At 31.5% G+C, this 56,325-nt stretch overlaps 4 protein-coding genes and 2 long non-coding RNA genes across 22 annotated transcripts; 3 read left to right on the top strand and 3 right to left on the bottom strand.

The window, feature by feature from the left end:
* The first annotated feature begins 6,833 nt into the window (after positions 1-6,833).
* Positions 6,834-12,833, top strand: LOC112290861 (E3 ubiquitin-protein ligase COP1). Of its 8 annotated transcripts, none has more exons than XR_012218834.2 (15): positions 6,834-6,975; positions 7,183-7,419; positions 7,672-8,309; positions 8,464-8,541; positions 8,650-8,805; positions 9,194-9,562; positions 9,777-9,952; positions 10,264-10,332; positions 10,583-10,661; positions 10,873-11,103; positions 11,224-11,322; positions 11,524-11,628; positions 11,833-12,058; positions 12,293-12,403; positions 12,555-12,833. XR_012218834.2 is itself a non-coding variant. In XM_073538404.2 (15 exons), the coding sequence occupies exons 3-15, from the start codon at positions 8,046-8,048 to the stop codon at positions 12,717-12,719; spliced, it is 2,007 nt and encodes a 668-aa protein (XP_073394505.1). In that variant the 5' UTR covers positions 6,834-6,975; positions 7,183-7,419; positions 7,672-8,045; the 3' UTR covers positions 12,720-12,833. The 8 variants fall into 8 exon arrangements, 7 of the variants coding, with proteins under 7 accessions (XP_073394505.1, XP_024393417.1, XP_090111584.1 ...); XM_073538404.2 differs by having other exon boundaries at positions 10,873-11,028; positions 11,833-12,012; XM_024537649.3 differs by having other exon boundaries at positions 11,833-12,012.
* Positions 12,761-14,667, bottom strand: LOC112290863 (heavy metal-associated isoprenylated plant protein 44-like). Of its 6 annotated transcripts, none has more exons than XM_073538409.2 (3): positions 14,429-14,667; positions 14,105-14,303; positions 12,761-13,968 (listed from the first exon to the last, which is right to left on the bottom strand). In XM_073538409.2, the coding sequence occupies exons 2-3, from the start codon at positions 14,253-14,255 to the stop codon at positions 13,892-13,894; spliced, it is 228 nt and encodes a 75-aa protein (XP_073394510.1). In that variant the 5' UTR covers positions 14,256-14,303; positions 14,429-14,667; the 3' UTR covers positions 12,761-13,891. The 6 variants fall into 6 exon arrangements, with proteins under 6 accessions (XP_073394510.1, XP_090111589.1, XP_090111590.1 ...); XM_090255463.1 differs by having other exon boundaries at positions 14,105-14,309; positions 14,429-14,664; XM_090255464.1 differs by having other exon boundaries at positions 12,761-13,906; positions 14,429-14,608.
* Positions 14,535-15,152, top strand: LOC149987978 (uncharacterized). The gene is made up of 2 exons (XR_016506151.1): positions 14,535-14,666; positions 14,791-15,152. It is a non-coding gene; the product is annotated as an uncharacterized LOC149987978 (long non-coding RNA).
* A 1,399-nt stretch (positions 15,153-16,551) lies between these two features.
* Positions 16,552-18,449, top strand: LOC112290255 (uncharacterized). Of its 2 annotated transcripts, none has more exons than XR_002972086.2 (2): positions 16,552-16,626; positions 16,721-18,449. It is a non-coding gene; the product is annotated as an uncharacterized LOC112290255 (long non-coding RNA). The 2 variants fall into 2 exon arrangements; XR_016506150.1 differs by having other exon boundaries at positions 16,559-16,626; positions 16,729-18,449.
* Positions 18,450-27,388: 8,939 nt separating this feature from the next.
* On the bottom strand, positions 27,389-29,830 carry LOC112290412 (uncharacterized). The gene is made up of 2 exons (XM_090255088.1): positions 29,159-29,830; positions 27,389-28,503 (listed from the first exon to the last, which is right to left on the bottom strand). The coding sequence occupies exons 1-2, from the start codon at positions 29,702-29,704 to the stop codon at positions 28,009-28,011; spliced, it is 1,041 nt and encodes a 346-aa protein (XP_090111214.1). The 5' UTR covers positions 29,705-29,830; the 3' UTR covers positions 27,389-28,008.
* A 648-nt stretch (positions 29,831-30,478) lies between these two features.
* On the bottom strand, positions 30,479-35,976 carry LOC112290247 (cell number regulator 6). 4 transcript variants are annotated; one of them, XM_024536348.3, is made up of 4 exons: positions 35,517-35,976; positions 34,751-34,871; positions 31,627-34,543; positions 30,479-31,420 (listed from the first exon to the last, which is right to left on the bottom strand). In XM_024536348.3, exons 3-4 carry the CDS (start codon positions 33,286-33,288, stop codon positions 30,614-30,616), a joined length of 2,469 nt encoding a protein of 822 aa, XP_024392116.1. In that variant the 5' UTR covers positions 33,289-34,543; positions 34,751-34,871; positions 35,517-35,976; the 3' UTR covers positions 30,479-30,613. The 4 variants fall into 4 exon arrangements, 3 of the variants coding, with proteins under 3 accessions (XP_024392116.1, XP_024392118.2, XP_024392117.1); XR_012218761.2 differs by lacking the exon at positions 30,479-31,420 and having other exon boundaries at positions 33,974-34,543; positions 35,517-35,874; XM_024536350.3 differs by lacking the exon at positions 30,479-31,420 and having other exon boundaries at positions 33,974-34,543; positions 34,751-34,791; positions 35,517-35,868.
* Between the last annotated feature and the right edge of the window lie 20,349 nt (positions 35,977-56,325).

The raw sequence follows: 56,325 nt of genomic DNA, 5'->3' as shown, positions 1-56,325 counted from the left end.
TATGTCCGTGACATTACCCCCCCTTCTAGGGACGAGTTCCACGAGGAGCGGTGATTATATATTGAGAAAATCTAATATGCGGCGAATTGTATTTGCTACATACTCTGATCTTTGTTCTCTTCGAAGATAGTTGATGGGTCCTCTTAGCCATCGATAGTGTCCCATTCCAGGGCGAGAAGACCACCCTGTTATTTGATCACTGTTGAGGCCTTCATAACTTCCTCAATCTTGTCTCTTTTATAAGAGAGGTTTTCATCTTGGTTTTGATGGATGTCGTTGATGAAAAACTTTGACTTTAGCTGATGCATTTGCTAGATTCCTGGATGGCTCCCATGTGCGCTCACTAATATCATATCCGTGCCAATGAACAAGATATTCCAGCTTATTTCCGCGCCGCCTTGAGTCTAATATCTCTTCCACCTCAAATTCTTCATTATTATCTACTTCTATAGGAGGCGGTGGCATTTGTCTTCTTCCTTGTATATCCACTGTCTTATATGGTTCAAGAAGAGACACGTGGAATACAGGATGGATCTTCATTGACTCCGGTAGATGTAACCGATATGCAACTGGGTTGATCTGTTCAGAAACAGAAAAGGGGCCAAGCCTACGATAGTCCAATTTGTCACAAGGTCGAGTGGTCTTGATATTGCGACGAAGTAGCCATACCTTATCACCCACGTTGAGTTGTGGTTGCTCTTTACGATATACATCTGCATTTATCTTTTGTCGTTCTTGAGCTTTCTTCAACTGCGCCTTCATTATTGCATGTAACTCTGACAACCGATTTGCCATATCTTCTGCTGCAGGATTATCAACTTTTGAAAAATCAAAAGTATCAGGTCGTGGATGATAGCCATAATTGGCAAAGAAAGGTGTTTGTTGCGTGGAGGAATGTACCGTATTATTATAAGCAAACTCTGCCAATGGCAGAAGGTTTGTCCAATCATCTTGTTGGTAGTTGATGGTACACCTTAAATACTGTTCCAAGACTTGGTTTACGCGCTCTGTTTGTCCATCAGTTTGAGGATGGAAAGCTGAAGATAGCTTTATGTCCACTTTTAAAATCTTGAAAAGAGTCCTCCAGAATCTCGACACAAATTGAGTTCCCCTATCCGATATGATATCTTTAGGCAATCCATGATAGCGATAGATATTATCAATGAAAAGCTTAGCTGTTTCTTCACCTGTGATAGATTTTGTACATGGCATAAAATGTGCCATCTTGGTGAAACGATCTACTATCACAAATATAGAATCATAAGATCTTGAGTTTGGAAGATCTGTGATGAAATCCATAGAAACAGAAGACCATGGTTGTTCTGGTATAGGTAATGGCTGAAGAAGTCCGTAAGGTCGATGTCGAGGAGTTTTTGATCTTGAACAAATATCACATGATTGTACAAAGTCTTTGACTGACTTCCACATTTGTGGCCACCAAAAATCTCTTGATATGAGTTCCAAAGTCTTATTATATCCAAAGTGTCCTGCTGCTGGAAAGTCCTGACGTGCTTGAAGAACACACAAACGTGCTTTTTCTTCTGGAACATATAGGCGTCCTTCAAAATATAATAGATTATTCTTGAACTCGAACTTAGAAGAATCATGAGACTTGGAAGAATTATTCTCGATATCATGAACAAGAGGGTCTGAGGACATACTGGACTGGATTTGCTTGAGAAAAGTTGAATCAACAGTCAATGTTGATTTCACTGCTCGGAGATGAAATTGCTCCGGTTTCAAGAGGACCGTTCTTTGTTGCTCAAAAGCTGCATCTCCTTCTTTTGGTGCAAAATAAGAACGTCTAGACAGGGCATCGGACAAACCTTGTTGTTTTCCTGGCCGATAAGTGATAATGAAGTCGAATCTTGACAAAGACATACTCCAACGAGCTTGACGACGATTCAACACGCGTGCTGACATGAAATACTCGAGGTTCTTGTGATCTGTATACACAGTGACTGGACTAGAAGCACCTTCTAGATAATGACGCCATTCTTGAAAGGAATCCACGATTGCAAGAAGTTCTTTATCGTGGATCTCATAATTGATCTCGGCTGCTGAGAATTTTCTTGAATGAAAAGCTATCGGATGAAGTTTGTCATCTGTTCCCATTTGTGATAAAACTGCACCCAAGGCAAAATCCGATGCGTCTGTTTCCATAAAAAATGCCTTGGAAAAGTCAACACGATATAAGACTGGTGCAGAGACAAACGATGTCTTCAAGGCTTCAAATGCTGCTTCCGCTTCTTGATTCCATTAGAATTTATCTTTACTAGTCAAGCGTGTAAGTGGAGCTGCAACTCGTGAGAAGTCTTTGATGAAGATCCGATAGTAATTGGCAAATCCCAAGAAACATTAGACATCTCTCACAGTCTTTGGAATCTTCCAATCCATGATTGTTTGGACTTTCTTAGAATCCATCATAAGACCATCATTTGAAATGATGTATCCTAAAAAGTCAACTTGAGTAGTGTGAAATACACACTTTTCCATCTTGGCGTACAATCCTGCATCTCTGAGTTTTTGTAATACTTGACGAACATGTATTTCATGTTCTTCAACATTCTTAGAATAAATCAGGATATCGTCTAGGTAGCAGACGACAAAATTGTCTAAGAATTCACGAAATACATCATTCATGAGATGTTGAAAAGCAGCTGGTGCATTCGTGAGTCCAAAAGGCATGACATTATATTCAAAATGTCCGTACCTGGTTCGAAACGCAGTCTTCCATTCATCTCCTTCTTTGATCCGTACTAGATTATATGCTCCTCTTAGATCTATTTTTGTATAGATCTTAGCTTGATTTAACTGGTCAAGGAGTCCTGATATCAAAGGTAATGGATACCTGTTCTTGATTGTGATCTTGTTGAGTCCTCGATAGTCAACACACATTCGTAAAGATCCATCTTTTTTCTTTACGAATAAAATTGGAGCTCCTGCTGGAGATTTTGAATGGCGTATGAAATTCTTCGCTAAATTCTCGTCAATATATGTCTTGAGTTCAGCCAACTCATCTTGCGATAAACTGTAAATTGGTCCAAATGGTGGCTGAGTTCCTTCCTTGAGATCGATTGAACAATCGTATGAGCGATGCTCAGGAAGAATATCTGCATTCTTTTTCTCAAAAACGTCTTGATAATCCTGATATTGACTTGGAATGCCACTTGAAGTCTTTACGCTTTCAGAAATAGGTGCAGCATAAATAGCAAAAGTTGATCCTTCTTTTGCTGCGTGTATAAATGCTTTTGCACCTATAGGTGCGAGTTTTACTATACTAGACTCATGGTTTTTTACTTGGTTAATAGAACTGTTACTAATGCTCTGAGGAAAATCAAGTTTACGAGAAATCCAATCTATTCGAGGATTATACTTTTCTAACCATGATAAGCCTAAAATTACTGGATTAGAGGGAGATCTAATTATATTAAAAATTACGCAACTACTATGACCATTTATTACTACATCTACAGGAAGTGTTTCGTGAGTTACATCTCCAGAAGACAACGGACGACCATCTATGACTTCTACGTGTACAGGTTTAGTTTTTTGTATTAATGATATTCTATGACATCTAGCAAATTCTTCATCTAAAAAACAAGATGAGGCTCCTGAATCTACCAAGGCAGAGGCTTTGTAATTATTAGGTCCTAAACGCACATCTATTATAAAACAAGGAGATGGTTCTGAGGAGAGGATAGGACCTTTATTAGAAGTTGTACAAGATTCCAGCCGCACGGTCCCTATTGTAGCTGGACGTACTCGTTTTCTGACATACTGTCTTCTTTGACAGCCGTACTCCTCATTTTGTAGTTACGTCGCTTCTTTGGACAATGTTGAGCAGTGTGCTTAGGTTCTCCACAATATAAGCACAATCCTTCTTGTCGACGACGAGACTTTTTTTGCTCAGTAAGAGGTTTGAAACATACCGCATCAATTTGCATATCCTCTACTTCTGAAGGTATGTGTTGAGGAGACGTCGGTGTTGCCATTGTATTGTAGTAACGTTGAGGCCCACTTGTGCGACTCTCGGATCGAAATTCAAAAAGTCGATTGTCGCACTTCACAGCAAAGTCAATTGCTTGACTCAATGTTTGAGGATCAGGTAAATTAAGCATCAATTTCTTTACCTCATATTGTAATCCGTAGAGAAATTGACTCACAAGTGCGGCATCATCCCACTTGATATCAGTTGTAAGTTGTCGAAATTGCGAAGCATATAATGTTACTGATCGATTGCCTTGTCGCAAAATACGGATCTTGTTGGTTGCAACACGAATTGCATCATGTTCTCCAAACATGGATCGAAACTCCGCCAAAAAAGCCTCCAGATTATCCAATATTGGATCTCGTCGTTCAAGAAAAGATGAAAATCATGACAATGCTGAACCTGAAAGAAGTGTACCAATGAATCTAACTTGTGACCCTGGAGTTGGATAGCTCTGGGGTTGAAGTTCAATCACTAGTTGGACCTGATTGATGAATCCTCGAAACTTGGATCTGGTACCATCAAACTTCTCGGGCAAGGCAACTCTCGGTTCTCTAACACTCGAAGGGTGTTCCATTCTGGGAGAAGAGACATGGTTTGGTGCAGATGTTGAAGCAGCCCCAATCATCTCTATATCTTCACTTCCTACCATTCTTGTTGCTCCTTGTGGTGGTAAATTGAGTTGATGCATCGCAAGCATTAACTCCCTCAATTGTTCTTGCATCTGTGCCATTGCACTCTTCATTTCAACAAGCTTTGCCATAGTAGCACTTAGAAAAGAGAAGATGTCTAACAACGCTCAAAACAAATAGAAGAGAGGAATTGATAACAAAGAAAATACTAAGAACAATATCAGTTTAAAAGAGGGTAATCCGCAACTTCTAATGCGCTTATGTCTTATCAAGAAAAAGGGGTAATCCACTCTTAATCAAGAAAAGACAAAGCTCTGATATTGTAAGTGTACTCTTGTCAATCTGTCAGGGACAAGAACTCGATGAAAGCTAAAGAGTAAGTGAGACTTTTCTCAAAAAGAAATAGGACAAAATAGAGATATGTATATTAAGAAAGAAACTGGAATGGCTATTGCCAAAATACAAGAAAACTAGAGACCCTTGAAACTAGACTAGAAGCAAGAAAGGAGTTGACAAGAGTGAAGAGGGCTTCACTCTTGCCTCTATATATACTATCTAACTAGAAGCCACGTGGCGATGTTCTATAAGACCTCCAATATATGTTGACTTTCTAGGCCACATGCCTTTGCTTGCAAGGCAAGTTTTCTATGGATGGACCACGTAGTTAGCTTGTTCTTTAAGCTTCCAACATGCGTGGCACATGGCTAACTTGTTGACCAAGTTTCTAACCTAAAAGTCAACTATAGACTCCTATAAAGTCAAAGCAGCGTCTATGAAGCTTCTAAGAAGCTTCTCTAGAAGATATTACACAATTAACCTACTTTTACATACTTTTATCTATTCATATAGGTAATTATATGTATGTCCGTGACATTATTCCCAACAAACTCTTGATCATTACTAGCAATGAATTCGTTGATAAATCATATTAAAATGAAATATTCATATAATGGAATATATTCATGTGTAATTTTTTTGAGATATTTAAACAATTTCAGCAAAAATGGTTTTTTTTTTTTTTTTTTTTTTTTTTTAGTTGTTTTGCTTCAATTGCAAACTCCACCCTTTAAACAATGCATTGACGTTGTCATGATTTGTTCCCATCAACAGAAAAATTTGTTTAAATTTCGCAAAGCAAACCCTATCTGCAAGGCATGGAATGGAACAAAATAATAATTCTTCAATTGTAAACTCAATGTTTAAAGTAAAAAAAATAAAATAAAAATGTTTTCGTTGTAATAATTTGAATTGACTAATAAAAAATTAATACATATACTTATATATATATATATATATACATGTATATCAGCAACCCATTAGAACTGTCCATGCAGCAAGTCATCTGGTTTCAACAAACTTCCAAGCAAGCAAGATTGGCAAAGACATGATACGTTGAACTTCGTCCATGCAAAAACTCAAACGCACTTGTCCAGAAAAAAGTAACTGAGCAAGCTCACCCTAACGCACTTTTTTGTGCCAAGGAACTGGAGAAAGCTCAGGCTCATAAAGCTAGAATTTGCAAGTGCACCCACTACACACAGAAAAAGAGAGTTGAAAGCTAACCCTAATGCCATGAGAGAGAGCGAGCATCGGAAGATAAGGGGGCAGGCACTGTCATCCTATGTGCCACTCTGCAAGGGAAAAAAAAAGGCAGCAAATAAGCCCACAGAACCCCCACTTGCTTGTTCCACTGAGATCAAGCTGACGTGGAACGCGGCTCCGCGTGCTGACTCAGCTTTTCCACAACGTACCTTCGTCATGCTACTTTTTCGTTTGCTCCCCTGATTCGGGCTCCAGGTTCACACATCACAAGAGGATGTATGATACTTCAATGAATCATATCTGGATGAGCAAGGTAGTACACGTGGCGTTCGGACATGGGTTGAGAGGTCGTATTCAGGAGACATGGCGAATGTTCAAATAGTAGAAGCGCGAGATTTGGATTCTGGCGGGGTGAGGAGAGGCAGGGCTGGTGCGGGGGCGGGTGGGGCCACTGCGCGCGCGGAGCTGGACGTGGTGTGCGGGAACACAAGTGGCTGGTACTCGATGCCAGCAGGGAGAATTATTCGTCGGTGGAGCTCGGTTGGTTGGACACTTCGGAGCAAGTGGGGAAGGAGGAGAGCTAGACATGTCGCAGTGTTTGGGAACCGATCAATTTGTTTATGAACTTGAAAGTTGACTCCCCCCACGGGCCGATCGCCATCTGTCACATTCGTCGACCTCCAGCCTCTACCCTTCGCCATTGTTAAGCCTTGCATTGTTTGTACCAGAAACTCGGCCGTGATTGATTCACGAGGCAGTGAAGTCAAAACGGCGTGAACAGATTTGTCGTTCTTGGAGTGTCTGTGATGAGTACGTCTACGCTAACTTGCCTGTGTCCTTTTGAAACCGGAACATGTGTAATGGAATCGGTGGTGTTGGAATCAAGGCTGTAGAGATGGATTTCAGTTACCGAGTCTGGACTTAGAAATGGTTATGGAAATGGTTCGGACAGAGTGGAGTGCAGTAGAGAACCGTATTATGGCTAGGACTTGATTCTGTTCAGGTGGTTGAATGCAGAGCTACTTGGAGATGCGGCATTGCGTGGACTATTTCGTTCTGTTGCAGCGTTTCTCTAGTGCGTATTTCAGAATATTTTATTCCGCAGCGGTAGAGTGCGATCGGATACTTGCGAAGCTCAATTTATTCCTGTGAAAAAATCTGGTAGTGGTATCGGTGGATTTGAGTGCGGAGGAGGTGCTGGTGATTCGGAGGAATTGTGCTTCTGGGCGCGATTTTATCTTGCGGTTGAGGCTGGTAAGGTGCTCAATCTTCTCTGCGAGTGCAAGCTGGGGACCTATTCAGCAAAATATAGCGTACTTTTGGGGTTCAAGTTGAGTTGGAGAATTGAAAGGAGCAGGGAAACTTTTCTTGAATTGGTGGGTGTCGAAGCATTGTGCCGCTCTCAGTGCGTTTTTGTTAGTATGTGTCACTTGCGGCTGCCTTTTGCAGGGACTCGTCGTCCCTGGTGTACTTGGTTGGATTCTGAGCTTGTTTTTGATCTTTTAGGTTGTTTGGATTACCGTTCATTCATGGACACCGCATGCGATGGAGCTGGGATAGCGAGAACCGCTCGTACTACTATTGTGATTCAGTTGTTCTGAAACAGTGTTTCCATGAAAAAGATTCATATGAAGAAGAAAGAGATATCATCGAGACTGGACAATAATCAGCGGTTGAATGCATCGCAAGTTGGAGAAATCGGTGGCGAGATGAAGTACACAAATCGCTAGGAGTGATTAAGAAATTGAATTGTTTTCGTGGTATGGTGAGCAGTGATCCGATACTGGAGGATAGTTGAGGCTTGCAGGCTGAATTCTAGCACATCTTGTAAGTAACAAAAGTCCTTAGGACTTTTAGGAGCGATCCATGCTCCTTAAAACATGGCGTTTGAAAATGAAGAGTCATTCGCAGCGTCTTCCGTAGAGGAGAAGTACGAATCTGCTGTCCGCGCCAGGGCAAACATGGACAGAGACTTTTTATGCCCAATTTGCCTCCACACAATGAAAGATGCTTTCCTTACTCGCTGTGGACACAATTTTTGCTACTCATGCATTATGACCCACTTGAAGAATAGGAATAATTGTCCTTGTTGTGCTCAGTATCTCACGATCGATCTACTCATGCCGAATTTCCTTCTAACAAAGGTACGGTCGCGTCCTACTTGGTTAATCCTAATCAGCACCATAGGTCTGTAAGAGGGAGCGTAGAAGTTATGATTCTTGCTAGTAGAAAGGATATATATGTTTACGCTGAGGCTGAACCTATGTCTGAAATGCTCTGCGATTGCTGTTGTTGCAGTTGATGAATGAGTTATCTGCATCGATGATGCTGAAGAATGCGTCTCCAGCAGAACAACTACGTCTTGCGCTTGAGCAGGTTGGCCCTTCATTCAATGGTGTGCAATTTCTCTGACATTTGATATGTATGTTTGAGTTTTCTGCCTGGATGTTCTGCATGTAGCTGACTGGAATTTTGTGACTGTAGGACGCGGATTTGCCTCCTAAGGAGCTAGATTCTCTATTACTACTTCTTAATGAAAGGAAGCAGAAGCTTGACCGAGAGGAAGCGGAGATAAATACCGAAATAATTTTTGACTTTTTGCATCGTTTGCAATTTCGGAAACTGGAAGCGATGAAGGAGGTGAGTTCTTCTGACTTCTTTGCTTCTTCTGTATTACGTCTCAACCATTTCAATTCCGCAAGTTTTTTTCGGTTTCATGGTTATATAAAATGTTTCTCATAGTACAATTTTTGATGATTTCTATAGGTTGATGTTCCAATTTTTGAGGATAAATCGCTCGCCCACTTCTAGAAATGTTTGTCATGTCCTTTTTCCAACTAGCATCCATTGTTCTTGCTAGTGAGCTGATAAAAACGCGGACGATATAACGAATCTTATATTTATGAAAACCGAGTGCATCTAGAAATATATAGTCCATGGACACTAAGATATTTAATCCTTACCAAGTGCATTCAACACAACTTCTCAGAATGTTCTGTTTCACCTAACTTTGCGATTTGTGAAACAGGTTCAGAGTGACCTCCAGTTTCTGAAAGACGACATAGCCACAGTTGAGAGAAGATTGCGCTGTCTACTGGCATCAAATAAGAGCCACAGCAAAAGAGTTTGCGAGGAATCTCCGTTGTCCGATTTAGATATTCACACAGAATACGGTAGTACAAGTACTGGAGGTGCAGTATCTATGTGGCGAAGTGGGCAGAGTGGTGCATATACTCCACCTGGCGAAGAAAAGTTGAATAGAGCGGAGAGAATAAGAATCAGAAACCTGGCGTACACTTCGGTTAGTACGGATATTGAAAATGATCCATCAGTAGACTCTCCTGGTGAATATGCAGGTGCACATAAAATAGCCAAGAAGCGTAGAGTCCTAGCCCAGGTATATTTTTAGACTAATGCTATCACTTGAAATCTTTCCGTTATCATATGTGTGTTTGAGTACTCAAATGCTGTGTACTGTATGATTAGTCGCTGATAGTAGTCCGCCATGACGTGAACATTGTGCGCTTATCTTGACGTCACTTTTTTTTTTGGCAAAAGAAGTGACAATTATGCTGGAGAAGGGTGACTTAGTTCTCGATGATAACATGCAGTTTGAGGAGTTGCAAGGAGCTTACTTTTTGCGAAGACGACAGATTGCTTTCAAAGAATGTCAAAAGCAACAGTCACAAGAATCGGTTAGCAAAAAGGGCGCTTACAAGGATTGGGATACATATGATGATGGTTTGGATGACTTTCAGTCCATTCTTACGACCTATACTCGTTACAGGTATGTCTGTTTCCTTTGGGAGGTTAATGGATGCGATTTTACCTTGAGATTGTGTTTAAATTCTGTCTCTGAACTTGAAGGTTCAAGGATTGTTGCTCCTCCTACATCCCTTGTCCATGTCTTTTCCTTTGTGCAGGAAAGGAAGGTTAGTGACTTTGTTCAATCTGTCTTAGTGCAAGAGATTACCGTGAAGTTTAAGGGAAGGGCTTTGTTGAGATTGGTGGAGTATAAATCACTATATCTTGTTGCATTTAAATTTTGTTTTCTAATGTCTTTGTTGTCTAACTTAACGTTGTGATGTATGTGAGCAGTCAACTTCGTGTTGTTGCCGAGCTTCATCATGACGATCCTTTCCAACCTTCTTCAAACATAGTGTCCAGGTAATTCACTTCAGACCGAAATATTATGCTTTGTGAGTGAAATTTAATTAGAGTCCTTTGTCAGTGTTGCTGGTTGAGTTCAATGTATTGTCGAGCTGCCACCATTACCCTTCTGATGGTTCCACAGGATAAATGGAAAATAGTTGGTTCTATGTGACTATTTCTGGGAACCAAGGATTTGACTAAGAGATCCTTGGTTCTCAGAAATATATTTCACGAAATCGTTCTCAATCTTTTGAGTCATTTACAGCATTGATTTCGATGGAGATGATCAGCTGTTCGCAACTGCAGGCGTTACAAGGCGAATCAAGATTTTTAATTTTGCAACGGTACCCTTATAACTCTTGATTGACCGATCATTTATTTATAATTGCAGGTTTATCATTTATTTATTTATAAGCGCAGGTTCTATGTGATTATCTTGTTTTCTTTTTGATTCTTCATAGCTTGTCATATTCAAGACTAACGTTTCAGGATTTTTGAAGTTTCTGACATAATGTTCATGGTCTATATTTAACTTGTTGAATTGTATTCAAACAGGTTATAGACGACGTAGTAGATGTGCATTGTCCAGTAACGGAAATTCCAACACGATCCAAGCTAAGCTGTCTAAGTTGGAATAAGTTGAAAAAACCACTGGTTGCTAGCAGCGACTATGAAGGCATTATAGCAGTATGGGATGTCAACCGGAGTCAGGTAAATCGGAGTGGATTATTGGCACAGCACAGGACTGTTGATGTTCCAACTTGGGTTCGTACCAGAAATATACATGTATGTCTTTGCAATGCGTCAATCATTTTCATTTACGTATATAACTATATACATTATTTCAAGTGTATAGTCCCTGCAAACATATGTTGACATGTTCTGCTCGCAAATTACCATTGCCAGAGCGTTGTCGAGTACGAGGAGCACGAGAAGCGCGCCTGGAGTGTTGATTTTTCCTGTATAGATCCATCAATGATGGTCTCTGGAAGTGACGACGGCAAGGTCTGTCTCATGGTTCCCTAGCTTATTTTTGAAGGACTATACGGTTGATGTGTACACTGCTCTTCTTCTGTTGCTTAGTAGCTTGTATCGGAATTATTTATTGGTGTTTTGTTTTCAAGTCCCTAGTGAAATGTAACAAGTAATAACCTGTTCAATTTTACTCTGCACAGCATCTAAGAAGCAGATTGGGGAGTTTTGCAGGTAAAGGTTTGGTGCATTAATCAGGACGCTAGCGCATTTAGCATAGATATGAAGGCTAACATCTGCTGCGTGAAGTACAATCCCGGTTCCAGCAACCATATTGCTGTAAGTATTGGATTGCTCAATATAAGTGTCAGGGACTCTGAAATTCTTGTATTGTTATGTGAAGCATTCTCGCGGTTTATTTTGTCGCCTCTTTGCATGACGTTTGTATTATGCATCTACCAAGGCATCTCAGTGTATCATTTGATGCAGCCTGATAAGGTTCCAGTGTCTTACGTCACCTGGTTTGTGTAATATTGTTGACAGATCGGCTCATCGGATCATCACATACATTATTATGACTTAAGGAATCTAAGAACACCACTCTTTGTATTCAAGGGTCATCGGAAAGCCGTGTCTTACGTAAAATTTATGTCTTCGAATGAATTAGTGTCAGCTTCTACCGACAGCACATTACGATTATGGGACGTTCAGACAGACACCTCTGTATGCAATGACCTTCTCTTCCCACGACTTCTGTTTTGTCATGATAGTGAGTATTGTCTTGAGGGTGGAGCTTTCATTATAAAGAATGCATTGATAAGTTACTGCTATGATTCGGTGACAAGATCATTCCGATGCCAGCCCCCTCCCCCCCCCCCTCCCCCCTCCCCCCGTCACCTGTTTCTTTTTCGCGATTTGTGTAGCGTGCTAAGTGACTTCGCAAAACACTTAGAAAAGTCGCTCGCTACCCTGTCGTAATTTCTGAGGTTTACCTCTCCTGCAGGTACAAACGCTTGGAGGACACACCAATGAAAAGAATTTTGTGGGGCTTACTGTAAATAGTGACTACATCGCTTGTGGCAGTGAAACGAGCGAGGTTTTTGTATATCACAAGGTATGGCTATAGATAAGATTACATCCTTTGTAGCCCTAGTTTGTTTTTCACTTTTCTGAATTTTTTTGTTGATATTGAAGTGCCACCTGGGTTACTCTTTTCCTTCCGACTGTGAATCACTCTCACCAAGCGCTTTCTGTTTGTACCACAGGCAACGTCGAAACCGTCTTTTTCTCATAAATTCAGATCTTCATACGCTGAAGACATTGGGGATGATATTTCCTTTGTTAGTGCAGTGTGCTGGAAGAGTGAGAGCCCGACCATGTTGGCGGCCAACTCGCAGGGCACAATTAAAGTTCTTGAGTTGGCTCCTTGATCTAATTTAACATAGTGACTGTCACACAATGAAGTTCAACGTTTGGCAGGGAAACAAATGTTTCAATCTTCGTTTGTATTCATTCGTACAATAGAAGTATATAAGTTCCTCGAATCTATATGTCCCCCAAGTTCTAAACTCCATAAATTATGAATGGATAAACTGGAGTAAAGGAGATTCAACCCTTCAGTTCAACTCTAGCAAAGGATTTGAAGATGGGACGTTCCGTCAGAGTGATGTTTCTCTGAAATGACGGAAGTTATCCCCTACCTCATATTTGCATTCTAAATATTGCTTTTATTAAACTACTGTGCTGGTAATTCATGAGAGTCTCTTCCGTTGGAACTCTCAAGCTCTTAAATTCCTTCATGTTCCCCATCGGTAGATCTTCTTTGATAAAGCTGTCAACGTTGTCACTATACAGTTGGAGTCAACTGAAGCACAGGCTCTTCTTCTACTGTGGGGGGATGGCGACGATGCGGGGAACGGCCATGAGGGTGGGTGATTGCGGGTTTCATACCGTCAGAAAACAGCAATTCTAGACGCGGAATGTGGCGGTGGAGTCATTGAAGACGATCTTCCGTCACTCGGCAGCAGCTCCAATGCTCCGCAGTCGACATTCTCACGGGTGTCTCCACGCTCTGGAGGAATCCATCGCAGTATCTACATCTATCTCTCACTCGCTCTTCCCATATATATATATATATATATATATATAAACATAAATATATACAGATATAGCATACAGGATGTCCGTACAGTGAGGCGTCGTGAGGCTTAACTGCAGTCACCGGAGAGCTTCTCATGAGTCTGCGCTGTTTTAGTTATCACACGGTGTATTTTTCGGAGGAGAATGCGGCCTCAGAAGTGCAGGAGATCGCCACGACTTGGGGAGGCAAGTTGACAGCGGGCGGATCTTCTCTTGCCCCCGTCCCCCCCCTCCCCCCCCGCGAAACGAAGCCCTGCATGGTTGAGCGGAGCTCGTTTTCGGTCGGCAAGTGAGGTCTGTTGCATGCTGGAAGATAGCTGCCAAGGCTACATAGCCAAAAGCCTTTGAGAACTTGTGTGGGACCGTGTAGAGTGTGATGGAAGATGATGGCTATGGTGGTGGTTTCAGTTTTGTTGCTTCTTCTTCACAAGAGTGGCGCGCTTGTCCACCTTTTGCAGTTTCTTCAAATGATTTCCGGCTGCACGGTACACGTTACATACACCTTGTTTAGATCCTGTTCGCAACCCACCTTCTCCGCCCCTGAATCAGCAACCGCAACCCTGTCAACATACCAAAAAGTGCAGACCTGGCAGAGAGCCGAATCCTCGAAGCAGGAAGAACGAGCGCAATGGCCAGCGTGTGAAATTCCGGAGGGATATTAGTGAGGAGGACAGACCTTTGACATCATCGAGAGCCTTTCTCACGTTCTGCACACAGTTGCCGCAGCACAATTTTATGTTCAGCTCAATGGTTTGTGTCTTCGATTTAACTTCCTTAGGCTCCTCCGGTTTCTTCGTCGTAGCTGAGCCGGATGGCTTGGCTTTCATTTTATCCTCGATGAACTTGGGTTCCCTCTTGACTCCCGGGATAAATAACTGCAACTTATGTGCACACCAACACCATCAGCACCGAGAATCATCCGCTTGGAAACAATATCTCCTAACTAGTTAAAAAACCTAAACCGCAAGTATTCTAAACCCGTTTTCATCATCGAGCTCACCTCATCAAGGAAGCCGAGATAATAATACGGTCAGGGGTCACGGAAGTTCTCCATGGCGCTGGAAGGCGTGAATAATGAAATTAATCTGTTTAACAAACGATGCACCAATTCATCTTGGAGGAGCTGACAATGCGAATCTCTCAATGAAACTAGACAGCGATGGAGGCGGGAGGGCAACTTTGGTGAAAAGCACTGCGAACTCGCCGCGTAACGCATACATCACGACCTTCTCTTGGAGGTACGCGATGACTCCAATGCACCTCGTTTCGGGACGCGTTTGCTGCCCTTTCTTCTGCCATCGCAGATTTGCCGCGCACGCGCGTCGACTTACGGACTCTGACAATATAGTAATCGTCCTACAGATACTGTACAAAACACAGTTGACATTGACCGGCTCGGAGAGATTGAGCACACAAGATGTTCCGCTTGGAGGAACAATCTCTTGGAGGAACGCTCCGAACGACTTTGAGATTAGAAACGAACTGACTCCCACCAACTTCAGGATGCTTTGCAGGCTCATGGGTTGTTATTTAGGGGAGATAGGAGGTGCCTTAGAAGTTCTATTCTGATGAGAAACACAGCTGCAAGGTTGCAAAACATGGGGACCGAAAATAGGAGCTTATGGCATTGTGGGTGTTCTGCACTACTTGCAAACAGTGACTCAGCAAGCTCCCCATTCTGCAACTTGCTCCAAATCAAACAATATAATTAAAGAATGTTTTACTTATCAAAGCATTACTGGCAGTGGTGCAGACTAAATTTCTGTTTGTTTGTTTTTTGATTTGTTTTGTTTTGTTTTGTTTTTTTTTTCTTCTTTATTTTCTTTCCTCTCGCTTTTGCTTCCTACTTGCATCATGTGCACTTTGATGCTTTAATGGTATTGATGGTGATGGTGTTATTAAACGTTTAGTTTATAGTTATCAATGCTCTTTGTTTTTAGTTTTGTATTATTATTATTATTATTATTTATTTACATTAATCATGTGATTTAAATAATTTCAAGTTTAAGATTACAATTATAATCAAGAATTTTAGATTTTTATTAATAATGTGTTCTACTCAATTTTGTAAGTTCCTTTTCTTCACATCATTCTTCCAATTAGGTGACTTAGCTTTTAATTTTCCGCTGTATCCACAACCACTTTAGACAATTCCAAAGATCATCACATTTTGATGACTCTCAAGCTATTTATTTTCTTTTGTGGTTATTGTTTTATTCCAAAACCTACGTACATCTAAGGTACTACAACCCATATGGTGTTGAGAATTGAAACAATACAATATCAAACATTTAGAGAAATTGCACCAACTATGTCTACTATCAAACACTTAGACCATTGTTTTACTAAAAAATTTTGTTAGAAATACAATGTGTTGCTCATAGCCAATCCTTAAAAACAACCTCCAAAATTGACTATCAAGCTTGACCAAAATTCTATTGTATAGATGCAAAAAAATACCTTAGAGTGTCCAAAAATAATTAAAAAATAATACAAAATTTATATTGCAAGGAATTGCCTTGCATCCATTCAAGGGAGGCTTATATAATGCTTTGCCACTGTGAGTCACTGAATTGTCTCCCTTGTGTATTTAGTATAAAAAAAACATTCATTGTGCTTTAAATCACAAATTTTGTGAGTTAGAAAAAGAATTCTTTGGTAAATAGAAAAAAGATTGCAAGTAGCAGATATGCAACCTAAGGTAGAAATTATTGAGACAAAATTCCAAGATGAGTAGTTTTCTTTGAGTTAGTTAATATTAGATGATGGTCCAATGGAAGTAGCTCTTATTATTGTGGATTCTTAATTAAGATAGGAAGCTAAGAAAGAACGATTAATTCAAATCAATTCAAAAGAAAAAAAAAATATTAGTAGTTCTTCATATATATATATATATATATTAAGTTAGAAGGAAAAAATCATAAGAGTAGTGGGAAAGAAAAAAAATGGAAGAGAAGGAGAGAGAAAGAAAAAAAGAAGAAGAGAAGAAAAAAGAAAAGAAAAGAAGATAAAAAAAAAAAAATAGACAAAAGGAAAAGAAGTAGAGAAAAAGATAAAGAACAAACAGAAGGAGAGGAGAAGATGATGATAAGAGGAAGAGGCCGTCCCTGAATGGCGGCAATCCGGGCCACCCTGGACTTCGTCTCTCTCTGAGTTCTGATTAGTTTGTGTAAAGCGTTCGATTATGGCGGTGCTGTGGTGAGAGATCAAGGTGTTGTTGTTGTTGTTGTTGTTGTTGCTGTTTTTATCTTTTCCTTGTTCTTCTGATAAAGAAGAATATGTGTGGTGGAAGGGTGGCAGCTGAAGTTGGCGGTGCTGCGAAGCTACATTGTTGTTCGAGGTGGTGTTGATTGTTGAGTTTCAATTAGTCACAATGCGGTGGCGGACGCGGTCGGCAGTTGTCTTTTCCGTGTACGAGCTGTGCGGTGTGGTGGTGGATTGCATTGCGATGCTGAAATCGACGGTGCTCTAGAGTGGCAAAGAAGCTGTTGTGGTTGGAGCGAGGATTCTCTTGTACTGTGTGTGGAGAAGTACCCAACGTCGTTCTTTGCTTTTTTTTTTTTTTTTTTTTTTTTTTTTTTGTGTGTATCTTCTTGATCTTACTCAAGTCGTCGTCAACGAAGCTGCAGCCAATGACTGAGACTACTAGAGCATTCGGTAGCAGCAAACAAGTACTACTATGCTTTATCGGTGGTGCCAACGACTGTTCAAATTGGTGGTGTTGTGCTGCTCGACGTTGGCGAGGTTGTTGACAGTCCGTGCTCCGTTCCTTCGCGCTTTGGTTCCTGTGGCAAACAACGGTGTTATTGTGTTTTTTCTAGCTTCTCTTCAATTGGCAAACTCCAGTGGCGTGCAACAATTTTCTTCCCTCTAATCTCTAGTTGTGGACTTGGTTCTGTGATCTAGCTTCGTCGTTTTCCTGTTGGTTCCCTTCTTGACATTCGGCGTTCTTGTTGTGAAGACTTGGAGGAGTCAGTTAGCATTGTAATAATAAGTTTGTGGTTTTGGTTGGACTTTGTGTTTAGCTTCTTGCATTCGCGAGGGAATTGTAATCCACAGGTAGGAGTGAAAAATTCAAGGACAAATAGAAGACTATCTTTCTGGCTAAAAGTAGCCTCTTGGCTTGATGAAATATCTTTAATTATGAATAGCGCGGATGCAAGCAAGGCATTATGTTTTGTGAGCAGTAAGGGTGTTGTTACGACTGCTGGAGATAAAGTGTGGTTTCTTCCATCAGTGGATAATCAGAAGCGTTGACAATCCATGATTGCGACTTATTTCCATCGATAGTGGAATTTGACGAGAAGATCCTGTTACTGTTTATCAACATTCACAACCTTCTTCTTGCAGCCTAGTGGAAGCGCAGAGGAGCCTTCAGTATCGCCGCTGCCGAGCAAATTGAAGTATTAGTACAAGTGTTGTGCTTGCGATGTAGACAAGAAATCCTTGGCATTAGGTGAAGTATGAAGGATTCTGGACATAGTGGTGGCCTCGTCATTGAGATCTAGAGGTTGCATTTGGCTGCTTGTGCAGTTGAGTTTTGTCCTCTTCAACTCGATATTATTGGGCAGCTGATTTTCCAAAATTCGGTGAGCTCCCAGCGGAGCCACAATAAGGCTCAATTCCAAGGGAATAAGAGCTGCCAAACGCTTCCTCGAACGCACGTTGTTGCGATATTGGGATGTGTCACCTTTGCATGAAGGGAGGATCAAAGCTACGAAGTAGTGGTCCTGATACTATATTGGCAAGGCGTTTAGTTGGATCCTTGGAGGTTTACAGGCTCAAGGGGATTGCTTTATTGCAGAGCCGGACTACTACGAGAGGAAAGCATCGAAAGTAACAAAGGTTTCAAGCTAGGAGCAACCACAAGAGGCATGCTTACATAAAAGTAAGACTGGATAATTCTAACTGTGGACGAGGTTAGAATCTAGATGAGTGTAGGATAGGTTTGAATTAGGTTAAATCGGATGAAATGTGTATGGATGAAAAAATTAATGAATTAGATGAATGTTAAAACCAAAGATGAAGTATTTGGCATGGATGAACTCTAATCATGAATGATAAGTTATTTATGGATGATAGCTTATTCTTGAATGATTTTCGTCAATAGATGAATTTTAATTGAATAAAATAAAAGAAAATAAAATAAAGAAACAAAAAATTAAAGTAAGTGTTAAGAGAAGGAATTTCTTTGGCATTCATTCGTGAGTAATTTTCTATTGTAGATGAATTAATAATAGAAGTGTTGCTTAAGGACTTAGGTGTTTTAATAAGATTGAAGAGTGATTTAATTAGAATTTAAATAAGAACTATAACTTATTAAACTTATTTAATTAATTCACTTGTTGTGAACTAGGACAACTTTCCAAATAATAGAAGGTTGTTTATTTCACACTTGGTAATTTAAAGAGGTTAGGAGTGAATTAATTAGGATTTAATTAATAGCTATAACTTCAAAACAATCACATAGTTAATTTACTAATAATGAACTAGAATAAACTTCCAACTAAAGGAGGTTTATTTTAGCTCACAGTTACCTCCTTTGGAAATCCTTTAGCTTGTGTATTACGAAAACTTTATTGCCTTCAAATAGAATAAGAGATACATACTTAGCATATGAGACTTGTTCATTTCTTTTCCTACAAAGACTACATTAGTTGCTTGTCCTCTTATTTTGTACTAGTAAAGTAAATATTTTTATATTTTTGACTTCATCATGATCTATAAAAATAAACAATTAGTCTAAGAATTTTGAACGGCTTTTAAATCTTGTTCCATTTCTTCATAACAGCCTCTTGAAGTAATAAAACTCATTTTTATCAAAGTCTTGAAAATTGCTCTAAAAATTCCTAAATAATTTTGAATAAAATTTAAAAATATTTATGTATATATTTTATAATTTTGATATCAAATTAAAGATTTTTATCCTACCTTTGTGATTTTACATAATAATAAAATTAATTTAAATCAACAATAGATTTTAATTTTTATATAAATAATTAAAAAGATATGATGTTCTTTCTCATGTCTTTTTAAACTACTAATTAAAATTTATAGATAATTTATAAATAATCAATGTAGACATTAATCTCAATAATTAAACATTGATATATAACAATAAGAAAAAATATTATTCCAATTAAGATAATTACTTCCAAAACTTATTAAGATTCTATTTTTATAATTTTTTTTGTTTAATAAGACTCTTGAGACTTATAAATCCATCTAAATTTTAATAAATACTTAAATATTCAAAAGACTCTCTAATCCTAATAGTTTTGTATTTAAATAATTTAAAACTATACTTTTAATGGTCCTACCAATTAAGATCTATTGGTAGAACTTACATATGGCAATTATTTAGAAGTATTTGTAATAATAAAGAGAATTATATTTTTACCTTTAATACAGTCTATGAAGAAATCAATAGAAGAAGTTACAAAAGTTGACATTACAATCTATTCAAAGAAGTAAAATATAAGAAAAAATAAAAATAAAAAGTCTTTGGCCTAAAAAACAAAAATAAACAATTGTTTGTGTTTGATTTAATATGGCTCTACAAGAAGCAATTTCTTGCTTAGTCACTAGCTTAATATTGGATAGCATCTATAATTCTATGGAGATTCAAACCAAAAATTATAAGATTGTAAATCTCTAAAAACTTCATTTAATTTATTAAGCCACATTAAAGACGACCATTACTTTAAGAAAAGACTACTTAATAATGTTTATTACTTTTGTCTTGAGTCTAATAATTTATTAAAAATAAAAGTAATCTATAATTTTGATTTAGAACTACTTTAAAATGACTCAATATATTAGTATTATAATCAATATTTACATCATATATTCCTTACAACAATATCTATTAGTTTGTATAGAAAAGTCTTCTTCATCCAATTTTTTAAATTGGACTAAATTATTATCAAAGATTTTTTTAATAATATATGGTTTTATCAAAAGTGCATCAAACTTGGCTAGAAATTCTACTTTTCTACCATCTTGGACCATCATCCATATCCATAGAGTAAGAAGATATTTATTTACTTACTTTATCATTTTTTTTATTTTTTTATTTTTTTTCTTTCCTTTAAGTGGTTTTTATATATTGGGCTGCAAATCTTTGAGTTTTAATTAATCCTTCTAAATGCTTTAATTGTTCTTTTAAAGATTAAGAAGTATCAAATCTTTTGTCAATGATAATGTATCAAGATGAAATTTCAAATTCTATAGGTAGAATGGCTTTATTCCATATACCAAGGAAAAAAATGTAGCCTTTGTAAAACATTTGTAAGTAGTTTAATAACTCCAAAGAGAAAAAGTAAGCTTGATTCCAATCACAATATTTTATTGCAATTTCTTATAATATATAAAAATTAATTTAGAACTATAAAATATATTAATAGTACTATTTAGTAGATTTATTAATAAATTTATGAAATTTATTAGAATTTATTTTTATAGTTTGTGAAAAATAGATATATATATATATATATATATATATATATATATATATATATATATATATAAAAGAAAAGAGATTAGGTAGCAAGCTTGTAGGGAGAAGATTTGAGGCATTGGACATTAAGTGGCAACTTAAGGCTTGTGGTAATGGATGGATGATAAGGTGCTTGGGTAGCACCTACGAGGTCCTAGATTTGAATCTCCATAGTAGTACATAGAGAAGGAAAAAAATGAATATTTTCTAAATATATCCAATTAATTTATTAAAAATATTCAGAAGATTGGCCCCACAATGCTTCTATTAGATGATTATATTAGATGACGAGGTCACTTGTTGCCTATGAGAAGGAATAAAAAATCTCTCATAATATTAACATGAGATGTGAAACTCATGTCTTTTATATATTCTTCTCAAGTGAAAAGATTGGTATATAGCTTTCTTGAAAGAGAAGGAGCTATAAGTTGATAGTCATTGAAGTTTGATGGTATCAATTCTTTAGAATCCTCAAATCTATATATATTTTTTAAAATAAATAAAACTTTGAATAAACTAAAGTTTTGGATTTAAGATTTGCACATAGAATTTAAGATTTAAAGTTTAGAACTAGGATAGAGTTTAGGATTTTAAAAAGGTAGCAACCTTCTTTGGAAGGGAATATAAGGGCTTCTAAAGAAGGTTTTGTTCTCTTATATTTGTTATATGAATTGATAATATATGATATGTTAATTAATTGAAGAATAAAGGAATTTAGATAAGACTTGGATTTTATTGCATGTTATTTGTTTTGAAAGTATTTTGGAGAAGGTAGAGCAATTAGTTGTTGCCAAAGGCCATGTGCTATTGTAAAGCAATATTCTCTCTCTACAACAATGTTTTTAATCCTTCACAGATTTTCTCAATATCTAAACTAAAGTTTGATTGATCTTTTTTGAAAGAATATTTATTTGTAGATGATAGGAAGTAGTCTTTTAATGATTGATGGTTGATAATGTGGTTATTTTTTTAATAGTCTCATTTAAAAAATAAGTACTATTATGACGTACAAAGATTTTTAGACAATCAAAACAAGCTATGATATTTCATACAAAAATATGGTAGTTTGTTTAGCATCTATCATCTTGAAACTCAATATATCATATGATTCTAAAATTCAAGCTAAGGTACAATTTATCATTGACAAATACGTGCAAGCAAAGTTATTGTTGAAGAATGCAAGAAAATTATTGATTACTTTGGTAATGCCAATAATTGCATCAATATGAATAACATATAGAACTCAATTCAATAAGTGCCCAATAACTCAAACAATCATGTAACTTGCAACTTTAGCTAAGGTGTTAATTCTTTGTTTAAGCAGATTTACACAATTGTATTTTATTTGGAAGAAGTAGGCAAGGCAAAACAAACTTTGAAAACTAGTTCAATAACATTGCTACTTACACCAACAAGAGCAATGTAGAAAATTCAATTCAGCAGCTGCCCAATTACTCAATAAGTTATGTGATTTTGCAACTCAAGCAAAGGTAGAAATTTTTATCAATAAATGCAAGCAAAATAAACTATTATTGATATAAATTGTCTACAAAATCTCATTGTAATCTCAACCATCAAGTAAACTTAGCCTTAAAGATGTTGTTATAAAAATACTTGTCCTTACATTGTGATCCATCCATTCTAATATACTTTCATCAAATTAGTTTTTATTGTAAAAGAATTGAGACAACTATCTATTTTTTGGAGAAGGTATGTAAGGTAAAACAATCTTTATTGACTACTTTGGCAACTCCGCTACTTGTACCAATAAGAAAAATGTATAGAATCCAATTCAATAGCTGTCCAACAATTCAAAAAACTATGTCATTCTACAATACAAGCCAAGGTGCAAACTTCTAATTCAAACAAATTCATACAATTGCTAATTTCTTGGTACAAGAAGGCAATGCAAAGCAATCTTTGCCAATTACTTTGGCAATGCTAATGATGTATTACATGTTATCTTGTTTGAAAATGCATCAAAAAAATTATTGTGGAGGGTAAATAAAAAATCATAATAACAAGATTTTAATAACTCTAATAGAATCTTAAATAAATTTCAATTAAACCTTAATAATTTTAATTAAATCTTAATTAATTCTTAAGAAATATTAAAGATTTTTAAAAAAAATTTATAAAAAAATCATAAATAATTTTTAAAGAAATTACAAATAAATCATAAATAAACCTAAAAAAGAAAATTTACAATTAAAAATTCTAAGTAAATCCTAAATAAATCTTAATTAAATCCTATATAAATTCTAAAAAAATCTTAAATAAATTCTAACCAAATTCCAAGTAATCTTAATGAAACTTTCATTAAATTATATTATATATCAAAATATTAATAAAAATAATTTAATTATTGATTTTAATTCAAAATTTATACACTTCTTGACTATTTAGTTAAAAATTAGAAAAATTAACTTGAAGAAGATTGAACTTACCAAATAGAAGAAAACCTCATAATCTTCTTGGATATTCAATAGCCTTCTTTTCTAATCTTGATGCCAATTTCCTAATGTTAATATCATTTGATTCTACCATCCAATTTCTTTTAAATTTTGCAAAATTATTGGAATTTAAGTTTGATACTAGTATGCAAAACTAAATCTCAATCCAGCTAATGGATTGATACAAATCTTAGAAATCTTCACTAATTCTTCAAATTCTAATTTTCAAGATTTCAATCTATTTGAGTTTCAATAACTTTTAAATGAATTGTTTTATCAATGTCAAACTTATGACACACATTCAACACAACTATAATCATAGAACCACAAAATTTTACTAATAGATTTATTATATATTTCACAAGTATAAATCTTTTTTTATTTCTCAAAAACCAAAGTTGCTTCAAAACAATCCTAACATTGCATAGCTTTTATAAAGTCATTACAAAAATAAATCTCTCAAAATTAATGTTCAAAGGGCCTCTCTTAAATTTTCTCTCAAAATCCGCTCTTTGATCAACCATAAAACCTTGGAATTACAATAGGTGTGTGGTGTTGTGTCTTGGAATTTGATTTCAACTTTGATTCACAACTAGTCCTTTTGGAATAGCAATTCTTTGTTTCTTAAGGTAATTTTTAGTGTAGACTATTCTTAACTCTTTTCTAAAAATATCTATATTATTTTTTTAATCTACTTTTATTTTTTATTTTATTTATGGCCATATAAATTAAATAGAAATTTTTCATCTTTATTTTAATGAAAGACAATATTAACACTAAATATTTTTACTACCTCTTTATCTTTTACTTGTATTTTGCTACCATATTTTTTAATAAGAATCTTTTATAATAGAATCTATATATATATATATATATATATATATATATATATTTTACAATATAGTTGTATTATAACACAACATTGCTACTTGCACCAAAAAAAAGCAATGTCATACATAAGATGTGGGCATGTAAGAGAGAGATCATAGTCTTTTTTTAAAAATTACTAGGCAAGCCAAGTAATTATAATTAGGATTGGATGATACTTTGTTTGCTTAAATTTTATCATACTTTAGATGAAAATGAGATTGATTAGTGGTCATCACCCATGAAATGAATGAAATATCAACATAGATATATAATACATTAACATGGAAATGCATGGCTATTATAGGTGGCTGCTATTATACCAAAATTCAAGCATTAGTTATGTTCATGGAATCACTACATGATGTCAACTCTAAAAGTAGCTGTGTGCCCTATATTGTAAATAAGTTCAAAACCACATCCAACCAAGATGGTCTTGTTGAAGAATAGAATAAGATTTATTCTACATAGAAATCAATATTAATTGTATCCTTTATATTATAGCTCTAAAATATGGACGTGATTTTGGATGTTTGAACACCATAGATAAGTTTCCTTACCATGATGCAATGTCTTTAGAGCATTAATATTAAAGCAATGATAAATATGTTAAGTTTTGATGTTTAAGATAAAAAAAAATTGATCAATCAAATAGCTAGTAAGGAACTAAAATTACAATCAACATCTTGGAAAAAAAAAATAATGAGCAACAACAAATAATTTTTAGATTGAAAGGTTTTAATATAAAGAAGAGTTTAAAAGAATGACAACTTTGAAACCATTGATGACTGGTATTTTGAATAAAAGATATTATTCAATTTGTTGAATAATTTTGAATAAATATTTTTTTAAATAATTAAATAATCATAAAAGTACTTATTTTATCATTTTATTATTAATTTGATACATAAAATTTATTATTCTTTGTATAAATAATTAATGGTAGAATGTTGTGATGTTTTTAAACCATTTTTTGATCTTTGAAAAAATAACTATTTAAAATATGATAAATAATATTTTATAAATTTAGGGATGTTTTATATAGATAAAATTTAATACTTATGTATGTTGGGGTACTATTCATCGAAATCCCTCTTTTGTGGCAAATTCATTTCTTCTTATTTACAAATCTAACATTATTATTCTCAACTCTTATATTACTTTTTTTCTATTTCTTATACCTTTTAAAAATATATATAGTCTAGTTTATATCTCTACTCCTTTTTTCTTGATTTTTTTAGGTAATTTATCTTTAAATTTTTGAATTCCAATCTTCTATAATTTATTGTTTTTATTTATTACATATATACACATATTTAAAATGATTCCAATAAAAAATTCTTTGATAAATTAGTATGTTTAGATCTTTATTTTTATTTTTATTTTTTAATAAATTAATTCTTATGCTCTTTTTATAAGTTCTTTTAATATGAAGATAATAATTCTTTTGTAAATTCTATTGATATATATATATATATATATATATATGTGTGTGTGTGTGTGTGTGTGTGTTTAAATATTAAGTCTAGAAAAAAATTATTTAAACTCCACTTTTTTGATAGTCTAAAAATGTTAAAAATATAGAGAGTTTATATTAATATGTTATTTTTATATTTATACCATCTTATTTACAAAACCTATGAAAATTATGCTCACAACTCCCAAATTGATCTCCTCCCATTTTTTATTAGTCTTTTCTAAAGATTGCTTCCGTAACGTCTTATACAATCTTTGTTGCACAGGCAATTCTGTCACCTTCTATAATCCTTGTTGCAGAATCAATTATTTCACCTTCACGTGCCACAAATGCCACAAAGCTTTGATACCACTTGATGAAACTAATCACAAATATGCATTCAATCGAGAAGACATAGAATAAGAAGTTGGATTTTGTCGAGAGTCCTCAAATGTTGCACAACACCTTTGCAGTGTTATATGTAAAGAATTGCTGAAGTGATCACGACTAGAAGCCTGACCGAGTTTTAAATAGTTTGTGGAATTGCAATTATTCATCATAGTTGGAGTTGCCGATCAACATTGCAAGAATCTAGAGATCCGTAATGCTCTTTCTAGGTGTGGAAGTGGTGCTGATGCTTGTGGCCTAAGCTGCTGTCGGGAGTTCCAACGACGGTGATGAGCAGAAGGGACATGAGAGCAAGAAGGCTGAACCAAAGAAGTTGGTAATCTACATTTCAATTGCACCACAAGGTTTATCTTGGCAGCAAAAAAATTAAAAATTTTAATTAACTTATAAAATAACAGAAAAAAAATTTATCTTTATGAAGATGAGAGAATTGAGCTATATTTTATTGGAGTCATATTATACAATGTACAAAGTTTTCAATCATTTAGTTATTAAAAAATACTATTATTTTTGAATATTTCTTATGCAACAAGATCATATTTGTCTTGTTTTATTTTCTTTTTTATTATTATTTATTTAATTCATTTCTCATGAAGATGGTGTTTTTATTTATTATAGTTTTAATTTATTTTTCTAAATCTAAAATACAATATAAAAATTGGATTATCATTTTATCAAATAGATTTCTTCTTATTATTTTTAATATTATCATTTTCTACAAATTATTTATTTTTCTACTCCTAATATATTACATTATTTTAGTAAAAATTAAAAAATAAGGTGAAGTATTTTAAGCACATTAAATAATTTGATATAATATTTATGAGATCATTGTAAAAACGTTATAATATGATTATAGTTAATTTAAAGTTCAGGGTTTATTTCTACAAAAAACATTAAAAAATTAAAATTAATATAATTAAAAAAATTATAGTATAAAAATAAATACCTATATATATATATATATATATAGATTATTACTTAGAAATAAATTTCTAATTTCAACCAATTTCATAATAACTTCTAACAAAACAATTTATCATTTTCTATGTTTAATTTTATTTATTAATTGATCTTGATACTTCTAATATAAATATTGTAACAAGCCATATTCATTTTTTAAAAAAAGTGATAAAAATTTATAAATATACATTTTATGTTTACTTTTATTAGCCTATTAGATTTAATTTCTTTGTTTCTAAAAAAATCTAAATTTATTTTCATATTTATTATCGAATATGATATTTTTATTTTTGGTAATAGTATTTATTTACATTATTATAAAAAAAACTTGGAAATTACACAATTTCAGGAATAAATCAATGAATTTTTTTATATTTCTTTTAAAGTCAAAGTAAAAGCAATAGCATAAATATGAATATTTTTATTACTATAAAAGTCACTAAGGCATAGATAAGTAGTTTTAAATTTATTTTATGATTAAAAATAATTACAGATGTTTTTAAATTTTATCTATAATTTATTTGTGATTTTTTAGTAATTTTTAGGATTTTGTAGATCATATTTTTAAGACAATAGCAAAAATAATTTTACCACTTTTAACTCAAATCTTTGATCTTGAAAGACAATAACTTTTGAGATAAAATCTATTCACTTAAATATTTTATATTTTACATCTTATTTTTTTTAGAAAATAGAAAATAAATTTCTAAGTAAAAAAAAAAAGATATATTAATTCAAAATTAAAAAATAAAAGTATCAAAAGGTTAAAAACATCCAAGTAATTTTAACTTGTAAATCATAAATCTTAAATCTTTAACTTATCATTGACTTTAAAAAATAGCTAAGTTAGATAATTTAAGTACATTGGTTTTTTTGAACTATTATATTTTATAAATACATCTTATTTATTGATTTAAAACCTATTTTAAAAGGTATTATTCTAAAAATGTAATGACCATTTTTTTTGACAATGATATCAAGCTTGAGCACCTTTTTATATTAATATAAGACAAAGATGTGAGATTATCTAATTCATTTGGCAATGATGTCAAGCTTGAGTACCCCTCCATTTTTAAGGTAGTCAAAGATGTGAGGTTGCCCAATTCATTTGGCAATGATGTCAAGCTTGAGCACTCCTCCATATTTAAGGTAGTCAAAGATGTGAGGTTGCCCAATTCATTTGGCAATGATGTCAAGCTTGACCACCTTTCTATATTTAAGGTAATCAAAGATGTGAGGTTGCCCAATTCATTTGGCAATGATGTCAAGCTTGAACACTCCTCTATTTTTAAGGTAGTCAAATATGTGAGGTTGCCCAATTCATTTGGCAATGATGTCAAGCTTGAGCACCTCCTTATATTTAAGGTAGTCAAAGATGTGAGGTTGCCCAATTCATTTGGCAATGATGTCAAGCTTGAGCACCCCCCCCAAATTTAAGGTAGTCAAAGATATGAGGTTACCCAATTCATTTGGTAACGATGTCAAGCTTGAGCATTCCCTCATATTTAAAGTAGTTAAAGATATGAGGTTGCCCAATTCATTTGGTAATAATATCAAGCTTGAGCATTCTTCCATATTTAAAGTAGTCAAAGATGTGAGGTTCCCCAATTCATTTGGTAATAATGTCAAGCTTTTGTTCTTACTTATGTCTAAAGAAGTTAAAGATATCAAATTGCCTAACTCAATTGGCAATAATGTCAATCTTAAACAAGCACTTATTCTTAACACAATCAAAGATGTAAGGTTGCTTAATTCATTTGGCAATGATGTCAAGTTTTTGCACTCACATATTTCAAAGATAATTAAAGATGTGAAAAGTAGCAAATCATTTGGCAATGATGTCAAGCTTGTGTATTTTTGTATTCTTAAGGTAGTCAAAGATTTCATGTTGTCTAATTCATTCAAAAATAATGTTAAGCTTTTCCACTCACTTATATCTAAAGTAGTCAAAGAAATAGAATCTTTAAATTTATTTGGCAAGAATGTCAAACTTTGGTACTTTCTTGCAACAATAGTAATAGAAGATAGAAGGTCCACCAACTTATTTGGAAATGATATCAACCTTGGGCCCCTTCATATCTTAAAGTAAGTCAAAGATATAAGGTTGCCCAATTCATTTGGCAATAATGACAAGCTTGAGCACCCCTTCATATTTAAGGTAGTTAAAGATGTGAGGTTGCCCAATTCATTTGGCAATGATGTCAAGCTTGAGCATCCCTTCATATTTAAGGTAGTCAAAGATGTGAGGTTGTCCAATTCATTTGGCAATGATGTCAAGCTTGAGCACCTCCTTATATTTAAGATAGTCAAAGATGTGAGGTTGTCCAATTCATTTGGCAATGATGTCAAGCTTAAGCACCAACTAATATTTAAGGTAGTCAAAGATGTGACGTTGTCCAATTCATTTGGCAATGATGTCAAGCTTGAGCACCAACTAATATTTAAGGTAGTCAAAGATATAAGGTTGCCTAATTCATTTGGCAATGATATCAAGCTTTGGCAATTTTTAACATTAAGAACTTTTAAAGAATGAAGACTTCCTATTGATGTTGGTAATAATCTTAACCTTATACAATATTGTAAATTGAGTATCTTTAAAGAAGTCATATACTCCATTTCATTTGGTAGCATAGTTAAGTTTGAACATCCTTCTAAGTCAAGTTCTAATAATGTGGTAATTTTAAAAAATAAATTTGGAAGTGTTTCTATAAAAGAACAATTTCTCAATTGCAACACATTTAAACTCTCAAATTTTTTCTAAACATCTTTTTCATGTATCATTTGCAATGCTTTATGTGCTTCTTCTTTTTTTAATTTATATTCCAATGGCATGTTTAGTAGAAAACATCTTAAATTAAGAGAATGCTTTATCAACACAAAAAATATGCTTAATATCTTTATCACAATTTTAGGTGCAAAGACACCAATATTACAACTTAAAAATTGAAGTGATGAAAAAGAAGCACTTCTTACTTTGCCAATGTTATTGTTATTTATGTTGTTGTAAAATAATCCCTCCAACTGTAAATCAACATAATTAAGTATACAAAATATTAGAATTTTTATATTAATCATATGCTTAATATATATACAAATTTAATTATAATAGAAGATTACTTTTTTTTACATAATAATTTTACATCAACATACATCTAAAGAAACAAAATAAAAATTACATAATATAAAAACTAAAAATTCCATCTTTTAAATGTTGATTCTTTTATATTATTATCAATTTTCTACATGCAATTTACATAATAATTTAGTAAAATTACCTTGTTTGATAATCCATAAAATGGATCTATATTCAAGTTCCACATTCTTGTATATTTATACTCCATTTCTTCTTCAACAATATTCCTACCCATGTCTCGTAGTTGATCATGTACTCTTATAATTCCATCTTTGTCTAATTTTATCAATGATTGGTAAATCAATGTATTTAAAGTAAATTCCATGTGATGTTCCAATATGTGTTTTTGACTATTGACCCATATTCGCAAAGCTCTTTCTTTTGACATGCCTTGTGGACAAACATCATTACAAAAGAAACAACATATGTCCAAAAACATTTTTTTTTTCTTCTATTTTCAAAGTTTCAAAGCTTACTCTTAATATCTTCCAAATCTTGTAGTTACTATTGTTTTCATCTCCATCCAACTTTCTTCCCCTTTTCAACTTTTGTAAAGCTCGCTCCCAACATCTCAACCTTTTCTTTTCTCTTAAAAATGCTCCCATAACTTTTAGACTCAATGGTAGGCCATTACAAGCTCTTACAATTTTTTTGCCAACCTCAATGAGTTCAATGGGTAGACTTTCTTGGCCACATGAATGAGTAGTAAACATCTTCATACTTGTTTCTTCATCAAGTTCTTCAATATTTAATTTACAAATCTCTTTACCACAATCCTTCATTATATTTGAATCTCGAGTTGTTGCAATCAATGTGCTACCATTGCTAGCAAATATGTCATCCATAGGCACAACATCTTCAATTTGACTTTGATTCTTTATATTGTCAAACACCAAAATTATTTTGTTCTTTGTTAAAAATGATTTTAACATTTTATGAGCTTCTTTTGCATCTTTTGGTTTTTCTTTGACTTGAAATTGTTCTAAGATATTGCAAGAAGTTGTATAGCAATCACTTCCGCTATCAATGCACTCAACAAAGCATGAGGCATTATACATGTTTTTTACATTAATCAATGTAGCCTTTGCTATTGTGGTCTTGCCTATTCCACCGATTCCAACAAGATACAATACCTTCACTTCATTTGCACATAGTTTTCTAATTTGTGATAAATATTGTGCTCTACCAAATATTTCCTCTTTAGATAAATCTACCTACAATTAACAAATTTAACCACAAATTAACAAAAAAAAATAAGAATGATACATACACTATATTTTAACTTAGTCTTACTAACTTGAGCTCATACAAAGGCATGTAAACACCATTAATTTAAAGAAGAGTGAGAAAAAAACTATAAATAAAAATTAATACATTTAATCAAAGACATAATTACTTTGATTTTTAGTATAAGTCTTACCAATGGCGATTCATTATGTATTAGCTGAAATCTTCTACTTTGATGACAATTCTTATTTGATTCTCCAAAATATGGTGCATTTGCCACTTCAATTCCAACTAAAAACTTTTTCTTTATTAAGTTCAATCTTTTACAAATATTTGCAAACTTTGGCCGATGCAAAGGATTCAACATCCAACACTCTTGGATAAGCTCAATCAAGTCATTACAATTTGAAGGTAACTTTGGTCTTTCACCTTTTTCAATTCTTTCTAATATTGCTTCCATCTTATAAACACCATCGAATGGGTCTTTTCTTGAAAGAATCTTAGAGCATACCATTGCAAATGAATAAACATCTGCTTCAAAAGGACACATTGTTATTGTTTCAAATTTGCTTTTCAATACCTCAGGGGCCATATATGCAACAATGCCATAAGGTTCTTCATTCTTTGTGGTTTCTGGATTGCTTCCAACTTCAATCTTAGATATTCCAAAATCTATCACTTTCACAATAGCATGTTGAATAATCTTATTCATAATTTTTATCTCCATGACATTAACCAAAATGTTTTGAGGTTTTAAATCACGATGTGCAATGTGCATGTCATGCAAGTAACACATCCCTTTTGCAATTTGATATATAATATCAATAAGAAAAATATAAGATGTTTGCTTTGTATTTTCCAGCATATCATTTAAATTTTTTGGCATCAATTCCATGCCAATATACAAATAGTCTTTTTTAACTACTATCTCAGAAGATTCACCACTTTCATTTGCATGACCTTTCATTGCAAAATAATATGTTATCAAGTTGGGGTGGCATAAATTGGCTAAAATGGTCACTTCTCTTTTAAAAAACTTGTTAAGTGCAACATCCATCTTTTTGATTGCACACAAAACTCCCAACCACTTTGATTCATAAACCGCTCCAAAACTTCCCTCACTTATGTTTTTTATGAATTGAAGACTCTCTATGTTAGATGATAGTTTTAAATCATCCAATTCCTCCTCATCTATATGAAGTAAATCTTCTAATCTTTGTAGTAGATGCTTTGCTAGTCCACAATATTCAAAATCATCTATTCCATTTGCATGAATCAACCTCTCATATACAACTTTAACATCATCTTGTACTTCATCATATGTTGCAACATTAAAAGTAGCAAATGAGACGTCTTCAAGTTTTTTAGAATAATTCTTTAAAAGTATATCACTTGCTATATCACAACAACATTTCAAATCCAAAAGTAATTCTCTAAAAGTCTCTTTGTTATTTAATTGAACGATAGCTTCTTTACACCAATTTGGTTTACCACAATTTTCTATTAGAAAATAAGATTTATTTAATATAAAAAACAACTCACTTATTAAAAGCCTAAACTCCAAAGCATCATTGGTGCAAGTCATTAGGTGGTCACAAACCTTAGTAACATGTTCAATTTTCTTACACAAATGTACACATTGGTTTTTATTCAATAAGTTATTTTTGTTTAATAAAACCTCAAATGCTCCAATATAAACTTTAGATCCTTTCCAAGTATCTCCAAAAATACCTTGCAAACTTGATATTTTGTCATATTTTTCCATGGTACTTGAAAATCTTGTCATGAAAAAACCATGTAAAAAGCTCCAAATCATGATTATATAATGCTTGAATAATTCCAAAAGATATTCCATGATGAATTAATGAAAATCAAATCCAATTTCACCTTCTCATCACTTGTTGAAACTTACATATTAGATATGTTTGGTATTTCAAAAGTATTCATCAAACACTCTTTCAACCATATTATCCCACAATCCATACAATTTTCTATCCTACAAATTGAATTTATGTTTTTAAAGCTAAACCATCAATCTTAAATAATCCTAATGGCTCGTCCTCACAATATTGAAAATGTTGATATATATGTTCACTTGCTTAAGTAAATATATTTAAGTCCAAATGGTTCTTGTAAAGTAACACCACTAATCCTACACAAAATAAAGAAAATTAAATGTAATAGTCAATAACACATAGTTCAAGCACTTTTGAGAGGCAATGTATTGTCAATAACACAAATAATAAACAAAAAACTCCAATAGACAAAGCCACCACAACAATATCAACATTTTCACAAGGAAGAATAGATAATAAGAATTCAATAGGAATGTAGAAGCATTGGAGATGAAAAATTCAAAGTAATGTTTTTATCCTGATTGTTGGATGCATTTAGGATATGCATTCCTATTCCTAAATGCATATCCTAAGTATTTTAGCAAATATAACCAAGGAGCTTAAGAAGAAATCGTACACAAAGAAGAAAACCCGTAATTCACTCCCATCATGTCACTACATCACTCACCCAAGTTGGCGTACCCATTCCAAATGCAAATGGTGAGTTTCTTACTAGTTGCTTGTTGTCATTTTACCCAACTTATAAAGAGTACTTGAAGAGAATGCACGAGGGATTGAGGTAATTAAAAAGCCATTCAAACACTATTTTTCAACCCAATGAATTATGAGACCTATAAGGCTTAAAATTTCAGGATGTAAATGGTTTAACCATTACCTAAGTTGATTTTCTCGTATTATTCCAAACAAACTACATAGTTGTTTCGATCAATATGGGGAGGAAGGTGCACCAGTTGAATTGGATATCAAGCACGATAAGCAACTCTTGTTGAATTGAGCTCCTACCTCATAAAGGATTAAGATTCAATATCACCAGCTCAGAATATAGATCGTTATGAAGCCTGTATCTTGTATCTGGGCAGGCTTCGAGTCGCTTGCTGTTGCGGATTCTTCAAAATTAATCTGTTGCTAAGGCGGAGGATTGATAACAGTCATGGGCATCACCACGTTGTCCGATAAACGTCCCTGCATCTCGCGATGCTCCTGACATAGTGCATACCAGTGCAAACAGCAATGGACGGTACACGGTTCACAGTTCTGCAGCGATGGCACATTATACAAATCAGCCACTAGCCGTGATTATGTCATACTCAGTTCTTTGTCAACGGGATATACTACCTGGAAATTGTGCATGTACTACCCATCCCCCAAAGCATTAGGATGGTAAAATACGTGTCATGAATTCATCATAAACAATCGATTTACACACAGAACTAAAAACAAGATTGTATGAAAATAATTGACCTGGAGGTGGTATCTCCTTTGTAACTCTTGTCGAAATAAGCCTGCGTATATGCCACACATCCACCACGCAAAGAACAAGGCTTCTGCTATGAGAAAGGCAGCCTGGGGATCTATTCCATGACTGCACAGTCATCCAGAACGTAAATTAACACAACTTTTGGCCGCTATGTTGAGCACAAAGAAGGGCGGAAATTCATATTACATTCCAAACAGTCTGAAAACCATGCATGTGATTGGATGTCGAATTCTGAAAAATATTCTCCGTTTCAAACATACAGCTATAGGCATGTACTTGACAAACATACAGTTAACCACAGCAACGAAAGGGACACGGTACAGAACGATAGACCCTCGTTCCCGATAAAAAAGAGTACATTCGCAAAAAATAAAACAAAATTGCATGCAGACCCTCCTAACTAGAAACGAAGTGCTGATGTCATAACATATCAGCCTACGGTAACTTAAGTTTGAACTGGACCTAAGAATATGAATTTGCAAAGTTGGACCTAAGAATTGGGAACAATCAAAATTGAGAAGCATGCGGCACACCAACCCGGGGCTGCCAAGAGATCCCCAGAACGCCATGAAATCAGGCAAGTGGAGGAGTGTAAAGGAGTTAACAGACGAGGAATATGAGATGGAATGAGAAAGCAGGTTTGGATGGGAATTGTGAGATCCGGTTTGCCGCACTGGAGGAGGGAGCACTGTGCAGCAACAAAGATCGAAAGAGCAAGAGAAGGAAGGTGAGAAGAGCATACATACATACCTGGGAGGGAGGGAGGCAGGCAGGCAGGCAGAGAAACGGAAGGCGAGGGAAGGGGCGGGTTCCAGTGCAAGTGGCGTGGTGGTGGAGATGGCAGTGATGCGTTAGATTGCAGGCATGGGGAAGGAAGGGAGTGGCGAGAGTCACGAGAGGAAGAAGAGGAGGGCGGGGGAAAGGCAAAGGAGCGGAGGAGGACGAAGGCAGAGCAGAGTGGGGTTAGGGTTGGGGGGGAGAGGGGCATCTCGGAAGCCGGTGATTCCACCCCCATTCACACCTACGAGAAGCATGCGGCACACCAGTCCATCATGCATGTCTTTCTATAATCATATTAGTATTCTTCATCATTCTAGTATCTTTATTGCATTATGAGCCTAACACAAAACACTATGTGCTTTCTACAAATCTTGAAGATTTAGAAATTTCCACATTGTTCATGAAGTTATTACATATAATAATATATACATATCTAATACAAGGCTCCAATGCATATAGTATTCTTTCATTGTCTAAATGGATCAAACACCACATTATTTGGCTAACTTAGTTTTAAATTTTTGAATCGAAATCTTTAAAATTTATGGATTTTGAATAGTCTAATTGTTTTCATTAAAGAATGTTGATGACAACAGTCTTTTCTAGCTACTTTTAAGTTAGTATTATGAAAACAAATGAAAATAGAAGTACAAATGTTTAGATTTTTACTTTTAATTTTTAAATATATTTTTTTTAATTTTTTGTGATATATATATATATATATATATTTCTCTCTCTAAATTTATATAAATACTTTTTTTTTATAAATATTACTTTAATTTAAATAGAAAATATTTTGAATTCAAAAATTTCAAATCTATATAATTTTTTATTTTTGAGTTTAAATTAAATCAATAAATAACAAATTTGTTATATATATTTTATACTTTTTTATAAGATAATCTTAGACTACATTACAAATAATAATTGTTAGCTCTTTAAAAACCTTCTTGAGTACATAAAATTAAAAAATTTATGTTTTTCTTTAAAAAATTGTTTAAAGGTCTGTGCTATAAAAGAATATAATATGTATTAATCTTATCTTTATTTGTATCAACTTGTGTGTTAAGTATTTGTAGGTCATTTGGTTTGCAAGAAAATTATATTATAATATTATATTTTTATTATAAATTTCTAAATTAAAAAATATCCTAGTATCAAAAAAAAAAAAAAAAAAAACAACAACAACAACAACAACAACAATAACAATTATAATAATAGTCTTAAAGTAATATTTAAGGTATGTAGAATATAAGCAAAACAAACTATGAGAATAAATAGTTTATATTCTATTTTTTTTAGAATGCCAAAATATAACTTTTTTGGAATTCATAGCAAGAAATCATAAAATAAAAATAAATACAACCATGAAAAATATAATAACTATGATGTGGTTTATATAAATCTTATATAATATTTATATATGTGTATATATATATATATATATATATATACATACATATACTTAAATATAATATTTTAGTAGTTTTAAAGCCACTTAAATTAGGTTTTTAATAAACTAATAATTGTCATAATTACAATAGTAAAGAGATAACAAGAATTGTTTGAGTTTTATGAAATATGTCAAGCATAGATAGATAGAGAATAGTTTTCTTAGGTAGAAGGTATTTAGCCATTTTTTCTTAATTCTAGTCAAATAATATTTGTTCTCCTCTATCATAAGTATTTTATTTTTTTCAAATAATTATTCTTTTTCTCACCTAATTAAAATTTAAAATACAATGATTAATCTTTAGATTTCTTTTAATCTTTATTTTAAATTTAATTTAATGTTATATTTTTTTGTTATTTTTCTATAAGTAAAGTTTAATTATTTGGTACTAAATTTGTTGTTAGAAGGGTATGGATTTGCTTCATTTTTTCTTATAATATTTAGATTTTTTTAAGTAGAAGCTTCTTAAAGCAAGTTTTTTTTTATAAGCTTAAAATTATTGCATTTGGAATTGGAATAAATTTCTTACAATAGTTCAAGTGAAGAATAGTCCATTCTTTCAGTAATTTAAATCATCTAATTTTTTAAAAAAAATCTAAATACTCAATTAAAAAATTCATATAAAATTTAATAGTCCTTAAGTTTTTCAAGTTGGATTTGTAATAAATCAAGAATAATCAAATTTGAAGCAATATAGAGATAAAGATAGGTATTGGAATATAAAAAGATCTCTAAATTAGCATATGATTTAATGCAAGAATATATATATATATATATATATATATATATATTCCATAATTATATTACCGCCTTATATACATTCTACATTTTAGTTTTAGAACTAATAAAATAAAGACCTTATATATATATATATATATATATATAGGGAGTTGTTTCTTGCTGCATCCTAATGTTGTTAATGCCACACTTCTCTTTGCCATCTCATAATAGATTTAGTCTATTCCTTGTCCTTGTCAATATCTCCAATTCTTCTATTCCTAATCCTTGCTTTTATTTTCTGCCCTAATTTCTTGGCTTGAAACTCCCACCCTCTCTTTATTCTCTGTTTTTTATCTCTTATCTCTTGTTCTTTGTTTCTAGTTCTATGTTTCCTATTCTTTATTTTCACCTTAGAATAGATATTGTGAATGGAAACAGAGAGGTATTGAAAGAGAGTGGAGAGGGGATGGAGGTAGTTTGGAATGGTTTATTGTGTTGATATTATTTTTTTTGGTTTTTTTATTACTAAAAAAATATAAATAATAAGGTGCCACCTTTAAGTATTTTGTGATTTTTTTATATAAGTTTCATTCCATTCTAAAAAATATTTGAATTTCTAATAATGAAACTAAAAAACAATCTTAGTGTATATATATATATATATATATATATATATGTGTGTGTGTGTGTGTGTGTGTGTGTATGTGTGTGTGTGTGTGTATGTGTTTGTGTAATTTTAGAGCAATATTTATATAAATTGTGAATTTTTCAATTGATACTAGATTATACTAAAAATATATAATGTGAATTTTTAAAGAAATTTTCTATTATAATTTAAAAAATAAATTTAATTATTACTTGCCATTTAAAGCTTAATCCATGTACAAAAGCTTTTACATAATTGAATACATTATTAAAGACAGTGATCTTTTGATAATATCAATACTGCTTTAAGTGAAAGTAAATTGGAAATAAAAAACTTTCATGGTTTTTTTGCATACTAAAATCAAAAAGAATTTATTTATTTTAAGATGAGAAATAAGATTATTAATAGAAATTTAAATCTAAATTTTTTTATTATCTAAAATTAATGCAATTGAAGTTGGTAAATGATTACACATATGTAAATTAATAAATCTTATTTACTACTAATAATCTTTAAATTTTATAATATTTTATTATTATCTGTACTAAATAGCTTAAAATAAAGAAGATAATAGAAAAAAATAAAAAATAAGTTACGATTATTTTATATTTTTAAAAATATATAATATTAATTTAATAAATATTTCAACATGTTGTATAGAAGATGATTAAAATAAAGAAAAAATGAAGTTATTTAATGATTATAGAATATTATGCTTGCTAAAAAATAAAAAGAAATAAATACTTTTATAAAAAATACTTTTGATAAAAAAATAAGTAAATAAATCTTTTAAAAAAACTTTGTTTTTTTCTTCCAACTTCATGTGAATATTAATATAGGTAAACACTATTCTAAAGTAATAAAAAAAAGTATCTTTGAACTTCTATAGCTTGTGATATAAATTATTTCTATTCTATTACCACTATTAAAAATATCTATGTAATAGGATATCAATAAGATATTCGTATTATTGGCACATAAAAATAGGTAATTGGAGCCATATTTTGAAAGTTTCTAAAATTAGAGTTAGGTTGGTGATCTATATGGGATCCACCATAGAACATTCTAGAAAGAGTTTAGGATGATTATCTTGGTAGGACCTATCATTAAGAACATTCTAGGAAATTCTAAGATAGTTGGACAAAGTATAAGTAGGATTGGTGAGGACTATTTGGATATTGGTCAAGTATGACTTTGGTCCCATTCTCTTAGTAAATTTTGGTTTTACATTTTTTTGTTCAATTTTGTTTAAACTTTTTTTGCTTTGTTTTGCCTTTCATATTGTATTTTGTTTAAATTTGTTTAGTTTTGTTCTGATATATATTTTCCTATGTTGTAATATGATTTATATTGCTAAAAATTGAAAAGGTTTCAAATTTGAGAGATACTCCAATCTTGTTTTATTGGTATCAGAGCAAATATTAGTCTATTTTTTTTAATAGTGTGTTGATAGCCACCATTTAGTTGGAGGTCAGTTGCTATCGTCACATTAAATATTGTTTTGAGGCTTCAACAAGCTACTTTTAAGAAGTCAGTTGGAAGAAGATAAGGCATTATAGTACCAAAGTTGAGTAAGAAAATTATAATATGAGAGATATGGCAAAGCAATCTTAGATAGAGATTCAAATATAATACCTATAAGGCTAGATAGCTACTCTATAAGAGCAAATGGAAGCCTCTAGGATAAGGGACTCAACATCAACTAGGCTGAAATTAAGTAAGTCTAATACATACTCTCGAACTTTAAGGCAAGAAGATATATGTTAATAGCTCTTTAGCGTGTGACAATACTTCTAAGTATCTTGGACAAATACCAATGAAAGAATTATGTATATCGCCAACTATTTAAGAAATGTGGCAACCATTTGGTGGCAACATCGAGCTCAAAGCTATAGAGCTTAAGGTGGATTTTGTGACTAAGAAGAGTTTAAAACCAAGTTTAGGAGTCAATTTTGGCTCATCAATGTAATAAAGATAGCATGCAATCAGTTGGCTAATCTTACACAATTCAAATTAGTGCAAGATTATGTCTCTCGATTCAAATCTTTATATCTCTTAATTGATAAAGTTTTACAAGCAAAGATTATGGATTGATTTGTACAAAGATTGAAACATGTGGTCCAGCAAGAGGTGGAATTAAGGAATCCACAAACATTTGAGGAGGCAATTAGGATTGCAGAGAGGATTGATGCTATAGATTTCAAAAATCAGGAAGCATGACCTACAATGCAAAGTCTTATACTGCTATGTAATATTATAGCACAACAACCACTGACAATAGAGATTGATATCCTGCAAGAATCACTAACACCATAGAAATGACAAATATTAGCACAAAAGGGATTATGTTTCTATTGTCAAGAGCTGGGCCACTACATCAAAGGTTATTCAAAATATCAAAATTTAGACACCAACAAATCAAAGCAAATTTATAATCTCAAGATTTATCAAGTCAATAACAAAATAGAGTAGAGAATCAAGGCTCCTTAGTAAAGGCATTGAGGAACAATACTAAGAATAGCTACTATCTCTCAAAGACAAACGATATGGCCTCAGATAATTATCAGAAAGATCGATTGGTGTGTCTAATAAATTGACTAAGAAAATAACCATATCAAGTACTTATGAATTATATTTTCTATAAAGAATTATATCTCAATTAGGATTATTCATTGACTTGAGATTAAAATCAAGGTGATCAAGGAAAAAGTGTATACCTAGCGAATCACCAAAAGAATATATTGAATAAGATATATGAAGAAGAAACCTTGAAGTTGAATGATACTTATACCTTAAGAGAGAAGTTCAAGGTTATAAAGCTCAAATATGATATTATCTTCAGTATGCTATGACTAGAGGTGGAAAATAAGTAAGTTGATTAGGTAGCAAGAATGATCTCCTTCAAAGATAGTAGATATAAGTTGACTCTTTGTACCTTTGCATCAAAAAAGGTAGAAAAATGATTTGTAACTAAAGACTTATTTATAGGGATGACCTTTATAAAGAAGCAAATACAACATAAGCAATCAGTATATATAGTAGTTCCAAATCTTGTATCAGTAGTAGAAAAGATAATTAAAGGAGTAGAATGGACAAGGCAACTCACACAAAAATATCAAAATGTCTTTTCAATCGACTTATCAAGTGGCATGCCACCTAATTGAGTTGCCTCCTTCCAAATAGAACTATTGCTTAAGGCCAAACTGATAAATTAGTCAATTTATTGCCTAGTACCAAATGAACTTGAAGAACTACGAAAGACATTGGATGAACTTTTAAAAAAAGACCTTATTTAAGAAAGCACGTCAGTATAAGAAGCACCTATACTCTTTGTATCCAAAAAATATAGTAGACTTTGGCTTTGCATTGACTACCGAGGCCTCAATAAGTAGACTATCAAAAATTCATATCTACTTCTATATTATCGGGATAGAGAGAATTTGCCTTAAGAAAGCACTAGGCTTTTAATTATCACTGAATTCTCAACCAAGCCTCCAGATAAAAAAAATACCAAGTCTATGTATAAAATTATTCTCATAAAGGTAATTACATCAATATATAAGCTTTAAGTACCAAAGATCACCAAAAATATGATAAAGATATTATAAAAACTTTTATATCCTTAAGATAAATTTTATTCAAACTTCAACAGTTCATATCTCACAATTAAACCATCCAAAAAAAATCCAAATATTATATGAAGTACTAATGTACTTTTAAAAACTGTTATAATAAATTTCAATTATAAATTCATTATGAATCTTAAGATATTTTTAAAACTCTAATATTAGCTTTAAACTCTTGTTTACATATATTCGTGTGTAAATTTCTTTATATTTCACAAACTAAGTATTTGTGAAAGACATAAATTAGAAGAAGATGCATAAACCTAGGAAATTTGTATTAAAAGAAAAGTAAAAAAATAATAATAAAGTAATATATATATTAAAAGGAAACTGAAATGGCTATTGCCAAAAGACAAGGAAAGTAGAGACTCTTAAATCTAGACTAGAAGCAAAAAAAGAGTTGACAAAAATGAAGAGGGCTTCATTCTTGCTTCTATATATACTATCTAACTATGAGCTACGTGGCAATATAAGACCTCTGATATGTGTTGACTTTACAAGACACATGCTTTAGCTTACAAGGCAAGTTTTTTTATGTGTAGGCTACATAGTCAACTTGTTCTTCAAGCTACCAACATGTGTGGCACATGGCCAACTTTTTGACCATTTTTTTAACCTAAAAAATCAATTATAGACACCTATAAAGTTAAAACAATATCTATGAAGCTTTTAGGAAGTTTCTATAGAAGAAAATATAGAATTAACATATTTTTACCTACTTTTAATTAATCATATAGGTAATTATTGGTTTACATGTGTATGTCTATGATATTATCCTCCCTTCTAGGGGCAAGTTCCATGAAGAACAGTCATCATATATTGAAAAAATTCAAGATGCGGCAAATTATATTTGCTACATATTCTAATCTTTGTTCTCTTTGAAGATGGTTGATAAGGCCTTTCAACCATCGATAGTATCTCATACCAAGGTGGAAAGACTACCTAGTTATTTGATTGTTGTTAAAGCCTTCATAACTTCTTTCAATTAAAACATTTAGAACACCATCAAGAGTTGTTTCTACACATAGTAAAATCACCAAATATCAAGAGTTCCTTCCAAGGTCATGATACTAAACGCGTTGTATCTCGCCATCTATTCAAAGAAGTACATATCATTCTTGAGGATCTTTATCTCAATTCCATCAACTTGAAGGTTATGACAATTGCAATGTCTCATTTGACAAGTCAACAAATGAAGGTTCTTGAGTCAAATCTATTCATTTTTAAAATACTAAAATTAGAAATAGTAATATAATTTTAATTAAAATCCTAATTGAATCTTAATCAAATCTTAGGTCAAGTCTTAGATCAAATCATAATTGAACCTTAATCAAATTCTAAGTCAAATTCTAATAAAATTCTACTTAAAATCCTAATTAAACCTTAATCAAATCCTAGATCAAATCCTAATGAAATCCTAAATCATAGAAAAATCCTAGGCCAAATCCAAAACCAAATCCTAATCAAATCTAAGATCTTAAACAAATTCTTAATAATCCTATAGCAAATGGAATCTCAATAACTCATAATTGAACTATTGATATGAACTCAAATTTTGCACACTTTTGAATGAATTAGTTAGAGATAAGTACAAAAAAAATGAAATCAATCACTCAATAATTGAAAGAAATGTAAGATAATCCAAACAAGTATTAGGCAGCCTTTTACTCCAATCTGAATGCTAAAATTCTAGTACTAATATTTCCTTCTTGAACCATTGATTTGCTTCTAAATTTCATTTAAAATATTGGAAATCGAGTCTAGTATCTATATAAAAAAATTACTTCAATCCAATTGATAAATTGCTCAACATCTTAAAAATACTCATTAATCTTCAAATTCCAATTTCTGAGGCTTCAATCCACAAAAATCTTCACACCTTGATCTAACTATTTAATTGACCTCAAAATTTGTACACACATTAATAACTACCACACCAATATATTGCCTAAAATTTACTAGTACATACACCACAAAACTCAAGAAATCTTCAAATTTGTAAACATATTTTATTTCTCAAAATCTAAACTATTTAAAAATATCATTAATTTTGAAAATCCTTCAAAAACTCAATATTGATTCAATCCACGTAAAAAAAATGTCTAAAAATCTTTCTTCAAGTTTGCTTTCAAATCTTTTTTTGATCTTCTAAAAAACTTTTCAATCACCATAAGTGCACGGTTTTGTACCCTACGATTTGATTTTGATTCAAATTGATAATTGGTCCTCTATGGGTATCAATTCTTAGCTTCTTGACATAAATTTTGCTAAAATCTACTTTCAATTTTTTCTACACATGCTTACATTATTTAATTTTCTAAACATGCTTACATTATTTAATTTTCTACACATGCTTACATTATTTAATTTTCTAATCTATTTTATTTTGCCTTATCCATGGTCTTATCTATGGCAGCATTAATACCTTTTAGTTTTGTAATCTTTTGGATTATAATCTATATTTTTAAGATAATTTGTTATAATATTTTAAAATAAAATCTTGTATAATATTATTTTTTCTTCTCTCTTTTCTTTATTAGTTATGTTACATGACAATAATAGCATATTGAGAACAAGTGACTATAGATCTTATTATCTGTTTGCCACAAATGTTTCACAATCATATCGAGGTTGCTGTCTTTATGAACTGAATCTTGAAGCAACTTTACTTGATTGTAGTACACTCTAATATTGATGCCCCAATACTTGCTTGAGTCTTCTTTGATATTTTTTTTGTCACTATAAATTACCTTGTATCTTCATTTCATATTGAGATCCATGCTTTATGAGAAGTTTCTGATAGGTTTTGTTTAAGCTATAGAGACACAACTTACCATATCAATGACCTTCTATGGTCAAACAAATGGGCAAACAAAGCATGCAAATCAGACCTTAGAAGATATGATACATGCATTTAAGGCAATTCATCATAATGACTAAGATGAATATTTGATGCCCTTGAAATTTGCTTACAATGATAGTATTCAAGCAAGTATACATCATTTACCATTTTTTTTTTTAATACCAATCAGGATTTGATTATTGCAAGAACTTTTCATCATCTCATTGACACCAATAACTCAACAATAGAAGAGTTTATACAATGGCTTATAACGACCTTGTAGAAGAGATGGCATTATCTTCTTACCACATAGAATCAATAGAAGTAGTATACAAATAACCATCAGCAACATAAGACCTTTTGAAAATTTGACCAGATATTACACTCCAATACCAACTTTCTACTTGTTACATCAATTTAAATCCATAAGTTGGAACATTAATAGCTTAGACATTTCTGTATTTTTGTAGTGATTTTTGATATTACATACTACCTTAATCTTCTACCACATATTTAGGTCCATGTGGTCTTCTATGCTTTGCAACTCAAAGAGTTTCATATTAAGTTAAGGTACTTTCTAGATCAATATCAACCACTATTGCGACCACCAATTATGATTGATGACTAATAAGAGTATGAAGTAGAGAGCATTTTAGAGTATTGCTGCCTTCACCATGGGAAGGGACATCTACAACATCAGTACAAAGTCCTTTGAAAAGATTATTCCATCCACAATGCAATGTAAAAATTTGTATAGAACCTCACTTATTATCAAGAAATAATTGGGAAATATCATTGAAAGCAAAATAAAGACATTCTATATTAATAAAAAAAAATTAATTATAACAAGTTATGGATAAGATATTCTTATTATTGATGCATAGAAATATGAAGTTAGAGCCATATTTGAAAAGTTTTTAGAATTTGAGCTAGATTGGTGGTCTATGTAGGACCTATCATAGAACATTTTAGAAAGATCTTAGGGCAGTTATCTAGCTGAAGCCCATTATTAAGAACATTCTAAAAATTCTAAGATAGTTGAATAAAGTATAAATAGGATTGACTAGGACCATTTGAGTATCTAGTCAAGTATGGCTTTGGTTCTTCTTCTTTTTTAATAAAGTTTGATTTTGTATTTTTATATTCAATTTTGTTTCATTTTCTTTTGCTCTGTTTTGCCTTTTATATTCCATTCTATTTAATTTTGTTCAATTTTTTTCTAGTCTATATTGTCCTATATTGTCACAAGATTTATTTTACTATAGATTGAAAGGATCTTAGATCATATAGATAGTCTAGTCTTATTTTAGTCTATTTGTTAAATTTTAATCATATTCAAATTTTATCTTGATATATTAATTTTTCTTTCAGCTAATAAAAATTTATTTTTATTTTTATTTTAAAGTTTAAAGTAAAATAAAATAAAATTTATAAATATCAAAAAAAATATTATTAATATGTATAAATAAGTGTATATGTTTACAAACATACATAAATAAAAAAAATTATATCATTTAATATAAAAATAATTCTAACTTATTTTCATTAGTTTTCTTTTGCTTTAGAATAGTTTTAATTCATTACCTTTTAATTTGGATTTTAAAAATACACCTTCTGAATGTGATTCAAAATGTGATTATTACTTTCTTGTATTATAGGCATCTCTTATAAACTTTAATATTGTAGTATATTTTTAAAAAATAATAAGATTTTTTGAAAACACACCTTGTGAATAAGATTCAAAATGTGATTATGACTCTCTTGTATTATAGACATTTCTTATAAACTTTAATATTGTAGTAAATTTTTTTAAAAATAATAAGATTTTTTTATAAATTACTTTGATTATTTATTATATTTGAATAAAATAATCCAACAAGATTAACCAAATAGAGATCAATTGACAAAGAAAAATGAGATGAAAGATCCATCAAATAAGAATTTTTAATAAAAAAGAAAACTATCTATTTTTTGTAAAAAATAGATAAAGAATATCAATCTTTGTTAACTACTTCAATAATGCTATTACTTATATCCAAAACAACAACATATTGAATCTAGTTTAGTAGCTATGTCCCATCTCAATAAATCATGTGACTTTGTAATTTAATCCAAGGTACAAATATTTATGGACAAATACACAAAAATCAATCTTTTGTAGATTCAAATTATCTATGGAATCTTGTTAAGATTTCAACCAACACATTAATTTGTCCTTATGATGTTTTTTTCAAATACTTACTCTTACAATGACATCCATTCAATCTACTATTCTCTAGTCCAACCCATTTCACATAATTGTCCAATTTTTAAAAGAACTTTATTACTAGATTATTGCAAGCTTAAAATTGCTACCAAAATAATGCTATATTATACAACCATTTTCTATTACAATTCCAATAATACCTTCATTCAATCAAATATATTATTTAAGATTTTTTTTAAAGTTTATTTAATTTATTTATAAGAATATTTTAAGTTAATTTAGCATATAAATTTATTTGACTTACTAATAATAATTAACTTATAAAAAATATTATATATATATATTTATATATATATATATATTTATCTATATTTTTTTGATATACTATCTTCATATTATAATATGCAAATATTAGTCTCAAATATACATTTTACTTCAACTAAAAATTGCTTTATATATATGTATATGTATTCTTTAAGTATAATATATAATTACTAAATTTACTATATTATTTAATCTGTAAATAACAGAACCCTTTTTTAACTTCTTTAACATGGTTGGTTATGTACAATATAAAAGTGGAGTTGATTGTAAATTGCTTGTTGATTATAATCTTGGTGAAATTTTAGTTAAGATCAAAAATTCAATTAATGTTTATTGATATTTTAAAATAACTATAGTAATTGATTAAGATTTTTTTAGGATTTGGTTAGGTTTTAGAATTTGATTAGGATTTAATCATGGTTTTATTAGGATTTGATCTAGAATTTAATTGAGATTTCATTAAAATTTAATAGGATTTGACTAGGATTTGATTAGGATTGATTTAGGATTATTTTAGGATTTATTGAGGATTACATTAGGATTTGATTAGAATTCAATTGGATTTTCTATTTTTAATATTTTTTTCAAATTCTTTTGATTTTTTTTGGATTTTTTTATTATATATATTTTCTAAAGGTTAATTTATCTTTATGTTTTTTTATAAACTCTTTGAGATTTTTTTTGAAATTTAATTAAAGATTAATTAGTATTTTTATATTTTAATTGGAATTTATTTAAGATTCTATTAGAATTGTTAAAATATTTTTATTACAAGTTCTATTTTACCTTTAATAACTAGATGCTTAGTACATTCTCAAGCAAAATTCACAAAATATGGCAATATATTATTATTAATAAAATTATTAGACTATTATCAATTAGTATTTAAGAGTAAATCAAACAATCACAAACATTTGCATGCCACTATTGTATCATTCTTTTATCCAATACTATCTTCAATTATATATTACAGCAATCATCTAATGTCTTCGATTTATGAAACTGCATATGTATTTGCAACTAGTGGAAGCTATTTGAAATCTGATATGTGATGGAGCATGGATAAGATATTTATATTGTTGACATGTAGAAATAGGTAGTTGGAGCTATTTTTGAGAATTTTCTAAAATTGGGACCAGGTTGGTGGTCCATAAGAGACCTACCATAAAACATTCTAGAAGGACTTAAGGAACTTATTTAGGTAGGGTCTACCTCTAAAATCTTCTTAAAGAGGTGGTTATTTAGGTAGGACCTATCATAAAAAAAATATTCTAAAAAGTTCTAAGTTCATTGGACAAAGCATAAATAGAACTGACTAAGGCTATATGTGTATTTAATTAGGTATGGCTTTAGTTCTTTTCTCTCAATAAAGTTTGGTTTGTATTTTTTTATTCTATTTTATTTTCTTTCTTTCTTTTTTTTTTTTATTCTACCTTTTGTGTTCTATTTTATTTAATTTTATTTAATTTTCTTTTATTTTCTTTGTCCTACATTATAATATGATTTACATTACAATAGATTAGAAGGATTTTAGATCTTAGAGAGAATTCAGTGCCATTCATTGATATCTAAGCAAATATTAATCTATTCTTTAGTAGTTTGTTGATAGCTATTATCTAATTGGAGATTAATTATTGTGGTCACACTAGATACTATTTTAGAGCTACCATGAATTACTTTTAAGAAATTAGTTGAAAGAAGAGAAGACATTATAATAGCAGAATTCAGCAAAGAAATTGTAACATGGGAAATATGGCACAAAAATCCTAAATGAAGATTCATATATAATATCTTCTAAACCAGATAGCTACTATGCAAGGGCAAATGAAAGCTTTTAAAGAAAGAGAGTTGACATTTATTAGACTAAGATTGAGCAAGCTTGATACATATTCTAAGACTTTAAGAGAAGAAGATGTATGCCAATGGCTCTTCAGTATGCAACAATACCTCCAATTATCTGAGGTAAATACCACCAAAGAAATTATGTATGCTGCTAGCTATTTGAGAAGTGCGGCAACCATTTGGTGGCAACATCGAGCTCAAAACTATGGAGCTTAAGGTAGTTTTTGTGACTAAAAGGAGTTTGAGACAAAGCTTAAGAATCAATTTTGGTTCATCAATGTAAAGAAGTTAGGATGCCTTCAATTGGCTAACCTTATACAATCTAAGTCAATGTAAAATTATGTCCTCCAATTTAAATTCCAATGTCTTTAAATTGACAATGTTTTATAGGCAAAAATGATAGATTGATTTGTATGAAGATTGAAACCTATGATCTAGCAAGAATTAGAATTAAAAAAACTCACAAATATTTGAGGAGGCAGTTAAGATTGCAAAGAGGGTTGAAGGTATATATTTCAAAAATTTTAGAGTGCAACATATAGTACAAAGTTTTATGCTGCTATTGAATATTATAGCATAACAATCAACGTCAATAGAAATTGATGCCCTACAAGGACCATTGATACCACAACAAATATTGACTCAAAAGAGATTGTGTTTCTACTGTCAAGAGCCAAACCATCAAATTTAAGATTGTCTAAAACATCAAAATTCAAGCACCAAAAAATCAAGGTGGGTTCACAATCTCAATAGTCATCAAGTCGATAAAAAAATAGAGCAAAGAAATGAAGCTTTTCAATAAAGGCATTAAAGGCTATTATTAGAAATATTTACTATTTTTTAAAGATAAATGGCATGGCCTCAAATAATTATCAAAAAGCTCAACTAGTATGTCTAATGGATTGACTAAGAAGACAACCATGTTGAGTGTTTGTCAATTGTAACTCTAAATTGGAATATTTATTTTAAGATGATTATCGATTGATTAAAGGTGGATAATATATAGTACTAAGATTATCATCTCAATAATGGCTTATTTTATTTTAAGAAGCGGATTTATATACCTAATGATATTATACTCCAAACACGCATATTTCAAAAAAGATACAACATTCCAATATCTGTATATCTAAGATATAAGAAGACTTTACAATGGATCTCAAGGATATGATTTTAGGTAGGATTAGATTGTGATGTTTGAGCTTTTGTGTACTCCTACAAGTTGTGGCAATGAAATAAAGTATACATTGTAGCATTTGTTAAACTATTGTAGCCAATTCTACTACCTACAATATGTTGAGAGTAGGTGATGATAGATCTTATAATGTGTTTATCTTAGATACCTCACAATCATACTATAATTGCTATCTCTATAGACCAACTCTCAAAGCAACTTTACTTGGCTGTAGTATGCTTCAATATTGATGTCTCAATATTTCCTTAGATCTTCTTCAACACTATCTTTTATTACTATGGATTACCTTGTATCATCATTTCAGATTGAGATGTATGCTTTAAAGAGAATTTTTGGCAGATTTTGTTTAAACTACTAGGTATATGATTTGTTATGTCCACAACCTTCCATCCTCAAAAAAATGGGAAAAAAAAAAAAAAAAAAAAACATGAAAATTGGACCTTGGAAGATGTATTACAGAAATTCGTGGTAGTTCATCATATTGATTGAGATGAATATTTGAGGCCCTTCGAATTTGCTAACAATAATAGTATTCAAGTAAGTATCACTCATTCACCATTCTTTTTTAATACTAATCAACATCCAATTATGCCAATAAGTCTTTATCGTCCCATTAACTAACAACTTGATAATACAAGAATTTATACAATAGCTTATAATGGCTTTGTAGGAGACATGACACCACCTCCTTATTGCATAGAATCAACAAAAGAAATATATCGATAATCACTAACAACACAAGTCATTTCAAGAAGGTGACCAAGTATTACTGTCCAATGCCAAATTTCCACATATTACATCAATCCAAGTTCGTAAGTTGATACTTCAGTAGCTTGGACATTTCTACATTTCTATGGTGATTTTTGATATTGAATATTGCCTTCAGCTTCTACCACATATTTGGATCCATCTGGTCTTCTATATTTTACAACTCAAGAAATTTTATAATATACCAAGGTGCTTTTCAGACCAACACCAGCCACCACTACTACCACCACTATTAATTGTGATTAATAACCAACAAGAGTATAAAGTGGACAACATTTTGAAGCATCACTACCATTGCCATGGCAATGGACATCTATAACTTCAATACAAAGTCCTTTATAAAGATTATCCCATCTACAACGTAATATGAAAACTTATACAAAACCTCACCTATTCTCAAGAAATAATTTGAAGATACCATTGGAAGCAAAACAAGGACGTTTTACATTAATAGAGGGGGATTAATTGTAATGGAGCATGGATAAGATATTCATATTATTAATGCATTGATATAGATAATTAGAGCTGTTTTTGGAAAGTTTCTAGAATTGAGACTAGGTTGGTGGTCCATGTGGGATCCACCATGGAATATTTTAGAGATGCTTAAGGTAGTTATCTAAGTGGAATCAACTTCTAAATCCTTTTAATAGAGACAATTATCTTTGTAGAGTCCACCATCAAGAACATTCTAGAAAGTTTCAAGATACTTGGATAATATATAAATAAGATTAATTGAAGCTAAATGGATATTCAGTTAGATATGACTTTAGTTCCTTTCTCTCAATAATATTTTAGTTTTTTTCTAGTTTGCTATGTCTTATGTTGTAATGTGATTTATGGTGCTATGAATTAAAAGGATTTTAGATCTTAGAGAGAGTCTAATCCCATTTCACCATATGTACATGCATTTAGCATTATGTTATTCATACAACAATATATTACTGATTACACTGCTTATTTTTATATTGTTTAAGTCTAGCAAGCAATTTATGAAATAGCTATTTCTTTGATACCATTCACTAAGTATTAAACAAAATTGAGTGACAATGAAATCAATGATGTTCAAATCCTACCATTTTTTATACAACTTCTATTTAGTTGCCAAAAGAAATGTTGCATTTGTATAAAAGATATGAAAATAGTTAAAAGATTATTTAAATGTAATCAATAGAAGAATACTGGGCATAATTTCTTAACTTGCAACAAACTAATTTAATTCTATTGCTGATATGCCACTAAATGTGATATTTTATTTTATTTTTAATAATTATATTTTGAATTAAATTATGATGGCATTGTAAGTTAAATAAAAAAATTATATATTTTTTATTTTTAAAAGACTATTATTAAATTTTAGACTTAAAAAAATAATATGTTATTTTTTATTAATTACAATAAAATAAAACTATCCAATTAAGCTCAAATATACAAGGTACATCTAATACAACTACTTTTACAATCCAAAAAAAATTACTTGTAGATTTGCTACCAGCCCCACATAATATACTAAAATGTTGATTTTTTTCTATTCTATACAAAACAAAGTCATCCAAAACAACCATAACTTTATAAAATTCTTACAAAATTATCATGGACACAAATTTCTTAAAACTAACACTTAAAAAACCATATCAATTTTTCTCTCAAATTTTGATATCCAATCAATAATAAAAATCCTAAATTTGTCCTAAGTACACAATTTTGTACCTTAAGGTTAGGTTTTAACTCAAATTGATAACTAATCCTCTCTAAGTATCAATCTAAGATTTAACTAAGTAATTTTTACTAAAAAATATTCTTTATTTTTATATTAAGATGCCTATAATATTATTTTTTTGACATACTTTTTTTTGACTTGTTTATGGCCCTATAAAGTAAGTAAAAACTCTTTTTATTAAAAAACATCATTAGCACTAATTTATTTTTACCACCTCCTTAACTTTTATTTATGTTTCTAAAGTGATACGCTACTATAAGCTCTTCCTTCATGTAATCCTTTTCTATGTCTTTTACCTAATAATTGTATTATAATACAAAAACTTTTTTTCAATTAAAATTTTAGAGATTTTAATTTTTTATAAAAATATCTTTATAGTTTCATATAAACATACTTTAAAATGCTATAAAATACATAGTAATAAAGATGGTAATAAAAATAACAAAGTTAAAAAATGATATTATAATATTAATTTTAGTATTAATTTAATCTATTATTAGAAATAATATTAAATGTCAAAAATATCATCCAATAATAATATAAAAAAAATTAAAAATAAAAATTATTAATTTGAATAATATTTTTTTTATAAAATAATAAGTGATATAAAAATTTCAATATTTATTATAAGTGAAAGTAAAAAAAACCTCATGAATAGTCATAATTATATTTTATATATTTTAATAAAGAATTTAGAAATTTATTTTTATTTTAATAAAATATTTTTTATTTTATTTTACATCTTTATACATTAAAATGTTTTGTAGTGTACACTAGAAAAACCTAATTACATAGCAAAAAGACATATTAGTTGATGATTTTTTTATAGTATCTATATATTTTATATTCAATATATATATATATATATATATATATATATTTTCATCATATTTAGAAAATAAAAATAAAAATAAAAATAATCAAATTATATATTTTTCTATAAAACCATTAGTGTGTATATAAAGATACAGTTTGCTTCAGAAAGGAACAAGTTGATTGCATGTAATTTGAAGATAAGTAATATGAATTTTTTAATTGTTAAATTCAATTTATATATATATATATATATATATATATATAGATATATAATCAACTAATAATTGTACTAGAAACTTCTGGTTTGATTAAATTTGAATTTTTTCTTTCTGTAAAAGAAAAAATTTATATAAATTTATTTAGATATATTATATTGTGTAGACTAAATTCATAAATGTAAAAAAAAAAAAAAAAAAAAAAAAAAAAAAAATCTTACAAATTTTTGCACATATTCCAAAACTCTATGAAATGTTCATTGTCAACAGTAATATAAAAACGTCCATGTCTGAGAACCATCAAAACCCCAAGCATCTATTAATTGTTTTTTTTTTTTACTTTCATCCACATTTCTGAATAAGCTCCAAATCTCAACAGGCTGCGATGATGAATTGATTTCACGTTCGGAATCATAAAAATTCATGACATTCAAAAGTGTATGCTGCCCCTTCAGTAACGCCATTTCCACTGCTGCTCGTCACTGCAAATAAAACCAAAATACTTCTAAATTGGAAAGAGAGAAAAAAAATTACATTCAGCTTTATTGGCTCAATTGATGACAATCAATTAAACCATCATATGCATCCTTATATTTCACTGGAAACATGAGTTTGCTAGTAGGATCTTGCGCAGAGTAGACCCGACTTTGTTCAAACGGCTTCATAAGGCCGGCTGGATAATTGCGGACACATCACCCATGGTGGCAAAGTTTCGGTGGGTTTCTTGCTTCTCGGGAGTGTGAACAATAGAGGCGGCAACCAACAGCGACCATAGCCTGAAACCAAGTCTACCATGATACTCAACATGACGACGATCAAGAGAGCTCCTACCCTACGGGCACGCTGCATCTCCAAGTCACCTGAGGGAACTCTATCTGGATCCACAACTGCAACCCAGTCACCGAAAGGCAGCTGATGCGGGTCCAAGTGGTGATATTGCATGCAATTCCAAGCATTGCAACCTTGCTTCGATTGCTCCAAATTGAGCAGGCACCTTGACTTTGTTAAGGTCACGACATGGAAGTCTCCCCACAATCCTGCCCAAGACTCCTAGGTCCATTCCTGATAAGGTTTTTTTTAGTGTTCTTCCAAAGACCCGAGGGGAGACTGCTACCCATATCTTCAGATGGCCATTCTTGCAGTTTATGTGAAAATCTAAACTTATACCTTTGGCACATTCATTCTGAATTGGTTTCTTAAATATTTCAATCTTAGAAGCAAAGTTACAGTAGGACAAAATTTGTTTGATAAATAATGAAGAATTTGAAGAACGAATGTGTGTTTATATTACTAAAGAGGTCGAATGTGGGTTCACAAGATGTACAAATAACAACAACATGTTGCATACTGTACAGCATATTGATATATTGATATATTGATACTGCACAGCTATATTGATATACAAAAGATAGTAAAACGTGTGTTCTTCCTGGTTTAAAATTATTAAAAAAAACTCTTTCCTAAATACTTTTAGCAGAGCAATAGAAATGCTATGCACTACAATCAAAAAGTATGGTCATTCTCTCTGATACAACTTATTCTATTTAAACTTTTAATTGTAATTTTAATTATTAAAAAAATAAAAAATAGAGGTTAGAAGTTAATATAAAATATAGTGTTGAGAATACTTCTAAGGCTCTTTTAAGCAACATATGGTTAATCATATGGCATCAAGCACCTAACTCGTTGTTTATTACAGTATCAACTTAAATTAAAAAATACATATGTAATAAGTACATAGATCGTTTAGATAGACACCCTCTTAAGCTCTGTAGACACACTTTTTTTTGTTGTGTGGACACCCCCTCCATGTTAGACCAATGATATACCATTGCTACCAGCTAGATACTAATAAAACTAAAAAGTAAAAAAATAACAAAAAACAATAACAATTTACAACACAATAATATCAACAATCCTATACACCTATCAAATATGCTACGCTATGAGGATGTTGTCATTAGTCCTTGTATCAAAAAAAAAAAAAAAAAAAAAAAAAAAGAAAAGGACCCTTATCTCTTGTTCAAACTTCCACATAAATAATGTTAATAGCACTTAAGTCTATCATACTCCATATATATTCAGCAGAAAATATTTAAGATACAATTAGAACGTCTCTGCTTCAATAAAAATCCCCAATCTTCTACTAAAATAAAATAAAAAATTACGTAATTTTAGAGCCATAATGTTGAAACTGTAGCCATATTGTATCAAATACATTAAATCAATATTAGAGCTTTTCCTTGAATACATCAAAAAGTTCTCTACAGTACAAACTAAAGAGACCCAAAATGTGAAATACGTTTGTCTATTACAATGATTGAATGGTCTTTTATTTTTACTAGTTAAATCTTTGATAGAATATGTGTTTGTACAATTCTTAATTACATTATTTGCTTTGTGATTCAT

The sequence above is a fragment of the Physcomitrium patens genome, chromosome 13 (assembly GCF_059467195.1).
Source record: "Physcomitrium patens ecotype Gransden chromosome 13, ASM5946719v1, whole genome shotgun sequence".
NCBI lineage: Eukaryota > Viridiplantae > Streptophyta > Bryopsida > Funariales > Funariaceae > Physcomitrium > Physcomitrium patens.
Note: the sequence above shows the minus strand (reverse complement) of the source record. Positions and strands in the feature narration are given on the sequence as shown.

Bases quoted from the DNA above. Each gene is read 5' to 3' on its own strand.
- LOC112290861 (XM_024537649.3), top strand. From the start codon at position 8,046: ATGGCGTTTGAAAATGAAGAGTCATTCGCAGCGTCTTCCGTAGAGGAG. The intron at 8,310-8,463 runs GTACGGTCGCGT...CTGTTGTTGCAG, and splicing joins CGAATTTCCTTCTAACAAAG to TTGATGAATGAGTTATCTGC. The intron at 12,013-12,292 runs GTATGCAATGAC...CCTCTCCTGCAG, and splicing joins ACGTTCAGACAGACACCTCT to GTACAAACGCTTGGAGGACA.
- LOC112290863 (XM_073538407.2), bottom strand. From the start codon at position 14,255: ATGAAAGCCAAGCCATCCGGCTCAGCTACGACGAAGAAACCGGAGGAG. The intron at 13,907-14,014 runs GTCTGCACTTTT...TGTACCGTGCAG, and splicing joins AGGATTCGGCTCTCTGCCAG to CCGGAAATCATTTGAAGAAA.
- LOC112290412 (XM_090255088.1), bottom strand. From the start codon at position 29,704: ATGCTACCAAATGAAATGGAGTATATGACTTCTTTAAAGATACTCAAT. The intron at 28,504-29,158 runs TTTAAGATATGA...CTACCTTAAATT, and splicing joins ACCTTATATCTTTGACTTAC to TGGGGGGGGTGCTCAAGCTT.
- LOC112290247 (XM_024536348.3), bottom strand. From the start codon at position 33,288: ATGGAATATCTTTTGGAATTATTCAAGCATTATATAATCATGATTTGG. The intron at 31,421-31,626 runs GTAAGACTTATA...TGTTAATTGTAG, and splicing joins TACATAATGAATCGCCATTG to GTAGATTTATCTAAAGAGGA.